Source organism: Gossypium arboreum, chromosome 11 (assembly GCF_025698485.1).
Source record: "Gossypium arboreum isolate Shixiya-1 chromosome 11, ASM2569848v2, whole genome shotgun sequence".
Lineage (NCBI taxonomy): Eukaryota > Viridiplantae > Streptophyta > Magnoliopsida > Malvales > Malvaceae > Gossypium > Gossypium arboreum.
The window spans coordinates 21,420,163-21,490,179 of NC_069080.1; the positions used below are offsets into that span (position 1 = coordinate 21,420,163).

Genomic DNA, 70,017 nt, shown 5'->3' on the forward strand with positions numbered 1-70,017 from the left:
GTTCTACCATCCTTAACAAATCAGGAGATAAGCTACAATCTCTGTCATCTTCAAAGTCCTGAAATCCTCTTAAACACATATCTTACCCTAAAAGGGAGTCAGTTACAGCGTTGCTCCTATCGTTGATATCTAGGGACCTATTGTAGGTACAAAGGCATACTTCCAAAGAATAAATGATTCTAAGGATGATTATTTGCATGATATAATCATGAATGAAACATATTTAAAAGAAAGTCAAAAGAATATATCAAGAATGAAAGAGCATTTACTCAAAAAGATGCATTTTGATTGAAATAAAGATTTTGAACACAAGCCTATTTCACAAAAGGATTCTTATTGCCCCTAAGCTTAAAGTAACAAGTGTGTTTTGAACATTACTCTAGATTAGCTCCAAAAATATAGGGATCTCTTCTACAATCCCATCATTCAAAACATAGTATATAAAGGTTTGGAAATTTACATTTCCTGGTTCCCTCTTCAGATATATCATTCAGATTCTCCAATATGTCATTCGGATAGATAGCTAGTGGTTATAGCCCTCAGCTGGCCTACGTTGACCAATTTGGAAGGTATGCTCACGATGTTCACTTCATTTTCATTTCTCTTTGGGTTGACCTCTTGGCGCTTTCTCCCACATCTATCTTCCCGCTCTTTATTGCGTTTTCAATCAATTCACCAGACATTACCATATCTGAAAAGCTCAGAGTAGTACTTCCCAACATATGGTTAATGAACGGGACTTTCAGAGTATTGATGAAAAGCATGATAGTCTCTCTTTCTAGGAGAGGTGGCTGAACTTGTATGGCAACTTTCCTCCACCTTGGGCGTATTACCGGAAACTCTTATTCGGTTTCTTTTCTATGCTCTGTAAAGTAATTCTATCAGGAGTCATATTCGTCACATGACTATACTATTTCATGAAAGCTTGTGCTAGATCCTTCAATGAATTAATCTGAGTACAGCTCAATTGGTTGTACCATTTGGATGCTGCCCCAACCAGACTCTCTTGGAAACAGTGAATCAGTAATTGGTCATTATTGACATACCCATTCATTCGTCTGTAAAACATGGTGATGTGAGCTTCTAGACAGCTAGTCCCGTTATACTTTTCAAATTCAGGCATCTTGAACTTATAAGGAAGTATTAAGTCTGGAACCATGCTCAGGTCATTGGCGTCAATTTTGCGATAATTATCAGTATTTTTTATCGCTTTGAATTATTCCTCTAACCACCTATACCGATCCTCGAGTTGTTTTGGCAGTTCCATCTTTACTTTTTCCATTTCGTTCAAATCAGGAATTACAGGGGTAGTTGGATTGCCCCAAGATTAGAGTCTGAGCCTATCAGATAATTCACTGGTGCTGAGGTATTAGCCCGATTTTGCTGAGTTCTGATAATTGGTACACCTTGCGGACATGCCTGTGCATTTGTCGGAGTGAAACCCGGAGGATAGAGAGGCTCCTCATTGTCCACCCCAGCATTAATCATGGAGCTTTCCCTCTTTTCTAGCGCCTTAGTCAGCAATTAGGACAACTGGTTCATCATATTCCTTTGAGACTGTAGCACTTGGTCTCTCATATCTTGCCATATCCTCATCAGTTGCTCTTGCATTTGCATTTGTAACTGGTCATGCATCTCTCTTTGAAGTTGTTTAAGTTCTTCCAATCTTTGGTTCATATCTTTTGTCTTAGCATGGGTACCGTAGTGATGCTTGATTGGTAAGTTTTTATCGGTTTCCAAATTAACTAAAATGATTTCAATTAATTAGGGTCCTTTTGTGAAAATTTAATATAAATGATGCAATGCAATGCAAATGCATAGAATGAATGCAAAAAGAAAGAAATGTGTTGATTCTGAATTCAATTCCATTAAAACAACTTTTCTAGAAAACAAATTCCTTTATATCAAACGGATTACTTATGCGGCTTTGCCCTCATATTCCCAAGCGAAGACCCCAATCCCTTTGTAAATGTCAAATCTCGCATGCTTCCAATAAATACTTCCATTAGCTCCTTTTGCTTGATCTAGGCCACGACTTGTTATCCTTGCGATGTTGATTAGATCCTTTAAGAAATTTGAGACATGACGTCTTTCAAATAATCTTTATTGGCTTGAGTCCTCGGGCAATAAAACAAAATCTTGTTTTCCTTCATGAACTATCAGCCTTTTCGTTGTGTTTACTTGGACCATATTCGGACAACCGTATTATAATTCACTTGATCAAGAAATCCGTTCTCCCATGACAAACCGTTCTATTTAGCAATCAAATATAAATCAACACCTCATTTCTATGATGATGTAATGCAATGCAGTCATAAACACGTTAGTACAGGAGAAAGAACAATATAGAACACCTATTCGGATGGCCGCTAGTATTTGGCATAGCTCTACCTAGCGTAAGCTCCTAAGTCTTTCTATATGTGGTTTGGTTCTAAAAAAAAGGGTACCTGAACCAGCAGATTCCTCAATCCTCACCCATTATAGGCTCATATAGACCGAGTTCAGTTTAGGGGAATACATTTCCCTATAGCTGCACGGAGGTGAAAACCTCACGAAGACATAGGTACGGATGTATCCCGAAAGCGATTCACTATCTTGCACGGAGGTGAAAACCTCACGAAGGAAATAGTTTCTCACTTCCACTTAAAAGGTGTGACCACAACGATCATGCAATGCAATGCAAGAGTACCCTAAAAACTCAAACCACAACAATCATACAAAATGACCCAACAAATGCAATAAAAGGATTGTAATTTTCAAATCTAATTTTCAATTATTGAAAAAAGGACATAAATTAATCAATTTACGGCTTGACTCTCTTAAGTCCCCATTGGAGTTGCCAAGCTGTCGAAACCATTTTTATTTTGAAAAACGGAGGTCGACTTTAAAACGAAAATGGAGTCGCCACCAATCCTTTTTGTTTAGGTGTAATCAGGTCACCTTGTGATCGATCATTTTAATAAAGCATTTCAGTTTATTAAAACAACATTTTTGGTCTACGAAAAACTAGAAAATAGATTCGGGAGTCAGTTACGCGCGAGTAAGGATTAGCACCCTCGCAACGCCCAAAATTGGTACCGTATTTATCAATTAACGTCCTAATTTTGAAAATTTGAAAAAGATTTTAAAATACAATTCCTTTAAAGCGTTTGGATAACTTGAATTGGATATTGAGATTCTCTCACTTAGAAGGAATAAAATATCATATCCAGCACAATAGGACACAACATTTCAAACCCTCGATACAAGATCATCTTATAATTTCCAAAACTCATGCATTTGAAATTTCAAAAGGATATTTGGCTATCTGGTCAAATGGTAAGTCGAAACCCAGCACGATTGGGCACGATTTCTCAAATTTCCAAACACAAAATATTGCCTCATTTTAATTTAAGAGAACATGGACGAAATTTCAAAAGGATATTCAGTTATTCGGTTGAACGAAAAATCGAAACCCAGCACGATTGGGCACGATTTCTCGAATTTCCAAACACGAAATATTTTCTTACTTTTTAGAAATCCTTATCTCAGGATACAAAATGTCATATCCAGTGAGTTAAGACACAACACCTCAAATTCCTGAGAATAAACTTTTATTTGAAACTTATACGTTTTGATTTAAGGAAGGGTACTCGATTACTTAGATTCGACGAGGAAGATCGGAACCCAGTAAGTTAGGGCACAATTTTCTCGAAGCTCCCAAATACGAGGATTGCTTTATTTTGAAAAAACTTTCGGATAAAAAGAAACAATTAAACGAAAAGCATTTTTATTTTAAGCAATAATTTGTGAATAAAATGTCGCGCTAATAAATTACAAAACACAAATACTAAAAAAATAATTCACGAAAACTACAAGATGGACCAATTTTAAAACCAACATAGACAATCAAAAGAAATGATAATAAAATAACATAGTTAATAACGCAAATAATAATAATACATTAATAAAAAATAATACGTTAATAATAATATTAATGGTAAAATAGAAAATAATATATATATATATATATATGAGGATGATGAAAGTATGTAAGTAATAATAATAAAACAATAATAGTAATAATAATCATAACAAATATAAAAAGAAAATATATAAGGTAATAAAATATAAAATTAATTAACAATAATAATAGTAATAATAGAATAATGCTAATAAGTAACCATAAACATAGTAATAACGATTAAAATAATAATAACAACAACAAAATAGAAGACAATAATAATAATATATTAATAAAATAAAAATAATAATAATATAGGGAAAAAATATTATATAAGAAGATATAAATAAATGATAAAATAAAATAAAGGTATATAAGGTTTTAGGTAAATAAATAAATAAAATGAAAATATAATAATAGTAGTAATAATAGTACAAAACTATTTAATATAGTATCATGATAATAATAACAATAATAATAATAAAATAATAAAAATAACAATATGTTACTAATAATAATAAATAAATAATGGTAATAAATATATAAAATAATAGTAACAGTAATAAAATAAATATAATAATAATAATAACAATATTTAAAAATAACATTCTCCCCCTCCCTTCTAAATTCGGACATCGATCCGACCTTGCTCCGGTCACCGGACCTCCATGAGCTGCCGTCGGTGCCACCGTACACGACAGTCGGACCTAAAAAAAACACTTTTTTCGGTAATTCTAAAATGGGTAAGCTTCTTCCCTTTATTTTTACTTTCGTATGAAAAAAATAAAATTGAAAGGAAAACAATAAACAAACAAAGAACTTAAAACGAGAATAGACAAAGAAACCTCTTTTGCTTTGATCTTTGATTCATCTCCAAAAAAGAACCCCCTCTTTGCAATAGTTTTGAATGGCTTTTATAGCCAAATTTACAACTGATTGCCTCCTTCCATGGTGGCAAATGGGGTAATGGAGTTAGTGGGGTGATGGAGTTAGTGGCAAGTAGGGTGATGGAGTTAGTGGTCGGTTTAGTGGGGTGGTATTTGGGTTGTAAATGGACTTTGTATCTTGGATTGTTGTTTATTGGGCTCCGGGCTAAAATTGGGCCCTACAGTAGGCATCTACCCTTTTTAGTATTCAAACATTTTTCAAAAGCTTTTTTATTGTTTTTCTATGCAGTTCAATACCTATATTTTCTATCCTACTATCACATCAGAAATTGACAACGTTAACAATTTTCAACCTCCACTGCAACTTAAAAACCCATTTTTTTTGACATTGAAACTGTGATTAACAACTCTAGATTGTTGTCATAAAGAAAATTGTGAAAATCATTCAGCCTATCTAAGAATATGAGGATGTGCGACTGTCTTTTGCTTGAATTTAAGCATCTGGGGAAAAGAGGAACAATTCAAGAGTACTATGAAACTATCCCTAACCCATCAGAATGGTCTGAAGACTACCCGTGCCATTGCAGATCAATATTTCAAAATTGGAGATTCATGATGAAGAGGATAAGCATGAAATGAAAGACATGACAAACTACAGTAAAGATTTTAAGGATAGTGCTCAATTCCTCCACTCAAATCAAAACAGCTGAAAGAACTTTTAATAAGAATCTTTACTTTCTACTGTATCATAAATAATTTAAAAATAAAATAAAAGCCATAACATTTTACCAAAAATCCTAACTAGGTATCACTTATCTTTCAATCTGGGTTACAGAGTCTACCCTAATTATATCAATCTTTGGCTCCCCCTCATTTCCTTGAGATTTCTTTTGCAATCAAACTCTTTTGCTGTTGCGAGTGTAATATCCCGAATTAGGGCCTAATCAGAATAGTGGTTTTGCGACCAAAAATTTGAGATAGAAATAATTATTTTATGATTATTTTGAGATCTATGATATGATTTCATGATTGTGTGAAAATTTCGTGAAGAAATTCTATGCATAAAGTGCTTAATTTGAAGTTATGGACTAAATTGAATAAGTTGCAAAACTTGCATTCTAGAATTTTCTAGTATGAAATTGCTTTGAAATATTAATTAGGAGGTCTTAAATAGAAATTTGACCAATTTCAAAGTTTATGGACAAATATTGGACATGAATGGAATTTTTGAAAAGTTTAGTAGTAAGGGCATTTTGGTCATTTAGGGGTAAAATGAATTAAAATACAAAATTAAAAGCCAATTTTGCTCATCTTCTTCACCATGGACGTGTATACCAAGGGAGACTCCATGGATAGGGTTTTCAAGCTTCCAAGCTCGATTGTAAGTCCGTTCTAGCCTCGTTTTTAATGATTTTTACGTTTTTGGAGTCCCGGTAACTTGATTTAGCTTATGCTAGCAATAATTCAACCTAGGGTTCATATTTGGAAAAATACCCATAGGTGAAATTTGTGTATTTTGGTGTTTTATGATAGAATATGAGGTTTTAAATTATGTTAGACAACTTGTGCTACTCGGTTTTAAGTGAAAACGAGCAAAAGGGCTTAATCGGTAAAAATACCTAATAGTCATAAGTACATGTTAGAGTTAGAATTTGATGTTGCCATAGAAGGTAAAAATGATCAGCATATCATAAAACATAAGAAAATAGGATGAAGTTTAATTTTCGAACATTGGGGCAAAAGTTCAAATATGCAAAAGTTTAGGGGCCAAAATGAAAATTTTTAAAAATATGATTTTTGGACCCGTATGAATAGTGTGACTAATTATTAGGCTAAATGTGATATTATAGATGAAGGAAATCGAGATTCGGGCTTAAATCAGGAAAATACAAGGTTATGGACTAAAATGGTAAATTGATGTTTCTGGATCGAGATAAGTTCGTATGATAATAATAATGCAATGTTATGTTTGAATTATATTTCTTACTATTATTGCATATATTTTATGATTTAATATATTGGAAAAGTTGATGGAATGGTGTTTATGATGTGGAAATATGACATGAAAGAATGTTACATGAAATGCAAGAAAATGAAGATACATGACAAGTGATATATGAAATATGTGATATATGTTATGTAAATTCTTAAAAGCTGATTTGATATTTGAGTTGTGTCTTATTATACTATGAATGGACAATTGGTACTATGGATAGTGAGATCGACACTTCGAGTAAATTCGTACATAAATAATCTATCGATTCTTTTTATGTTATTTTATTTTGATATCATATGAAATGTGGCTGCCTATCAAATGGTTATTTGATGTAAATTATGAATTTAAATTGATTACGGACAATTTAGTAAAATGTTGAAAAGTGAGGAATTTCCCGATTGAACCTTCGGAATAAAAACGATACGAATGATCTATTGTGAGGTCGCATGTGTAGTACTAAGTGCAGACTACTATGCGTATCCGAAAACTGTGATCACGTGTGTAGTACTAAGTGCAGGCTACTATGTGTATCAGATGGTTAGGTCACGTGTGTAGTACTAAGTGCAGGCTACTACATGTACCGGATAATTGATCACGTGTGTAGTACTAAGTGCAGGCTACTACGTGTATCGGATAATTGGTCGCATGTGTAGTACTATGTGCAGGCTACTATGCGTACCAGATAGCTTTGGCTACAAGTGTGAAAATATGTGCAGACAATTGAGTATCAGTTATTATTCCGAAGAGTTCAACGGGAAAATCGATTAAGTAAAAATACAATTGAACATGATTATATGATGTAGGTATATGTTTATGAAAAATTATGAGCAATGTGCTCGATAATTGGGTGAATTTCGATAAGACAAAATGGATTAAGTGGAATTATGTAAGAATGAATTTTAGTGGTAAAATAGTGTTGGACAGAAGGAGTTGCATGACTTTGAAAATTCACTAAAAATTGTGGAAGTTGAATAAAAATGCAAATGATATATGAAAATAAAGTTTAATGAGTCTATTCTCACATGAAAGAAACAAGGGAAGCAAAAGAATTCTATATTGTGTGATATTTGAATTCTTGTGAAACAGGGTCAGAATGAATTCGAGATTCCCTGTTCTGACTTTAGAAATTCACCATAAATTGTAAAAAAAATTATTAAGAGTCATACCTTACATGGATGGATTCAGTATGGAGTCTATTTTTAAGCGAAACAAACTGAATGGTCGTTGGAATCCTGTACAGGGAGAAATTTGGTTCGTAGTGCACAGAGGTCAGAGTAGTCGTACTCTGAAACAGGGGAGATTTTAACTAGTAAACTATACTAATTGGCTAAACCAAAAATTCTGGAAATTTTATGGGAGAAATATATATGAATCTAGTTTCAAGGAAAATTAACGAAACTAAATTTGGAGTTTTGTAGCTTCAGATATGAATGATTTAGTAACTGAAACTCGATAACACATCTTAACCTGAATATGTGTAATTGTACAATTATAGTGTTTTATCTTGAAAAGCATGGTAGTAATTGCTTATTATTTTCATATGAACTTACTAAGCGTAAAGCTTACCCATCCTCTCCATTTCTTTAGTATTGGCAGGTCGGCTCGGGGTTGGAGATTGTCGGAGGCAAAATCACACTATCAAACTATCATTTTTGGAAAAATTAATTCAAATATTAGAAATATCAAGTGAGTGGCATGTATAGGAAGTTGGTTTGTGATATGTATTTTTATTACGATTTTGACCTTACGTATCAGTCTGTATTGAGTTATCGTATATGATCATGAGATGTGGTCCTTATCCATTATGGTTTATAAGTTTAATTAATCGTGTCATGTCCTACGTTCTGATGTGATGATATAGTTAGCTTTGTTTGTTATGCATGTGTTCGAAAAGTTTTGAATTAAATGAAATTTTATGACCCCGTTTTCGTCTATGTATATTGTTAAGTCTGGTGATGTCTCGTACTCTGTTCCGACCTTGGATACGGGTAAAGGGTGTTACAGCGAGTTTCTTGAAGATTTGGATATTGTTGAAGCTTTTTTGATAGTAAGAGTTTTAAGGATTTCACGATTTGAGAATTATAGTTTTTAAGGAATTCATGATTTGGGATTAAAGGGATTTTACATAGATTTTAATTTTAGGGTTAAAATTATTTTTTACAAATTATTTATTTCTTTTTAATATCATATTTAATTATTTTTTTGACACGTCATCTTCATCCTCGCATGCCACATAGGTAACTTCGTTGAGCGGCACTTGACTAATGGTAATTGACACTTCTTGTTAAAATTAGGTTGATTTGTGGAAAACCCATAACGTTGAGAACGTCAATCTAAAAAAAATAAGTCAAAAGCACAAAACCAAAAATCCATAAACATTGAGGGAATTTTTAACAATTACGCCATTATATTATAATAAAACTTTCCTAGGTTTATCTATTTGTTGTACAGAGCATGCTACTCAGAATTTTTATTATATTACAATCCAAGTTAAGAAACTAGTCTAGGTTTCATCTCCTATCCTGTCTAAAACCTGCTAAAAAGAATTTATATTATGTTATAGTCAAACTTCACTAATTAGCCTAGGTTCAATCTCTTCTCCTGTTCTCAACCTATAACAATTATGTGGAGTTATTTTAGAAAGTGATATATAAAACAGCAATAACGATTAAAATTTATAATGAAATTATTAGAAAAAAAAGTAATATATAAAATTGTTTTAGAAAGGTGTTTTCATAATATTTAGCATCGTTATTCATAAGTATTTTGAGTAGATAAAATTTTATTTTAATTATAATATTGTAAAATCGAAGATTTAATAAATGGATAAAATGTAATTTTATCACTTTTTCTAAAAACTAAAATTTTAAATTAATTTTAAAATCTCAATTTAAAATTAAATTTTGGTTTGAAAAATCATTTATTTACTAAAATTTTTATTTAAAATCATGGTTAACCTCAATGATAAGCATACCAGAATAAAATTTCAATATATATTAATTAAAGTCTGCCTTTTTTTATCATTTAAACTTAATTATAAATATATTAATTTTTTTCAAAAAATTAAAATAATATCTTAATTTTCCTATTCGTTTAAATTCAATTTCGCAATTTATTTTTATAATTTTTATTTGACTTTCTAACTTTATAAAAAATGATAATTTTAGTTTATTTATTTTTCACTTTTTTAGTTTTTATACTTGCTTTTTTTCAAATTACCCCAAAATTGATGAAAGAATTAACATTTTTAATTATATTGATGTGACATACAAGTGGATTATTATGTAGATAACACACCAGTATTTAATTAATTTTAAATTTTTAAAATTCAAAAATTTATTTTTAAAAATTAAAAATCATTAAAATTATTAAAAAAGTATAAAATTATAAAAAATTTATTTAATATTTTTAAAATTTTAAAAATTAATTAAATGCTCATATATAACCGCATCAGTCAAGTAACAAAATTAATTTTTTCATTCATTTTAGATAATTTGACAAAACTAAAAATTAAAAAAATTAAAATGATTTTTTTAGAAGGTTACATTATTGCTTTTTGTTTTTTACTGAAGGATTCATTAATATGAGTAGAGTTGATTTCATTCGGAACATTGATATTTAAAATTTGAAGTGTCATTTTCTAATATCTCTCACAAACAACTGTGATGCATGGAGTCTCTGCTCTAAGCATCCATCTAACCAGTTCTTCTCTTCTCCAATTTTCTATTGACTAACCTAATAGGATATTCGTTGGATTTGATAGGATGGATTATCACAAGTCATTAAAATAATAAATTTAAAATGAACTATTAACATTGGCCGCCGATTTACCATTACACAGATTATTAAAAAAAAAAGTTTTACAGTGTGCTTCAAAGTGTTCAAATACTTGAACAGAGTTCTTAAACTTGCTTCTCATGTCTTGCGGACAAAAAGGCTTACTCAGTTCCGCGTTTTCTCTCTTTTCCTGTCCATCACAGATCCTGAACCAAAGTCAAACACTCCTAAAATCCCAAAGAGTGTTGTTTTCCCTGTTTTCCAACCAAGAAATGGCTAATCTTTTATTGTTCATTACTGGATCATTCTTCAAGCTGTGTTCTTTCAGCCTTTTGATTCTCTTCTTGATTTCTTGCTCAAGTTTCCCCTCAACAGGTTAGCGTAACCTTTATTTTTATTATGTTTGCAAAGTTTGAAAATATTTGATTGCTTTTTTGTATTAGAAAAAGTTGGTTCTTTCTGTTTTGATGAAATGTGGTTTCTGTAATCGTGTAAAAGCTGTTTCTTTTATGGTTTTTGTGGTGTTCTTGATGTCGATGTTAATGGGATTCTATTGGAGACAATACACCAGTTCCCATGCTAGTGAATGCCATTGGTCTATCATGTATATGACATTATTGGTTTAGAGTGTCAAAAGATGAATTGAAACCTTGGACCTCTTACTATGTCTGACCAGTGCTAGTCTGATATAGATTTCCTCCATCATTTCTTAATCTAGGATTAGGCCTTGGAAATGTATTTATTTTATTTTTTGTTAACTCTTTTACTTCATGGTCAGAAGCCTATGATCCTCTGGACCCAAATGGGAATATCACAATCAAATGGGATATCATGAGCTGGACGTCTGATGGCTATGTTGTAAGTATTTTTTTTCTTTGTATTACAAAATATTACAACTATGGTTTTGCTTAACATAGAAAAATGAAGAAACAATGGTTTAGAGAGCATGATATGCATTGGACGAAGATGGGATTAACTTCTTAATGAAATGAGCAGGCAGTGGTTACAATTTATAATTTCCAGCAATACCGTCATATACAAGCACCAGGGTGGAAACTAGGTTGGACATGGGCTAAGAAGGAGGTGATTTGGAGCATGATGGGAGGGGAAACAACTGAACAAGGGGATTGTTCAAGATTCAAAGGTAACATTCCACATTGCTGTAACAAGCACCCAACTGTTGTGGATTTATTGCCAGGAACTCCTTACAATCAGCAGATTGCAAATTGCTGTAAAGGGGGAGTGCTAAACTCATGGGCACAAGATCCAGCCACTGCAGCAAGCTCATTCCAGCTGAGTGTAGGTCAATCCGGTACCACAAATAAGACAGTAAGAGTTCCTGTGAACTTCACTTTGAAGGCACCAGGGCCCGGTTATACTTGTGGACCAGCAAAAATTGTGAAACCCAGTAGATTTGTTACTCCGGATGGAAGAAGAGAAACACAAGCTATGAGTAAGTTGCTTGATTAAGATGTAGAATGCCTACATGAATCAGTATAAATGGTTGTAATTGACTCTACTTCTTTATGACAGTGACATGGAATGTTACATGCACATATTCACAATTCCTAGCTCAGGAAGCACCTAGTTGTTGTGTCTCTTTCTCATCCTTCTACAATGACACCATAGTACCGTGCTCTAAATGTGCTTGCGGCTGCCAAAATACTTCTCAGCCAGGGAGCTGTGTGGAGTAAGTTGGCTCAGCCGAAAAGATACTTATACGTAGGAGTTTTTTTAGCTGGAGATGCCTTTCTATCTTATTTTGTTTATTGCTTCCTAAAGCCTTTTGTTGTTAATGTGCAGGTCAAAAGCTTCACATATAGCGCCGGTTGCCAGCAGCTATACCCCTTTGGTCCGATGTACAAGCCATATGTGTCCGGTGAGAGTTCATTGGCATATTAAGCTTAACTACAAGGAGTACTGGCGGGTTAAGATCACCATTACTAATTTCAATTACAACATGAACTATACACAGTGGAACTTAGTTGTGCAACATCCCAACTTTGACAATCTGACTCAGAGTTTCAGCTTTAACTATAAGTCCATAACACCATATACAGCAATAAGTAAGTTGAATCCATCTTGGTCACTTTTGCATATGTTTCTTGCTCTTTGCGGCTTATGTTTGCTTATTTTATTCAACAGACGATACTGCCATGTTATGGGGTGTTAAATTCTACAATGATATGCTTTTGGAAGCTGGTCCACTTGGTAATGTGCAATCAGAGTTACTTTTCCGAAAGGATAAAGCAACTTTCACTTTTGAGGAAGGTTGGGCTTTTCCGAGAAGGATCTATTTCAATGGAGATAATTGTGTTATGCCACCTCCTAATGTTTATCCTGGGTTGCCTAATGCCTGTTCCCACCAGCTTACCTCCGCACTTGGTCTGTTGGTGACTCTCTTGGCAGCTATGGCGTTATTATTTGGACATGCATGAACATCAATCATTTTTATTCTATAACAACTGGTATATACTAGTTTGACCGAATCAATTCAACTATAGAACATAGGATTGGCATTTCAAGGTGAAGGTGCTTTCTATTTGATGTATGGTTAGCTAATTCACTATGATTTGATCATTTGTGCTGTTGTATGCATGTTCATTTCTGCACTTAGCCATCTTGATTGTAGAATTTCCTCCATATTTTACTACAGTGGTAACAAAATAAGTCATTAATCAAAATTTTAGCTGATTCATATAGTGATTATTTTGTTGTAAATCTTATTTCTACTTAAAAGAGTTATAATATTTCTTTTGGTAGAAAATAATTTTGCTTTTTTATTATTATAAATTTTATGTATAATCAAAATCAAAAGAAAGTATAAATTTAAAGACTAAAATTATTATTAAACCAATTAAAAAGTATCGCTTAAGGACAAGGTTACAATAAATAATTTCTGATTTACTTTATAATTCACTATTGATCTATAAAATTCATAAGTTTTATTTTACTCTCCATTTTCTTTGTTTTTTTATTTTCTATCTTTTTATTTTCATAACACTTTCAACAAATTTTAAATATTGTTTCAACTTATTATTATTTTTTACAATTTTTAGATTATTTATATAATTTAGTTTTTTATTTTATTTTATATAATTTAAAAAAAAAAAGCCATCGACTCTAAGAAATACACGGAAATATTTGTTATGAAGGGGCGCATACAACTTTGCTGACATACCCAGATTCCATTGTGCTACAATTTTGTTACAAAATCCCTTTTCCGATTCATTGAAACAATTTCGAAAATTGTAAAATTGTGTACTTTCTCGCTGTCATTTGTGCTCATACAACATGAGAAACGATCACCAAAAGGTTACAAATAAGAAAAACATTGCAGCAATGAATGTAAAGCTGGTGAAGGATAGGTGTTGATGGGCAGAGTTTGGTAGAAATGGGTATGTATCAGGTGGAGGGAGCATGCATTCATCACCATTGAAATACACTTTCCTGGGAAATGCCCATCCTTGTTTGAAAGTAAAGGTATCCTTGTCCTTCCTCAGAAGCACCTCTGATTGAACATTTCCTAATGGCCCTGCTTCCATCAACAGGTCATTGTAGTACTTCATGCCATAGAACATCCCTGTGTCATCTGCACATGGACAAAATAGCTATGATTTTAAGTATCTGTTTATAATTAGACTGTGATGATAAATGCAAGCAAAAAGCTGTCAACAAACTTACTGATTGATTCATAAGGAACCAGCGGCTTGTAATCGAAGCTGAAAACTTGTGTTACGTTGTTAAGATTAGGGTGCTGGACAACAAGGCTCCATAGCGTGTAGTTCATCCGGTAGTTGAAGTTGGTAATCGATACCTTAACTCGCCAGTACTCTTTGTAGTTGAGCTTGACATGCCAGTGTACTCGCACAGGGCACATGTGGTGCGTGCATTGAAGCAGTGGAGCATTATCTTTCCTTGGTGTGTTCAATCCTACCATTTTAAGAAACTTGGAATCACTCCTGCAACATTGCATTCATTGTGAGATTTCGATGTTCATGATATCTGTAAATAAATCGAGTTTAAGCATTCAGGAATGGAATGTCAGCTTACTTGACACAGTTGTTCTTGTTCTGGCATCCACATGCACAAGTTGGGCAAGGAGTGATGGTTTCATTGTAGAAAGACGAGAAAGAGACACAACAATTCGGGTTTTTCCGAGCTAGAAATTGCGAATAAGTGCAGGTCACATTCCATGTCACTGTAGCATAGAATATTGAAACAGATCAATCTAATTGCAACAATTAGGTAAAATCCAGATCGTGTGAGACAAAAAGGACATACTTAGGGCCTGAGTTTTTCGTCGGCGATCTGGGGTGAGAAAAGTGGTCGATGGCACGACCTTTGCAGGACCACAAGTGTAACCTGGTCCCGGACCAAGTAAAGTGAAGTTCTTGGGAAGTTTGACAGTCTTGTTTGAAGTACCGGCTAATCCAACACTAATTTGGAAAGCAGAGACAGCAGATTGAGGATCTTGACCCCATGCTGCAAGCACTCCACCTTTGCAGCAATTGGTGAATTGTTGATTGTAGGGAACACCAGGGAGCAAGTCTACAACCGTGGGGGTTTTCTTGCAGCAGTGAGGTATATTTCCTTTGAACTTTGAGCAATCACCTTGCTCAGTAGTTTGAGCCCCTACCATGGACCATATTACTTCTTTCTTAGCCCATGTCCACCCCAAGGTCCAACCAGGACTCATGATGTGCCGATACATTTGAAAATTGTTCATTGTAACCACTGCCTGTAAGATAATCATTGGCACAAGAAGCTCAGATATATTATATATATAGCTATGACCGGTGCAACTTACATTATTCTGGATACATATTTAGCACTCACCACATAGCCATCAGGTGTCCAAGACACAATATCCCATTTGATTGTTACATTTCCATTTGGATCCAAAGGATCATATGCAGCTGCAACAACAAAGCAAAGAAATTAAATGCAAGGCAATTGAATAAACATTAAAAAAAAAAAAAAAGCTGTAGGAACTGAATAAATGTTCACCTGCATAAGAAAAGAGGACAAAAAGAAACAAAACTGAGATGAAAAACTTCATCTCTATGGACTTGTAGCAATGGCGAGACTCAGGTTCTGATTTGAAGCAATATTCCGACAATTGCTGAATGCAGACTACTCTTTATGAATTTTCTTCCGACACTGCAATGGCAGCAATCATTAGTAAGAAGAAAAGTTGGTAGTGTTGTTTTGAGTGCTAAGAAAGATAGAGAAAAATTTCCCACATTTCCAATATTGGAAGAGTTAGGAAGACGGCTTACCAACTGGTTGTTAAGTGCTTGTATTTTGAGTGTGTGTGTATATATATTTTCTTTCGGGATTTTTCGCTTTCCATAACTTGAAGCAACTGCTAGGTTGCGCTAAAGCTGGGGGCTTAAGAGTTGTCTGAGCACAACATCTCAACGGCCCCCGTTGAGGGTGACTTTTTACAGGCTTTTAACCACACAAGACATTTCCAGAAGCCTGGCTTTGTTCTTTATTTTGGAAATCTGTGGAACATGTAAAATTGAAGACAAATATAGGGTATTTGAGTTTGGACTGGTCTGCTCAGTAAGTAATCATATTCAAGTGTAGGTGTTGTTGAATTTCACGCTACCTTTTGTCTGCTTAAAACCCATTTGTAGTTTGATTTTCAGTAAACACCTGCATAGGAAATCATTATGATTCAAAAGCTTTGATTTTTTGTGGCCAAGTTTTTCGTAGAATTCAGAAGGAAGAGTTTGAGTTAGAGGCAAGTAAACAGTGTAGGGACAAGTAGCCAGATAATACATCAAATCATACAATTTCCCCATGCTTCAATGCTATACTTTTTTCACATTATTCTTTTATTCTGAGACCTTCTTTTCTTCAAGAAGAAACTACCACAACATGGTTTCCTAAAGGTTATTGGTGCAACTAGAAAATTCTCAGAACTATTAACAAATCAATTAGCACAACTTTATTATGCTGTAGTTGAAAATTACTAACCTCCTTAAGCTTATTTATTAACTGAATTTTAAATAACAATATAAATTTACTCTTTATTAATTATTATTATATTCATTTTTATTTAATTAAAAGTAATAAACTTATAATCAGTTATAAATTTATTTTAATTATTATTAAATGATAAATTAGATCATATTCTAATTCTAATATATATATTGTAAACCTAACATTAATGATAATTATATTTTCTTTTTGTCCTTTTTTTTACTTTTTTTAAATATTATTTATGCAAATATATGTTAAATATTTTAAACTTAATTTTAATTCAATTATATATATTGGATTTTTTCTTTATTTCTTTATTTTAACCAATTTATTTTTCATTAAAATTTTTAAATAATAGTAACTAATTAATTTTAAATAAAAATAATTAATGTTAATATATAATTGGATTAAATATAGGTTAAAAATGTTTAATTTTACTTGAATTTAAAGATAATTTTATTTTACAGTACTTCAATATAATTTTTAAAGTATTTGTTCCTAAAATTTCCAAGATGAACATCAAGATTTGAATTCTTGAATTCAAAAGTTTTATAAGAGTTTAAAATAAAATGAAAAATTTTACTTTTGGCCCTTTAATATTTATAATATTTTAAATTATTATATGAAAAGATTACACTTTGAATCCTAAAAATAATAAAAAAAATTTGATTTAGTTTTTGAAAATTATAAATATATAAGTTATTAAAATGATGAAATTATATTTTGACTATTATAAAATATACAACTTAATTTTGCCTCCAAACAAAAATTGGCTTCACCCCGAATATATTGGAATAATTTGTATAACGTTTGACAAGTTCGGATACAAATTTAGGAAAAAGAGTTAAGTTGAGTATCAAATTGGACCTTCAAAAAGATGAAGTGTCAACTCTTTTTTTTTTTTTAAAAGTGTTAAGTTCAAATACCAAATTAAGAAAAAATTTCAAGTTCAAATATCAAATTATGAAAAAGTGTCAAATTCAAGTTCCAAATATTACATTAAACCTTAAATTAATTAGTTGGTTAAGAGCATGTAAGTAGAACTCTTATTTAATAAATTGTAAAGAAGACCTACTTTAAATATTTTATTTGGCGAATTTTAAGCGTTAATTTAATCATTTTCAGAGCTTCTTGCTAATTAAGAAATCTTGAGAGTTTTGTAACAAGTTTGACCACCATTTCTACTAAAAGCCATGCCACAGGATCCAAACTTGCACTCCAAATGATTTATCTTATTATTTTATTTCTTAGAATCAACTAATTTAATTGCTTATGTACAATTAAATAAAAACTATGTAACTTTAACTTTTCCTTTTAATAAAATACTCTAAGGAAGTTTTTTTTTCAATACAACAAAACTTCGATAAATGAATACTTGATAAATTAATAATTTTGGTTAAATAATAATTTTGTCCAGTCCCGACTTGGGCCAATTGGATAAAATAATATAGCTAAATGCATAAGATAATAATTTTAGAAAAATCCTTAATGACCCAATAAAAATATAAAATAATAATTCATTAAATATATTAAAAATTTTATATACAATATACAAAACTAAAGTGCTTTATAGACAACCCTTTTTGGATTTTTAATACATGGTTAAAATTTTAAATCTATTCTATGAATATATACGTATTGGGTTTTGAAACCATTAACTATTTTTTTTTCTTTTTGGTTACATGAACCAATTACTAAACTCTTTTTTACATGAATATATTTAACATTAATATATATGTATAAAGTGACGTCGATAATAAATGTTAACTGTTCTAATAATTCTAGCATCACATGATTTGAAGTTTTTATGTTGAATTTGGATGTAAAAAAGAATAATTCATCGTTTCTCAAGCCTTCAATAACCTTGGGATGGGTTGGGCAATTGTCGACTATAAGCAACACCTTTCTACCAATCATTCTAGCATCAAACCAGCAAAGAAAATCTTGAAAAAATAATCCAGTCATCCATATTTTTCAATACATAAAACTTTAGAATTATTCTTTTTGCCTTCCAATACATGTTAAAAGTTTTAATCTATCTAATGAATATATATACATATTGGATTTTGAAATCATTAACCCTTTTTTTCTTTTTGGTTACATGAACCAATTAATTAGCTCTTTTTTTTTTTTGTTACATGAATCAATTAACTTTGATTCATTGCACCTACATGCATATTGGGTTTTGATAATAATAAAACTCATGCATAAAGTATGAAATATTCTTTAAATTAATATAAATTAATAAAATATTCATTTATCAATAAACTAATAACCTCGATAAAATAATAATTTTTTCGGATCCCAAGAGTATTGTTTTATAGATATTTTACTATATTTTTTTCTTGATAGTAATTTCAAGTCAATTCTTTAATGATTGTTGCTAGAATTCTTCATAACTTCAATTTCACTAATTATTAAAAGGTTGTTTGAAGTCCTTTGTTGGTGTTGAATCCAAGCATCAAAAGGGGATTATATCATATATCCAACTTCATCCATCTTTATTCATCCTTCGTCAAATTTGATTTCATTTTTCCACAAATCCATCCAATTTTTACTTCTTGTTCTTAAAATCTAAAATTTATTTATCTTTGATTCTTACTTTTGTTTTTAATTTTCAAATTTCAATTCTCTAGAAGGATCTCCTTGCCACAAGCTTTCTTGCATCTCAAGAAAGATATTTGTTCCATGAGCTTGAGAATTTTTCTTCTAGCTTTCTAATTCTCATTCTTTAATTGATTTTCCATCGTATTATCAATATTTAATCTCCATTCTCTGCTAGACTTTTCAAAGATTAATTGAAGCTTGCATATCAAGTCATTAGAAAGTGTCTAACATTAGGATCACTTTGAGTTCATTCTTCCATATTACAATTTGATCCTGGATTCCACATCATGACACATGGCTCAAGGGCTACACACTAACACACGTGTCAACAAAATCACATGAGGAACCTATTTGGTAGTATGTATATATAGGCTATTGCTCACCAAGAGTAAAGAAAACTCACTTTTTGTTCATTAAACTCTTGACACTTGGCTTTGTGAACCGTCCGTCATTGAATTCCATCTTTCCCTTTTCTTTGTCCTTCTCTTTCACACAATCAACATCAACAAATTAAAATCAAGTACCATTATTGATTTCATGGTTTCTTTCTTTACCAGGTTTCTTGAAAATTCAATGTCCATAGTCTTGGTGCATTGATGGTGTTTAAAAGGATGAGAGTAGTCACATTTGTGCTATGTTTTTGGGGACCTGTTCAGACAATGGATGCAAATGTGTGTGAATTGATGGGTATGAAAGTTGTGGTGGAGTTGTTAATGGAAAAGGAAAGCTAACATTTTTTATCTTAGTAATAATTTGTTGCCTTAAAGCAGGTGATGTTCAGTTGGTTAATATCCCTATGGAGGCTAATGCTATGGCAAATATCGTCACAAAGGAAGGATCTAAACTAGAAAATATGTTTGTTGGACGGTAGTAATGTAACACCCCCACGCCCGAGACCGTCGCCGGAGTCGAGCACGAGGCATTACTAAACTTATTTGAGCACTTAAACAAATTCGGACAAGCTGTCCAACTGCGTCACAGTTACTTAAAAATTCATATCTCGAGTTCCGAAACTCGAAATCCAATTCCGTAAAATTTTCCTTAAACCAGACTCATATATCTATCTACTAATTTTTTTCTAGAATTTTTGGTCGGGCCAATTAGTACAGTTTTTTAGTTAAAGTCTCCCCTGTTTCAGGGTTAGACTGCTCTGACCTCTGTGTATTACAATTCATATATCTCCCTGTACAGAGTTTCAATAACTAGGACGTTTGTTTCTCCTGAAACTAGACTCAATAAGGATTCTAAGAATATAAAATACACCACCTAATTATTTTGGTACAATTTATGGTGAATTTCTAAAGTTAGAACAGGGGATCCAAAAATCACTCTGGCCCTGTTTCACAAAAATTCAAATATCTCATAAATTATAATTCATATACCAGTTTTGTTCAATCCATATGAAAATAGACTCATTAAGATTAAATTTCATAACTTACTCATCATTTAATTCCATTTCTACCATTTTTAGTGATTTTTCAAATTTACATCACTGCTGCTGTTAGATTCTGTTTTATGACAGATTTCACTTTACTAAGGATTTTCATGAACTAAATAGCATTTTAAACATACGTAACATCAAATATGACTTAGATTGGCCATTCCAATGGCTAATCATTTACAAACCCTTTTCTTTCCAAACCATAGCCATATCATAAGGTCATTTACACAAAGTGAGTATTTTGCCATACATGCCACATTCAAAACACACAAGCCATTTTACCAATTTAGGCCTTCGGATAGTGTGAACGAGTCTTCGACCTATCCCAATTCTCAAGCCGGCTTGTTAAAACTACAATGAACGAAAAGGAGGGAGTAAGCATAAATGCTTAGTAAGTTCATATGCAAATAACAAGTAACATAACCATACAATTATACGAAACAATCTTAGCATGGTATCACCAAAACATGTATCACATTTTTAAACATCATTCATCATCTTACCACCTTATTGTTGTTGTATCTATTTTCAACCCGAGGGTTAAGTACATACCTGTCCAAAGTGTCCATTTCACAATACTTACCAATATGTCACTTGCATCTTAAGTGTTCTTCCATTTCACTAGAAATTTTACCGTTGAACACATCGAATATAACTTCGGATACATGGATAATTTGCACATAAGTGCCATATTTGTAGCCAAGCTACCATGTAACCCGCCCATAAGTGAACTCGGACTCAACTCAACGAGCTCGGGCGTTCAGCATCCATAAGTGAACTCGGACTCAACTCAACGAGTTCGGATGCCTAGTTACATCTCACGAACTCGGACTCAACTCAACGAGTTCGGACATTCCACATCCATAAGTGAACTCGGACTCAACTCAACGAGTTCGGATGCTCAACCATCCTAGTGACATGTCACTTGTATCCTAATCTATTCCTAAGGTTCAAACGGGATTTTCCTCGAACACGCCTCCTTGCCATCTTCCGTAAAATACCGAAACCAATACTCGGTAGCACTTTATATTTAACAAATAATACACTTAATTTGCATTTTATTCAAAATAACCACAAAGCATATATTTCATGATAAGAATCAGCATATCCTATATTTAACATCAATAACTTAAAATAACAATTATGCTACATTATTTACACATGAACTTACCTCGGTACAAAATTTTTAACAATCGAGCCTATTCCTCGTAAACTTTGTTTTTCCCCCGATCACGACTTGAATCTCGTTTCTCTTGATCTATAATACCAAATTAATCTTATTTAATACATACATTCATTAAAACAGTCCTTAATACGAACTTTGGAAAAATTACCATTTTGCCCCTAAACTTTTGCATAATTACACTTTTGCCCCTAGGCTCGGGAATTAAACTTCATCCCTTATTATTATGTTTTATGACATGCTGATCATTTTTCCCTTCTATGGCAACATCAAATTCTCACTCTAACAAGTATTTATGACTAATAAATATTTTACCGATTAAGCCTTTTTACTCGTTTTACTCAAAACCGAGTAACAAAAGTTGTCTAACAAAATTTAAAACCTCATATTCTGTCATAAAACACCAAAATACACAAATTTCACCTATGGGTATTTTTCCAAATATGAACCATAGGTTGAATTATTGTTAACATAAGCTAAATCGAGCTACCGGATTTCAAAAACATAAAATCATTAAAAGCGGGCTTGAAACCACTTACTATGAAGTTTGAAAGTTGAAGAAACCCCAGCTATGGAGGAGAGCAAAAATCGGCAGAACAATATGGAGAAGATGATCATTTTGGGTTATTTTTCCTATTTTATTTCATTTAATATCCAAATGACCAAAATGCCCTTACTACTAAACTTTCCAAAATTCCTTCCATGTCCTAATTTTGTCCATGAACTTAAAATTGGTAAAATTACCATTTAAGACCTCCTAATTAATATTTCAAAGCAATTTCATACTAAAACTTCTAGAATGCAAGTTTTGCAACTTATTCGATTTAGTCCCTAATCTCAACTTAAGCACTTTATGCATAGAATTTCATCACGAAATTTTCACACAATCATGCAATCATATCATAAACCTCAAAATAATTTTAAAATAATTATTTTTATCTTGGATTTGTGGTCACGAAACCACTATTCCAATTAGGCCTTAATTCGGGATATTACAACTCTCCCCTTTTAAGGATTTTCGTCCTCGAAAATCTTACCAAAAACAGTATGGGTATTGGTTTCTCATAGTTTCCTCAGGTTCCCATGTAGTCTCTTCTACCCCGTGCTTTTGCCACAATACTTTCACGAGAGCGATACTTTTATTTCTTAGTTGCTTAACCTCTCGAGCTAAAATCTTAATCGGTTCTTCTTCGTAAGTCATATCCGGTTGTAGCTCAATTTCTGTCGGTGAAATTATATGTGAAGGATCCGAACGACACCGACGTAACATAGATACGTGGAACACATCATGCATCTTTTGTAATTCAGGTGGTAATGCTAACCGATAAGCTACTGGTCCAACTTTTTCAATTATTTCATATGGTCCAATAAAACGCGGACTTAACTTGCCCTTCCGTCCAAATCTAAGAACTTTCTTCCATGGAGACACTTTCAAAATACCTTATCACCAACTTGAAACTCGATTTCCTTCGTTTCAAATCCGCATAAGATTTCATCTATCTCAAGCGACTTTCAAACAATCTCGAATCACTTTCACCTTTTCTTCGGTTTCTTTTATTAGATCAACTCCATAAATCTGATTTTCCCTGAGTTCAGTCCAATACAATGGCGTCCGACATTTACGACCATACAATGCTTCATAAGGTGCCATCTTCAAACTCGTCTGATAACTATTATTATAAGCAAATTCTACCAACGGTAAGTACCTTTCCCAACTACCTTGAAATTCCAATGCGCAACATCTGAGCATGTCTTCAAGAATCTGAATTACTCTTTCTGATTGTCCATCAGTTTGTGGATGAAAGGCAGTGCTGAAATTTAACTTTGTACCTAATGCCTCTTGCAATCTTTGCCAAAACCGTGAAGTAAATCTCGGATCTCTATCCGAAATGATTGACAAAGGTATTCCATGAAGTCTAACAATCTCACTGATATACAATTCAGCCAACTTATTAAGAGAATAATCTGTACGTATCGGAATAAAATGAGCTGATTTAGTCAGTCTGTCAACTATTACCCAAATGGCATTTTTCTTCCTCGGAGTTAACGGCAACCCTGATAGAAAATCCATAGTAATCCGATCCCATTTCCATTCAGGAACCATGATAGGCTGGAGTAATCCCGAAGGTACTTGGTGTTCAGCTTTCACTTGTTGACAAATTAAGCATTTTGATACAAACTCGGAAATATCTCTTTTCATCCCACTCCACCAGTACATTTTCTTCAAGTCATTATACATTTTCGTACTGCTCGGGTGAACTACCAAACAACCATTATGTGCTTCATGCAAAATCTTTTGAATCAACTCATCATTTTTCGTACACAAATCCGATTTTAAACATCAAACAACCATCGAACCGATTCGAAATCGATCCGTGTCGACTTCACATATTTTCTCTTGGCTAGCAAATCTTTATCATTTTTCCGAGCTTCGAAATCTCTTGTAAAAACATCGGTCTTGATCTTATCTCTGCTAGAATCGAACCATCACCTGATATCTTTAACTGAGTATTCATAGCTCTCAAAACAAATAACAACTTTCTGCTTAAAGCATCGGCAACCACATTCGTTTTTCCCGGATGGTAGTCAATAACAAGCTCGTAATCTTTCAACAACTCCAACCATCTTCGTTGTCTCAAATTCAAGTCTTTTTGTGACATCAAGTACTTAAGACTTTTGTGGTCGGTATATACCTGACACTTTTCACCATACAAATAATGTCGCCAAATCTTCAAAGCAAACACCACCGCAGCCAATTCCAAATCGTGAGTAGGATAATTCCTCTCATGAGATTTTAACTGCCTCAAAGCATAAGCCACCACTTTTCCTTCTTGCATGAGTACACACCCCAAACCATTTAGAGAAGATCACTATACACCACAAATTCTTTACGATTCGGGTTGTACTAACACCGGTGCCTCTGTTAATAACTTTTCAATTCTTCAAAACTCATTGACATTCTTTCGTCCATTCAAATTTAACGTTCTTTCGGAGTAGTCTAGTCATAGGAGTAGCAATTATAGAAAATCCATTTACAAACCGCCGATAATACCCAGCTAACCCCAAGAAACTTCTAACTTTGGTTACATTTTTCGGTGGTTTCCAATCAACAATGGCTGAAATTTTACTAGAATCAACCCGTATGCCATCACCTGAAACAATGTGACCCAAAAATCCAACTTCTCGAAGCCAAAATTCACTTTTACTGAACTTAGCATACAACTGCTTATCTCTCAAAGTTTGCAAAACTATCTTCAAGTGCTCAGCATGCTCTGTCTTATCTTTTGAATAGATTAAAATATCATCAATAAACACCACAACAAATTTGTCCAAGTATGGCCGAAATATGCGATTCATCAAATCCATAAACACAAGCAGAGCGTTTGTCAACCCGAATGGCATAACTAAAATTCATAATGACCGTACCTTGTTCTAAAAGTAGTTTTAGGCACATCCGGCTCTTTTACTCGCAGCTGATAGTATCCAGATCTCAAGTCAACCTTTGAAAACCATGTTGCTCCTTTCAGCTGATCAAACAAATCATCAATTCTCGGCAACGGATACTTATTCTTGATTGTCACCTTGTTTAATTGCCGATAGTCAACACACAATCTCATAGAACCATCCTTCTTTTTCACAAATAACACGGGAGCACCCCAAGGTGAAAAACTCGGTCTCACAAAGCCTTTATCAGTCAACTCTTGCAACTGCGACTTTAATTCTTTCAACTCTGCTGGTGCCATTCTATATGGAGCAATCGAGATCGGAGCTGTTCCCGGTATCAAATCAATACCAAATTCTACTTCCCTAACTGGAGGCAAACCCGGCAATTCTTCTGGAAATACATCCGCAAATTCACACACAACCGGCACTGATTCAACTTTCTTTTCAACTTCTTTTGTATTAATTACATACGCCAAATAAGCTTCATAATTCTTCCTCAAATATCTCTGAGCCGACATCGAAGAAATTACACTAGATAATGCCTCTGACTTTTCTGATTCAATCCGCAGAATTTTACCACTTTCACACTTTAATTCTATAACCTTTTCTTTGCAATTTACTATAGCATCATGCAATGTCAACCAATCCATACCCAAAATAATATCAAATTCATCAAACGGCAACAACATCAAATCAGCCAGAAAGTAATGACCCCGAATCATTAAAGGGCATTTCTTGCATACTTTATCAACTATCACACATTTGCCTAGTGGATTCGACACTCTAATCATAAATTCGTGTTCTCAACGGTAGTTTCATACTAGACACCGTTTCATGCATACATATGAATGAGTAGAACCGGATCAATCAAAGCATTAACATTAACATCATAAAGAGAAAATATACCAAGAATCACATCGGGTGATGAAGCATCTTCACGTGCCTTTATGGCATAAGTTCTAGCCGGAGCCCGTACTTGATTTAGTCTGCTGAATCTCGGCTACATTCTTGTCGCTTGCTTCATTTCCACTTTTCTCGAATATCTTCCTCTCGAATCTGCACCACTAGCTTTTACACTCAGAAATTTTTCTTTCTCAACTCTCTCTGGGCAGTCTCGAATAAAATGATTCGGAGAACCACATTGAAAACATTCATTTTCTCTACATGGGCCAAAATGATTTCTACTACACCGCTGGCACTCGGGCTTAACAAATCTCGAATTCCCCACACTAGCTGCAGAAGTAGTCTGAGATTTAAGACCCACATTTTGCTTCTTAAAATTTCCATATGATTGTCCGGCCGAAATCTGAGGACGAGAATACATATTTCTAGATTTCCTAGATTGCTGTGAGAATGAACTACTCGTCGGTCTTTTCTTCCAATTTCTAGTCTCAGCCTCTACTTTTTTCTTCTCTTTAAGTAGTTCTTCAGCCTTGCAAGCTCGATCAACAAGTACTACCATTTCTTTTAATTCAAGAATCGCAACAAATACTTTGATGTCTTCATTGAGTCCGTCTTCAAATCGCCTACACATTTTAGCCTCAGAGGAATGTATTCTCTAGCATACTTACTCAACTCGACGAACTCCTTTTCAGTATTCAAGAATCGTCATGTTCCCTGCTTCAATTCAAGAAACTCTTTACGCTCGATCAACAAATCTTTCATCGATGTATTTCTTCCGAAATTCTTCTTGAAAGAACTCCCAAGTTACTTTCTCTTTCGGTACTCATGAAGTCAATGTCTTCCACCAATGATAAGTGAATTCCTCAACAATGATATAGCACATTTCAAGCATTCCTCGTGTACAAGACAATTCATCAAATACTCGAATAGAATTCTCGAGCCAAAACTCGCTTTCTGCATCATCATCAATATTTGCCCCAATTCTTCTACCCTTGTTTACGGATTTCATCAACCTGGAGTTCTATGAAATTTCATCGATCTACACCTTGAGGCATCGGGGTACAGGTTGAGGAATCGGGGAGGTGGGGAGGTTGTGCATTCGGGTTCATCTGAACGAACTCAAGATACCAAGCATTCATCATTTGGAGAAAGGCTTCCGAGCCCTTCTCCTCCTCCTTTATCAATAAACTAATATAAATTATTAAAATATTCATTTATCAATAAACTAATAACCTCGATAAAATAATAATTTTTCGGATCCCAAGAGTATTGTTTTATAGATATTTTACTATATTTTTTCTTGATAGTAATTTCAAGTCAATTCTTTAATGATTGTTGCTAGAATTCTTCATAACTTCAATTTCACTAATTATTAAAAGGTTGTTTGAAGTCCTTTGTTGGTGTTGAATCCAAGCATCAAAAGGGGATTATATCATATATCCAACTTCATCCATCTTTATTCATCCTAACTTCGTCAAATTTGATTTCATTTTTCCACAAATCCATCCAATTTTTACTTCTTGTTCTTAAAATCTAAAATTTATTTATCTTTGATTCTTACTTTTGTTTTTAATTTTCAAATTTCAATTCCCTAGAAGGATCTCCTTGCCACAAACTTTCTTGCATCTCAAGAAAGATATTTGTTCCATGAGCTTGAGAATTTTTCTTCTAGCTTTCTAATTCTCATTCTTTAATTGATTTTCCATCGTATTATCAATATTTAATCTCCATTCTCTGCTAGACTTTTCAAAGATTAATTGAAGCTTGCATATCAAGTCATTAGAAAGTGTCTAACATTAGGATCACTTTGAGTTCATTCTTCCATATTACAATTTGATCCTGGATTCCACATCATGACACATGGCTCAAGGGCTACACACTAACACACGTGTCAACAAAATCACATGAGGAACCTATTTGGTAGTATGTATATATAGGCTATTGCTCACCAAGAGTAAAGAAAACTCACTTTTTGTTCATTAAACTCTTGACACTTGGCTTTGTGAACCGTCCGTCATTGAATTCCATCTTTCCCTTTTCTTTGTCCTTCTCTTTCACACAATCAACATCAACAAATTAAAATCAAGTACCATTATTGATTTCATGGTTTCTTTCTTTACCAGGTTTCTTGAAAATTCAATGTCCATAGTCTTGGTGCATTGATGGTGTTTAAAAGGATGAGAGTAGTCACATTTGTGCTATGTTTTTGGGGACCTGTTCAGACAATGGATGCAAATGCGTGTGAATTGATGGGTATGAAAGTTGTGGTGGAGGTGTTAATGGAAAAGGAAAGCTAACATTTTTTATCTTAGTAATAATTTGTTGCCTTAAAGCAGGTGATGTTCAGTTGGTTAATATCCCTATGGAGGCTAATGCTATGGCAAATATCGTCACAAAGGAAGGATCTAAACTAGAAATATGTTTGTTGGACGGTAGTAACTTATAGTAGAGAGTTTTCTTCTTTAATCAACTCTGCAGTGTTTTTATGTTTCCTTTTTATGTTGTTGTGTTTTTGGTACTTCAACCAAATCCTCTTTTACTCAGAAAGAAAAACATATTGTATTCATCAAACGCTATTATGAATGATCACATACTCCTTTTAATTACTCAGTAGTAGATTTCTTAAATTTGGTCTGTAATTGATGTTGTTAGAATAAGGCTTACATGCAGACTAAGGCAATTCGATCCATGCAAGTAGTAGCTGAAGCATATGCTACTGTTTTGTTACTTTTCAGTTAATGTCTTGTTGTTTAGTTAGATTAGAACTAAGTTAGTGACATGCTTGATGTAATTTGGTGCTGATAGATTTGATAAATCAGCTTAACTAATAGTGCAAGCAAAGTTTTTCTAAGTTTCAACAATGTGTTAGTGGAGTTAGGTATGTTTAGGTAACATTTTCATTTTTGACAAGCTGATTACTTGGTATATGTAATGTTATTTGCTCTTAATGAAATGATGATGAATCTTTCTATAAATTCTTCTTCTTCTTTTGGTTTTCTGTCAAACATTCTGTTCTTATAGCTTAAGCTTAATTTTTTTATTTGTTTATCAAGATATTGTAGCTTAAAGCTTAAGTTTCAGTTGAAATTTCTTATTCTATTTTCTAAGATCCAATAATTGGTATCGAGAGCTGATTTCTTAGAGGACCTTTCTCTTTTCTATTCTCAAAAGTATTCTCTTCATCAAGTTTCTCTCTAACACCACCACCAGTGTTCAGTGGCGAAGGCTACCACATTTGGGTAGTGAAAATGAAGACCTAGAGGTTGTCAATGCTGATGTTGAACCACCACCCTTGAGAGCTAACACCACGATAGCTTAGATCAGGCAGCACTCTGATGACAGAGCCAAGAGGTACAACGCAATGTCTTGCATTCGAAACAGTGTGTCAGACTTGATTTTCACAAGGATTATAGCCTGTGAGACTCCAAAACAGGCTTGGGACAGGCTCAAAGAGGAGTTTCAAGGAACTGAAAAAACAAGACAGCAACAACTCTTGAATTTGAGAAGGGACTTTGAAAATTTGAGGATAAAGGAATCAGAAATAGTTAAGCAATATTTAGACAGAATCATGGCCATTGTAAATAGCATCAGACTGCTTGGAGACCAATTCAGTGAAGCCAGAATAGTGGAAAAGATTATTTCAACCTTACTTGAGAGATATGAAGCCAAAATCTCTTCCTTGGAAGATTCAAGAGATCTATCAAGCATCTCTTTGACTGGGCTAATCAATGCTCTTTATGCTCAGTAACAAAGAAGAGCTAACAAATAGGAGGAGCATCAAGAAAGTGCCTTTCAAGCTAGGAGTAGACCAACCTCGAGCACATCTGGCTACAAAGTGAAGAAAACTTGGCCAGACAGATCAAGAAGAGATAGAGCAAGAAGAATGTATCCACCTTGCTCACATTGCAAAAGAGTTAGCCATACTGAAGCTAACTACTGGTACAAACCTGATGTGCAATGCAAGGTTTGTAAACAGATGGGCCATATTGAGAAGGTTTGCAGAAAAAAGGCAAGCAGAAGCAAAATTAGCATTAACAGCTTAGAACAGAAGCTCAAATGGTAGAAGAGGGTTGTGATCAGGAAGAACAAGTATTTGCTATCTCCTGCTCAGTTGCCAGAAGAAAAACCACAAAAGGATGGCTGATTGACAGTGGTTGCACAAATCACATTACACCTGATGCTGCTATTTTCAAGAGCATTGATAGAAGTTTCAACACAAAAGTAAAAATGGGCAATGGACACTACATTAAAGCAAAAGGCAAGGGAGATGTGTTGATTAACACTTCTTCAGCTATCAAACTCATTTCCAATGTTTTGTTAGTACCTAAAATAGATAGAAATCTGCTAAGTATTACTTAACTTGTTGAAAAAGGATACACAGCTCTTTTCAAAGGAAAAGAATTCCTGATTAGTGATCCAAGTGGATCCAAACTCATGTCAGTAACCATGACTAACAGAATTTTTATTGTAGATTGGAACAAACGTTCAGATAGTGCCTACACAACTATCTTAGATGAGTCTAAACTGTGGCATCAAAGATTAGGCCATGTCAACTATAAGTCTCTACTTCATTTGTCCAAAGAAGACTTGGTTGAAAATTTCACAATAACAATTGAAAAAGAGGATGTTTGTGAAGTATGTTAGCTAGAAAAGTAAGCTAAACTACCATTTCCTACAAACATGGCTTGGAGAGCTTCTGCAAAGTTGCAGTTAGTCCATATTAATGTATGCGGCCCTATAAAGACACAATCCTTAAATGGTAGCATGTACTTCATTCTTTTCATTGATGATTATTCAAAATTCTGTTGGATTTACTTCCTAAAGCACAAGTTAAAAGTAGCCGTGTTTTGGAAATTCAAGGCTGCAACAGAAACTCAATCAGGTTACAAGCTCAGAACACTAAGGTTAGACAATGGCACAGAGTACACTTTAGCAATGTTTCAAAGTTTTTGTGAAGAATCAGGGATCAAACCCTAGCTCACAAACACCTACACACCTCAACAAAATGGTTTCAGTGAGAGGAAGAATGGAACTTTGATGGATATGGTCAGATGCTTGATGTTTGAGAGGAATTTGCCTAAAAGTTTTTAGGCTGAGGTAGTGAACACTGTAGTTTACCTTCAAAATAGGCTACCAACCAAGGCATTGTTTTAAAAAACACAATTTGAGACCTAGTTTGGGTTCAAACCATCAGTTTCTCATCTAAAGGTTTTTGGTTGCATATGTTATGCACACATAACTGTAGTCAAGAGGGACAAATTGGCAAAAAAAGACTCAGTGTAGCATTCTAGTGGGCTATAGCAGTGTCAAGAAGGGCTACAGAATTCTAGATCCTACAACTTACATAGTTTTTGTGAGTAGAAATGTTGTATTTGATGAAAGGTCAAGTTGGAATTGAGATAAAAGTGAACTAAAATGTACTACTGAAGACTTAGTGACAAAGCCAACTAAAGTTGATCAAAATGATCCTAAGATGGACATTGATCATGAGCCAGTTGAGGAACTAGACTACTAAATAAAATATACAAGAGAGTAGATGTGGCTACTGTTGAACCAACATGCTTTGAAGAAGCTCAAGCTCAAGAACGATGAAGGCAAGCCATGCTTAATGAAATGAGCATGATTCATAAAAATCAGACCTGGGAGTTAGTTAGAAGACCAGCTCAAAAAAAGGTCATAGGAGTAAAATAGGTGTTTCGAGTTAAGTACAATACTATGAAACTTTGAACAAGCTGAAGGCAAGGTTAGTAGTGAAGGGATTCAGTCAGAAGTATGTGATTGACTATTTTTAGACATTTACACCAGTGGCTAGGCTTGATACAATTAGACTACTGGTTGCATTGGCTGCTCAAAAGCAGTGGAAAATACATCAACTTGATGTAAAATCTGCTTTCCTCAATGGCTTTCTTGATGAGGAGATATTTGTTGAACAGCCAGAGGGTTTTAAGGTTGTTGGTGAAGAAGACAAAGTGTTCAAGCTAAGAAAAGCCTTGTATGCTTAAAACAGGCACCAAGGGCCTGGTATGAAAAAATTGACACCTACCTAGTAAGCTTAGGGTTTGAGAGAAGCATTAGTGGGCCAACACTGTATGTGAAGAAGGAAGATGAAGAAACACCGCTTATAGTCTCACTGTATGTGGATGACTTGTTGGTAACAAGTGAAAACAATGATATGCTATTAGATTTCAAAGGCAAAATGGAGAGCATGTTTGTTTGAAATGTCAGATTTGGGTGAAATGTCCTATTTCCTTGGAATGGAAGTATTTCAGACTCAGCAAGGAATTTTCTTAAGCAATAAGGCATTTTCTTTGAAATTTTTGAACAGATTCTCCATGCAAAATTGTAAAGCAACTAGTACTCCAGTTGCTATTAGAGAAAAGTTAACAAGCCAAGGTGATTTTGAGAAAGTGAATGAGTCAACCTATAGGAGCCTAGTTGGATGTCTGCTCTACTTAATAGCTACAAGGCCAGACATAATGTTTACAGTCAGTCTCCTATCCAGGTTCATGCACTGCTGTAATGTGAACCATTTTCAAGCTGTTAAGAAAGTTCTCAGGTACATTAAAGGCATTCTGAGCTTTGGGATGATGTTTACCAAGGTTGACAGCATGAAACACCTTGGTTTTGCTGAAAGTGACTGGGCAGGATCAATAGATGACATGAAAAGCACCTCAGGGTATATTTTTACCATTGGTTCAGCTATTTTTTGCTAAAGTTCGATGAAGCAAACTATTGTTGCTAAATCAACAGCAGAGGCAAAATATGTAGCAACTGCAAGAGCTGTTAACCAAGCAATTTGGTTAAGGAAGATCATGGCAGATATGAATTTGTACCAAAGAGAAGCAACAGAGATCAGATGTGATAACCAATCTGCTGTTGCAATATCAAAGAATCCAATGTTTCATAGGAAAACAAAGCATTTTAAGATCAAGTTTCCATGAACAATATCAAGAAATCAGACTAGTTCATTGCAGTTTTAAAGATCAGCTAGCAAATATCTTGACAAAGCCTCTTTGTATGTCAAGGTTCAAGAATTTGAGAGCCAAGTTGGGAGTTTGCAGCATGCAAGCCAAGGAGAAGTGTTAAAAGATGGCTTACATGCAGACCAAGGCAGTTCGAGCCATGCAAGTAGCAATTGAAGCTTATGCTGTTGTTTTGTTACTTTTCAATTAATGTTTTGTTGCTTAGTTATATTAGAACTAAGTTAATGACATGCTTGATGTAATTTGGTGCTGATAGATTTGATAAATCAGCTTAACCAAGAGTGCAAGCAAAGTTTTTCTAAGTTTCAACAATGTGTTAGTGGAGTTAGGTATGTTTAGGTAACATTTTCATTTTTGACAAGCTGATTGCTTGGTATATGTAATGTTATTTGCTCTCAATGAAATGATGATTAATCTTTCTGCAAATTCTTCTTCTTCTTTTGGTTTTCTGTCAAGCATTTTGTTATTATAGCTTAAGCTTAATTTCTTTGTGTGTTCATCAAGATATTGTAGCTTAAAGCTTAAGTTTCAGTTGAAATTTCTTATTCTGTTTTCTAAGATCCAATAGATTTACTACCGTTGAACCATTCCTCCCTAATTTGAATGTAAAAAATAACATTAAATTCTTATTAATAATGGTGCTGCCATTGTAATTCTTCCTTTGGAGTTTGGTGAATACTTGTAGTCTTCTTCTTCTTTTCCCAACTTCTATATTCATGGTTTGGAATGTAAAGGAGGACATCTCACATGGTGTGATATATGTTCAATTAAGTTTTCCTTTAACTAGCTCCAACCTTATCCCACTTTCAGATGAACAACTATTCCTACTACTTTACACACAATTATTTAATTAGCAATTAGACGGTGCTCCATTATTATCTTATGATTTCAATTCGATAAATGCTATAAACTCTATTAAAAATGCAATCTGACCCTGGAAAAAGTATATTTATTAAAAATGAAAAGATAACAGTGCTGGAATCTTCTTCAACCGGAGTTCCAAAACATCTATCCCATTCCCCTTCAAACACTTCACTCACACTTCAAAGTTGAAACAACACACAGCCCGTCAATTACATGTTTTACTTCTATCATTCTTTCAAACACCCCCAAAATCCAATCCAAGCGGTAGATTGCAGCACAGACACGCAATTGCACTATAGACAAGGATTTCTTGGACTGTTTTGAAGTTTGACCTAAAACAGATTGTAAGCGGAAATGATCTTTGAACTATGCAACGCATCCCATTCCAATAAAATCCCTTTCCTCCATTGAAATCATCGATTGGAGGTTGCACAATAGTATCTTCCGCGTCCCATGTGGAAGACATTTAGCCCGACTGTTGCATGTTAGAGTTAAAATATTGTTACAAACATTTGACTTGTTTCTTATTTAATTTTAATGTAAATCATTGTCTTTAAGTGGATTGCCAACCCTTCATTAATTCCCAGCTTTCTTGCTTTTCCTATATATTCTATGCCCTTGTTTCTCATGAATGTTTCCCTAGTTTTCTCAGCCAACAAGCTGAGGAAAAACCCAAAATTTAGTCCCCAATAAAGACCACTTCTTTTACGAGGATTGCACCTTGAAATCCTTTCAATCTCCAACAATGAGTCTTTATCAGAATTTGCTTCTTATTACAGCAATTTCTGCGTTTCTAAGTATTGCTTCAGCTTGCTCTGATGGACAGTGTAAGGTAGGGTCTTCAATGGAAGATGTACATATATCCTTTCTTTTTTCTTCAAGTGCATATGATTATAGTTTTGATATATTCAGCTGCTCGACGAATGCTCTTCGGATGGAGATTGCGAGGCTGGACTGTATTGTTTCGCTTGCCAGCAAGGATTTTCAGGTTCAAGATGTGTAAGATCAACCGTTACAAACCAATTCAAGCTTCTGGTGAGTGATGAAATTGATAAGGCTTCTTTTGTTTGTGTAGCTCATTCAGGGACCTTTCACTTTCAGTTGAGCCTGCTAGAGCAAGACATTGATGTCCAGCTTTTAGGGAATTAGGCCAAAATTTATTCTCCTCCACAATTTCTAACCCTTTTATTAATGTTTACAAAAACAACGCATGCTAACTGCCAAAGATTTTAATAGATAACATAATCGTTAAAATTTAAATTCTCATTTATCAATATATAATTCTATGCATTATCAGTGAAACACGTAATACAGATAAATAAATTTAATCAATTTACAATTATGTATTATTAGTACATCAAATATAAATTTTTCTGTAGATTTTTTGTTGGTGGAAAATAACAGCAAATTACGATTAAATTAATTTATTTTTGTATATATTTAAAATTATGTGATGACGATGGTAAAGTGTATTCACTGCTTCAGGTGTGGCCTGAGTTTAAATAGTACTAGATGCTTTTGTTGTTCGGGCTTTACTCAATTTATAAGTTATGAATACTTATATATGTAGTCATAAAAATTAAAAGAAAAATATAGTTTACAATTAAATATGATTTTAATGAAAACACGTCTGCAATTGCAATTTAAATCTCTCATCAGATATTAGCTATAACTGTGTATTGGCAGTTATATTCGTATAATGGACATTTTAATTCTTGTGCGGTTACTTGTGGGGTGAACAGAATAACTCTCTTCCTTTCAACAAGTACGCATTCTTGACGACCCACAATGCATATGCCATCGATGGATATCCATTGCATACCCCAGTTCCTCGCGTTACATTTACCAATCAAGAAGACATGATCACCGATCAGCTCAATGTATGTTTCCCAGTTCACATTCTAGTCCTATCTATGATCTTTAATTTCTATTTGATTAACATAAGCCTATAGCTGAGTTGCAGAATGGAGCCAGGGCATTGATGCTTGACACTTATGATTTTGACGGAGATGTGTGGATGTGCCATTCATTTGGCGGACAATGTCATGACATTACTGCGTTTGTAAATTTAATTTTCCCTATTAGTTACCCATAAATATTGCCCTTTTCATTTTCAACATCTTCTTTTTTCCCTTTGGATTGGCCTACCAGGGACCAGCTATAGATTATTTGAAGGAAATCGAAGCGTTCTTATCTGCAAATACAGAGGAAATTGTTACATTAATCTTGGAAGATTATGTTGGTCCAAATGGGTTGACAAAGGTGTTTACTGATGCTGGATTGATGAAATACTGGTTTCCAGTGTCAAACATGCCCAAAAATGGTGAAGACTGGCCTCTAGTCAGTGACATGGTGGCTAATAACCAAAGACTACTTGTATTCACCTCAATTCAGTCCAAGGAAGCAAGCGAAGGAATTGCTTACCAGTGGAACTACATGGTCGAAAATCAATGTAAACCATATATATATATATATATATATCCATTATTAATTAAGTTTTAGACATCGATATGTTTAGGAAAAGCAGAAAGTCGAGATAACACATTGTGGTTGAATGCGAAATTGGCAGATGGGGACGGCGGAATGCAAGCAGGAAGTTGCCCGAACAGGGCAGAGTCGTCAGGTCTAGACGACAAGACTAAGTCGTTGGTATTGGTAAATTACTTTCATTCAATGTCAAGCAAAGAGAAGACATGCGAGGACAATTCTGGAGATCTTATTAACATGCTTCGTACTTGCTATGCTGCTGCTGGTAACCGTTGGGCTAACTTTGTTGCTGTTGATTATTACAAGGTTCCTTTGTTCACTCTTTAAGTTGCTAATAGTTTCTTGTTGATTCAGCTCATTTTCTTTGAAACCTGAAAATATTCTTGTTTTGGTTTGCACAGAGGAGTGAAGGAGGAGGATCATTCCAAGCTGTCGATACTTTGAATGGGAAGCTGTTATGTGGATGTGATGATATTCATGCATGTGTGGTAAGTCAAAATTACATTTTGCAAATTAATGTAGTTCTTAGATTAATACAAACCATATTTTTATACTTATTTCGAGCTCAATTATTTGTGTCTAACCCCACTCTCAAATATCTGCAGACCTTCGAAGTTAGGTAGATGGTAAAAAAATGTGGTTTGTTTTGTGATTGCAGGTTGGATCAACTTCAGGCGCCTGCACACCATAAGGTGGATTCTAGGCAGAGGATGTGGCACAAGATTTTAGACTACATCAACATTTTAAGCACTGAATTCACTCTTATCGTAAAAGTACAAGTTGTAGACATATACATAAATATATGTATCTATGCAGAGTTCCATGAATTTAATAAAATTTACAAATGGAATTTCAATCTACTCTTATAGCAAATTTTTTCTCTAATTGTCTGCTCTTATACCTCGATTTCTTTTTTATTAATTCGTGGCTTTAAAATACGGATGATAATATTACGGTACTCACCATTGATGATGAGGAGGAGGAGCCATGGCATATTAATTTAAGGGAAGTGGCTACATTTGCCTATGAGTAAGAACATGATTTGATGGATAGTTTTAGTGGTGTGCATTATCAGTTCATGCGCAATATGTTAGTAAATATTTGGCCTCCAATTGAGGGTATCATAATTTCATATTGGGGAAGAAGAGATTTGATTTTTATTTAGAGCCCACTAGAAATTTATGTGGAAAGAGTGAAAAGGAGGATGATGGACGTTAAACATATATCTGATGTTATTTTATCGATAAGTAAAAAGATGATGTAAGTCTTAATATACTTTGTTGGTTTGTGGATACAAATTTACAATTTATTAAGTAGATTAACATCCTAATGAATTAACTGACATCTCTATGTTAAGTAAACAATAATTGAACTTAGTAAAAATGCTTGCAAATTCCTTTAATTTTATACCACAATAAAACTTAATATAAACCAACATTTTATTTGGCATAATAAAGTAACTAAATTAAAAAATAGAGGATAAAATAATTGAAGGGCATTTTTAATTCTAAGCCTTTAAAATTTTGATTTTCCAATTTAACATAGGCTCAAGTTTAGAGCCTAAATCACAGGCATTGAATAAGTCGTCATTACCTGCAAATATCTTACACGTCTCTCCTCCCTCTTCCTTCACTCATGCCGACTCACTCGTTTGTCACATGCCTAACCTCACTCTCCCTCCATAAATATTCCCTCACAACCTCTCCCTTTCAATCAAATCCCCAACCTACTCTCTCTCAAAAACAAGAACAAAAACAAAACTCTCCCTTCATCTTTTGTTTCTTTTTCTTTAGCAGTGATAATGGTTGAGCCTGCAACAGCGACCCAAGCAGCAGCTCCGGTGATGCCTCAGCTCAAAGATGAGCTTGACATTGTGATACCAACTATAAGAAACTTGGACTTCCTTGAGATGTGGAGGCCATTTTTTCAGCCCTACCATCTCATCATTGTTCAAGATGGCGATCCTTCAAAAACCATCAAGGTCCCTCCTGGTTTTGACTATGAGCTTTATAACAGGAATGATATCAACAAGATTCTGGGTCCCAAGGCTTCTTGCATTTCCTTCAAGGACTCTGCTTGCCGTTGCTTTGGTTACATGGTGTCTAAAAAGAAATACATTTTTACCATTGATGATGACTGCTTTGTAAGTTCTTTTGATTTTCTTTTTTTCTTATGGATCTTTACATTGCTCTGTTTGGAAATTTAGATACTTTTGATTTTTCTTTGGGTGTCTCTCTTTAAGAATATAGGTAAATTACCATTCCTACTATACCAAACTATGGATCTTTTTATGATTAGGTTGCTAAGGACCCATCAGGCAAAGCAGTCAATGCACTTGAACAACACATCAAGAACCTGCTATGTCCATCAACTCCCTTCTTCTTCAACACCTTGTATGACCCCTTCAGAGAGGGTGCTGATTTCGTCCGTGGATATCCATTCAGTCTCCGTGAGGGTGTCCCAACTGCTGTTTCTCATGGCCTGTGGCTAAACATCCCAGATTATGATGCACCAACCCAACTTGTGAAGCCTCTTGAGAGGAACACTAGGTTTGTTGATGCGGTTCTCACCATCCCAAAGGGCACCTTGTTCCCCATGTGTGGTATGAATCTGGCTTTCGACCGTGACTTGATCGGCCCTGCCATGTACTTTGGACTCATGGGAGATGGCCAGCCAATTGGTCGCTACGATGATATGTGGGCTGGCTGGTGCATCAAGGTATGTTTTCCATTGGAGTTTAGTTATTCGTATTGCTTTATGTTGTGCTTGATGAATGTTTATGGTGTAGGTGATATGTGACCATTTGGGATTGGGGGTGAAAACGGGTCTACCATACATCTATCACAGCAAAGCCAGCAACCCCTTTGTGAATCTAAGGAAGGAATACAAGGGTATATTCTGGCAAGAAGAGATCATCCCATTCTTCCAACAAGCTGTGCTTCCAAAAGACTGCACCACTGTTCAAAAGTGCTATGTTGAACTGGCTAAGCAGGTGAAAGAAAAGCTTAGCAAAGTTGATCCCTACTTTGACAAACTGGCTGATGCAATGGTTACTTGGATTAAAGCCTGGGATGAGCTCAACCCTCCTACTGCAGGATCTGTTCCAAATGGGAAAGCGGCTTAGACAATTTTCCATCACATCACATTTATTATATATATTATTCTATTCAACACAAAGCTGCACCATTATTTCCCTACAGTTTAATTGAACTTTAATAATTTTTGTTTGTTTTTTTATTATTTATTTATCTTCTTCCTCACTAGATTTTGGCGGGATATATTATGTAATTTTATCAACTTTATGTTATAAGTTGCAGACATGAATAACATGTGTTAGTTGAATTAGCAGTTCTTCCATTTAACTTTTACAATAATAATTCTAAATTTATACTTAAAATGAAAATTTTTCATAAAAATATATAGTTTAATTTCGACCGTGTACAAATACTTTGCAATTTATTTTTGAAACTTGTGTGGTCACTTATTTGCATGTTTTACCAGCTTAGAATCAGATTTATTTTTAGCTTGATTTTCAAGGGATAACCTGTTTCTATAAAAATAATATAATAATAAAAATACAAGTAAAGAGCCCATATATAGATAGATGGATGACTACTCTGCATGTCAAAAGAATAAAAGCTTTGGATAGAAAACCTTATTGTAAAGCCCAAATGTTAATTTTATGGATTAAAGAACACAATGAATAGAACCAAGTGGAACCGAATATTATTATGCATTGCAGAGAATACATGTTTTCCTTGAACAGCCTTTAGTTATCCTGGTCATTAAATCCTACCCCTATAGCTTGATCCCATTGTGAACAAAAACATCAATATTCTAATATCTGATTTTCAGAAACCACAGAACTGAAATAAATTGCTTCAAAACTTAAATTAGTTTTCGAACAGAATACATTTTGCAAAACTGATCATAGTCGCACAACCATGAATTTCAGCCTCTATCAAACTAAGATAAATTTTAGGCGATGACGAGGCACTAACAATCAGAATGATACCAACTTGGCTTGACTACCCTCCTAATCTATGATTCTGCAATCGCATCATTGGACTTTTCAATCTTTTGACGCTTGGCATCGCGCTCACTATCTAGATCGTTGAGACATCCATTTACTGCCTCTTCACCCAAAAGAGATATGTGCTTGCTGGTGATTTGGCGACCTGCCCTAAGCTTTGGCCCCCAGTGCCTTTCAGGATTCGGGAGGAAGCGAGCAACCTTCTTAGCTTGTGCCTTGCTAAGGGATGCAACAGCTCGAGCAAAATTTGCCTGCCAAAGAGAAGTTGAGAGGTGTTAAAAACAACATTTCCCACCTTCAATCTCAAGTTGTACATGTTTAAGATAGGGAATGCGTGTGTTCACATGCAGGAACATGAAACAAGGACTGCGGATACATAGGGGAAGAAGCATGCAACTAAAGAAAGTGGCATCAAAAACATACTTGAAGAACTGGTTCTTTGGCAAGTATCACACTTCCAGGCTGATCAGCCGGTTGAGCTTTCACTGGATGATTTTTAACCTATAGAGAAAACAAAAACTTAAGAAACCATTTAATCACGTCTATTAACTGCACTAGTGCACGGAACATTAAGGAGTTCGAAAGTCCCAACAATTTAATCAAAGTTTAGTCACTTGTACTTTCTTCAGCTGCACACCTACACAAATGGTGGAAATAAAGAAAAAAACAGAAAGTAGCCATACCCAGCAGCGCATTATGTCCCAAATGACATCCATGGGAGCATCTGATTTTAGTCCCAATGGATTTACATGAGTTCCAGAAATTTGATATCCTGCATTGATGACAGCGGAGCGGAAAATAACTGCAGACGGGGAAGTGCATTTTAGTGTAGCACAGAGGTTGTGCAGACTCAAAAAGAGAGGAACATCAGGCAACTCCTGCAAAGAAATTGCAAGTCAGGTAACAAACTTAAAAGTATCTCTAAAAAGAAAAAGATTTCTTGCTCAAATAGGTTTAGTCATATATATTGCATGAATTTTCGACATCTGATTGTTACAATTTACATAACCATCCTAACATCTAATGACATGTTTCTCTAAAAGGTTGTAGCTAAACTTTCATGATTGAAATATTCAAGTCAATAGTCAATATAGAGCCTTACTTTTTATAGTTTAGCATAGAAAATGAGATGGCTCAGAGTTACACAGCTAAAACCTGAGAGGAACTAGTGTTCTAAGGTTGAGAAAGAGTCGCCCAAATGAAGTTACTAAGGAAAAAAATGAATACCTCCGAAATTGTAGTCAATACAGCAGAGATGCGTTCATAGGCCGGATAACAATTCTTCATTGATTTTACATCTGCTAGTATGCTAGTTACCCAATCCTGATCATGGATGGGAGCAGACCATATAGGTCCACCCATGTTAAATTTCTTCCCACAGTCACTACACTCTTGAGGGACAACAGGTGCAAAGCCTGGGAGATACCTCACACTGGTATTCTGGAAATTATAAGGTCAATGCAAGATAAAATTATTGTGCAATTCAAAATAAAGCCAAGTCAAAAATAATAGCCATTGATGTACAAAGCACAAATATGTTACTATGGTCCCATCTTTGAAACATCATTACATACAGTAAATAACTTTGATACATCTCTTTTAATTATGTCTGAACATTGAAATTATACTCAAAAAATAAAATTAAAAGCAAGCTTCGATTAATTAAGATAGAAAGGAAACCAAATATCTTCATCTAAAATAAGCTAACTAGAGGCATGAACATGTCTCAAATAGCAACACTAAGCAATTAAATGCTCATACATCAGGATGTTATTTTAATGATTTCACATGTGCACATACACTATGACTCCGCTATGTAGAAGCCCAAATGATGTAAGCCATGTATATGTTAAAAACAAGAAGGAGCACCAAATGCATGGTAAATCAGGAAGCACACCTTAGAAACAGTTCTCCCAATAGGCTGTAGATGAAAAGAATCGCAACCAATGCATTGATAGACATATGAGAGCTTAAGGGGAGTATTCTTCATTGCACTTGCAGAACTGCATTGAATGAATTAGCCTTCTGTCAACATTAAGTGAGGGCAACATTACTTAATAAACTAAATTAAAAGAATAAGCCACCTACGTGTATACACGAACAAAAACACGGACATAAAAGTCCATCTGAACAGAGAGAACAGGAACAATATAACGCTTGTACCGGTTCGCATGACTCTGCATTCAAGAAAGAAGAAATACAAATTATGGAAAAGAAGAAGATTGTTGTTGGCATTTACTTCAAAAAGAAAGTTTTTGGCTTTTTGTTTAGGAGAACAGATTTCTATGACAAGGTGGTATAGTTACCGGTATCTTTTCTAATGTCCTTCATCAACTAAAAGTAGTTCAAGTGAAAGAAAAAAGAAGTCCTAGAAGCCACATTCCTTTTGCAACAGATCATTATTGTTTTCTATATCATGTGTTTCAAATGCTAAAAGAAAGGACATCAAACTACCTCAATGCAGGCTAGGAGGATCCTCAAAGCCATTTCGTGGCAATATTTCCCTCTCAATGGGTATGATCCATATCTGTTTCCACATGCAGTTACAGGATGAGCTTAAATATTCAAGAACATAGTTCAAATGAAGGCAAAGCTACTACAATCTTACTTGGAATAGCAAACCTCCCCATTACCCCCACAAAGGACTGCCATATCAGTTGCAGTGCACATCAGCATGCCCCCATCCACAACAGATTGAACTGCTGAGTCCAGGAATACAGAAGGTGAACCATAAGGATCAAGATCAACCTGAAAAAACAGATTTAGCAATAAAGAGCATAAGCACAGCTCCCCTTGAATAGTGCGGCCAAGAAACAATACATATTTCCCATTAATTATGAAATATGGATAACAAATAACAGAAACAACTGACAAGTTCCCAATTAATTAACTCACTTCTCTTTTACCAATTATAAAATGGTATAGACAAAATGAATGCATAACAAGAACTATTTCTACAGAAAACAGAAATTTTCTACAAAATTTTATTTAAGCATACCAGACCAAATACTTATGCAGCAGTTGAGCATACATGCAGATTAAGATGTGCATATAAAGTCGCTTTATTATAAAATAACAGATCCCGTACCACATCAAATTCTTTTGGGTGAGTAAGCATGTAAACACGAGCATCAGCAAGATGTGATTCCACTTTTGAACATGCCACAGTACCATTAAATTTTATGTTCCGCTGGCAAGCTTCAACTGCCCCTGCAAGTAGACACATGGTATTGGGAAATCTAAGAAGCAAGTAAACCATATAGGAAAAATCTGTTTGTAAATAGTAATATAAAGCATGAAAATGCATAGGAATCAGAAAGGCAGAAAATGAAGGTCCTTCTACGTCCAAAATAATCCTTCAAATAGCATATCATAACATCCAAAATACCTTTATCGTTATCTAAGGCAACAACTTGGCCAATCCCTTCTACCTCCCGAGCATATCTCAGAGCCCTTAACCCAGATGCTGACAAGGCCTATATAAACACCAGAAAAGGCATGCAGAAAATGAAACGACTAGCATTGGGGGTAAAAGCATATATATTTACATTGGAAAAACAAAAGATTGTGGAATAACCTCTAGAACTCTTGGTGGTTTGAGCTTCCCCCGAACTTTTCCTTCTATCTTAACTGGTTCTCCAGATGCAGTACATGGATCTTCATTAGGCTTCTCTTCAAGCCCTTGTTCATTGGATTTTTGGATATTAATATTGCAGTCATTAGGTTTATCTTCTACATCAGATGAAGAACCGTTCTTTTTGTTTCTTTTAGACAACAATTCCTCATGTTCCTGCCTCCGTTTTGATATAAATGTCCTCAGGACAGCAATGGACATGTCTCTGTTGTTAACCTAATTATCAATAGTGAATAATTAGGATCCCTACTAGAGAATAAGAACCAAGCAGTAAACAACTAACACTACAATTATACAGAAGAGGAAACAATATCCTACTCAAAGCATCTAAAAACAGAGTACACACTATACAGGTATTCAGTGAAAGCATTAATGAGAGAAAATTGTACAGTTCCTTTCTTTTCTCGCCCTTTCCTATTAGCCAATCACGGCGCCATTGGTTCACACTATTGAAAAGAGCGTACAAATTTCAGAAATAGATTAACTTAAACCATCCTGCCAGTAGTCTTTCCAACAATAAATCATCAATAATACAGAAGTTTTTAGTCAAACCAAAAGCTTCCGATTAACTAAAAGTAAAACATGAAAAAATCTAACCACAAAAACAATGAATTCAATCAATTTTTCACCGTCAATCAATTCATTCAATTAAGAAAAAAGTCATATTTCTCATGAGAACCCATAACTAGTTCCCCTTAAAACAACATATTCGTCGCAATAACGAGAAACTTTCAATAAAATAAAGGCTAAACCGTCGACTAAAACCCATTAACATTCTAATAAGGGATTCAATAAAATAAAATGAAGTGAAACCTGAGTTTTGTTGAAAAAGACTTCATTTTTAGCATGCATAAGAATCTCAGCTTCTCCTTCCTTGATGATAGTGTAATCATTGAGATCCATCGACATTGTTTCTCCTTTTACATGCAATAACAAAGTTATGGCTTCTTTTCCTTTTCCTTTTGTAGTTAATTATTTTCTTTGAATGGTTTCGAAGAACAAATTTGAGTAGCAAATCAAATTCTTATTTTATTTTTTTTTTGGCTTTAAAATTGATTTCGGTGTTTGAAAGTTTGTGAAAGCTGCAAATTCATAAAAAGGAGGAGGCTTGTTTTTGTTTATACGCGTGCTTTGAAGTTTGAACTCTGAATATAGGATACCAAGTCCCACCGGAAACCCTATTTTATTTTTCTTTTATTTTTATTTTATGTTTAATTTAATTTAATTTAATTTGTTGATCTTTCTTAAACCCTAGAGGCTTACGTTCATAGTGTATCTATGGGTAATTCTTTGCTAACATGAGCCCTGTACTCCTAAGAATTATCCCATAATAATTCGATCATATCTATTACCAAACAAAACTTAAATTCATATCTAGTGCATTAAAATTAAGATTTAGCTAATTTATGGTTGAAATATTTTATTATATTCTTAAAACTTTCATAAATTATATTTTATGAGTGGGCATTTGATCGAATTGAGTAAAAAGATTTGAGTTAATCAAGTTAACGATTTATATTTTATTAATTTGAGTCGAGTGAAATTAAATTGAATTGAACTGAATCAAGTGAAATTGTTTGAGTTAAATTAAAAATTAAACATGTCAAATTAAAATTTTATTACAAGATAACTAATTTTATATTAGAGCATATAAATTTGAAACCATATATATTTGAAAACTTATTTAGGTGCCAAAATTATTGTTTAGAAAAATTTTAATTTTAACTTTCTTTATATATTTTTTATAATTTTTATAATTTTTAAAAATATAAATTTTGAAATTTTATAAATATTTTAAATTTTAAAATAATTTTAAAATTTTGAAAATAATTTTAAATTTTCTTTTACCAATTTGTTTATTTTCAAAATTGAGGACCAAAAGGGTATTTACACTATTTTTTATTTGAACTATTTGAATTATTCAAGTTATTCTAATTGTAGAATTCAACTCGATCCGAACTCGAAACTCAATTACTTATTCAAATTAACTCAATTAACTTGAAATTCAAATTTTTTGAACCCTAAAATATATTGCAGTACAATTTTATCCTCGATTTATAGTTCAATTTTTATATATTTTTTATCAAGTTGGGAGTTTATTATTAAAAATATACAAAAAGGTTAATTTTATATCTTTAAAACTCAAAAAGATTTATTATTAAATAATAATTGAGATCAAATTTGAGTATCATTTCTGTTTATTCTTGTTAGATTGTCTAAATCTAACAAAACCAAAGCAAAGAAGTTTAAACTTGTATCGTAACTACTAAATGCTTCAAACTTTTTAGTGTAATTTTATTATTTGTTACATTATAAAAATATTAAACCGAAAATCAATCTCTTTAAAGAGTTCCTTATAGAGCTTATGCTGCAGTACTAATGCAAAAGCAGGAGTTGAGCAGAGCAGTTCAAAATACAAAAAGAAACAGAATGATTGTTAGGGGTGAATGTTTGTTTGTAAGCCTTCCAATTATCAAGCCATACAAACTTTCAAGTTCTACCAACTCGTACTAAACAAGTCTGTTATTTGAGTTCATGTTTTAGTTTTTCTGCTATACTGTTCTAACCAATACAATGGATGGATTTTGAACTGATTCACAATTATCCTACAATTCTAAGGTTGGTAATGAAGGTCACAACACGAAATTCGTAGCGAGCAGTCAGCTCTTCATATTTTTGATGTCATCCTGATCGTCAAAACCACCACCATGAAGATGATGTTCCCTGCAAATCCAAAGAACAGACTGACATGTTACGCATCGAAACAAAAAGATAAAGCAGAGAATGAGTATGAAAGTGGAAATTTTACACAAAGGAGAAATTAGGCAGAATGATGCCCAAAAAGGAAAACAGTACCTCAGTCTCTCGCAAAGACGTGCTAAAGCATCTGCTCCAGTTCGAGAAGCAACATCCCCTATCTGTGCAGCATTTGATAAGGTCACACACTCTGCAAGCCTAAACTCGCAAAGTTCTTTCAAAGAACATGCATCAGTCAATACAGCGGAATGACCACCCCCAGCTGCTAGTTTTCGCACTTCACCAACGCACCTACAATATAGAATTGTCATCTAAACAGAACACCATAAAAGTTGCAAAAGCCTATGACACAATAATTTGGCTATATTCCTACCAGTCAACTGGTGAAGGATACCACGCATAAATAGATTTCTGATTTGCTGCCTGACCATAACTATTGTAGCCCCATCCATTAATTCTTCCATCTCTCAAACAAATAAGTGTGTGAGAATGTCCACAAGCAACAAGCTGGACACCGGTGGGAACAACCAAAGCAGGGATATTACGAAAGAATGAATCATTAGGGTTGCATGAAAAGAATCCTGTTTGAGGGCCAAGGCCTAGCTGTCCTACTTGACCACCACCCCACGCATAAAGTGCTCCCTTTGAAGTTAAAGCACATGTATGTACCCCACCACAAGCAACATCCTTAATGCATATACCATCCAGAGCAACTATTCTCCTTGGCAGGAGCTCTTTATCACCAGATTGAAGGGAACTGTGTCCAAGTTGACCCATGTTTCCTAGACCCCAAGTATAGCTGAAATAGAAAAGCAGATAATCATCAATGCTAATATCTTTGTTGATGAGGAAGAATTCTCAACATAGGACTCTTAACATGAGATGACCAACATCTGTTTTGATGTAGTGCATGAATGCATGGTGATATACATTATGCATAGTGCTTGTAGATATGTTGCAGACTGGAACATGCGGGAATTTTAGATCCTAAAACACCATAAATAAACGCACCATGCAAGGAACTAATGTGGAGATAGCAAGCTCCAAGAAAAGCCTAACAGGAAACTCAAGTATCAGATATCTTCAAAATCTATAGACCACCATAATTGGAAAATACATGAAAACAAGCTCGTACACTGAAAGCGTGAAGTCATTCTTTTACTTCCTTTAAAGTACTAGCATTCATTTCATGCTATAGCCTGAGGTAATAGACTTGCATATCACAATCCATCTCATTTCCATTGCATCCCATCTCCTCCTGGCTAATGTTTGAATTTCACATGATAAACTATATCCAAACACTCATATAAAGTAACTAAGTTGTGTAAGGATATACAAATTGTCAACCCCACCCCCCTCCTCTTTTTTTTTTTTCTTGGCAAATGGAAAAAAAAGTAAGAGATAGTAGATCTGCTAAGATGCAAAGCCTGTTAAACCTGGAAATATATAAACTAAAGAATTATGTCTCAAGGTGCTTTGATGGTAACCCTATTCCCTTAAAAGTTCTTCTACTTCTTTCTTTTCCTCCTCAAAAGCCAAAATTAAGGAATGGAATAAAATCAATCATTTTTCTTCCATCTGTACAAGCAGGTACACCCTTTCAACAACAATTCCCCTCCAACTGGAACTTAATAACCCAAGTGATGTGGATAACCACAATTCTTATACTTAAACACAGATCTTATCTCCATCTAGTAAGTCCTTTGGATAACTTACACCTCGCCTTTTTCAGAAACAGCTGCAGTGTGGTACTCCCCACATGACACTTGGGTAATCTTCACAAGCTCAGGAGCCTCATCCAGGAATTTTGCATATGCATTTATCACACGAGCACCCTGTAATCCTTCGGAAGTAACGCCTCTGCCTAGCTGACCATACTCATTATAGCCTGGTTTATCAGAACAGTGATAAATATCGATTAATAGGTGGCATGAAACTAGCATGAGTTCTTAAGTTTCCTTCCTAAATCTAGGTTCTGTAAAGAATGAGGCCTATAGGCACATTAATCGCTTGCAACAAACCTCAAATATATTTGCAAACTCCAGTCATTAAATAAATCATGATATTGTGAAGTAGTAAAGCTTACCCCAAGCCTGTAGTAGGCCTTCCTCTGATAAAGCAACTACATGGGCCACTCCACAGGACACTTGACGGATAACCTGTAATAATCAAACGCATATTAATCTCGTATTATAAAGCAATCAGTAAACAGCTTCAGAGAACCTGATCCTTGGTTAGAAATCATGATCGAAATATACATGGAAAAAGACCAGTTAATCAGGAAAAAAAAAGTGTTCGCGGATTCAATTAGACACAATAATTAAGAATGGTGGAAGATTACGCTGCTTAAGATCAGACCACATAAGCAGAAAGTTGAATGAGAAAGCTACAAGCTAAATTATATTTGTCTCAAACAGAAACAGAAAAAAATGTGCAAACTCCATGTTACAGAATTCAATTGAAGTCGATGGAGGGAGGAGTGATAAAGTTAGGTCCTTCTTCTCTCATACTTGTGCATGTGTGTCATCAAAGTGGAGATTCTCTAGTGTTGGTTAGGTAATAAACCAATTCAAGGAACAACCTGCCAGCCTGAAAATCGACTGGAAAAGTCCGCTTATTTCTCTGCCAGGTCATGAGCTAGATAACATATCAATATAGATAAAAGAACACAGATAATATTAGAAGCAAATGATACTGCAAAAGTATCCTAAAAGTTAGGTCATGACTTATTGAAGCAAAGCTATCTTCAGTTCACTCATTTATGAAGGAGATAGCAGGAACCTCGCATTTGGTTCTGAATAAAAACTGGTCCCAGAGAACCAAAATGTCTAAAAGTGATTAGCATGAAGTTTCCTTTTCCTAGTCCGTGACAGGAATCGTAAATTTTAAATAAATAAAAGCCTCAAACTTCATAAACAGGACCTTTAAGAATTAAAGAAAGGTTCAAAAACAAAGAGCAACAAAACAATAACAGCAACGTCTCTTGGGGTGAAGACATCAGGAATTCAAGACAATACCATGTTAGGAGTGAATGCACCCCAAAATAAACGAGGTAAATTTGATCCCTGTAATCATTTATGGAAAAGTAAGTGGAAAGTGAGATCAATATCAATTAAAAATCTAAAAAGCAACAATGATTCATTAACTATAAATTTCATTACCTGATTTTGTCCCCAAATCCAGAGTCTCCTTTTTGAGATAGTCCCATCATTTTCACGAGGTTCTGCAATAGCAGCTGTGCAATGTGCCCCACAAGATACAAATTTCACAAACTCCATCTGCAATTGCTTTACTTTCTTTGGGTTTTTCCTCCCCTTCTCAGTGCCATCTCCCAGTTGTCCAAACTCATTAGCACCTAGCAAAATGCATCAAAATATAATTCTTCTTTTCCTGATATGAACATACAAAAACAACAAGAACAGCCACATCTTTGGCAAAGACTACTTCCTTTATGTTTCCAATTTTCAGTAGCACAACACCTTCATATATTTAATTATCAAAACAATCTATACCTATGTTGTTCCAACTGTTCTTTTTTTTTTTTTTTCTTGAAGTACCGTGTCCAAGCATGTATGGAAATGCATATCAGACTATGACCCTCCAAGAACTCTCCAAATACATGAAAAGACTTGAAAAAAAATGAATATACCTGTGTCGAGCACATAAATGACCATGCACACTAAAAATAAATTCTCATTAACAAGGAGATAATCTACAGTCAAATTAGCTATTACTAATATAAATCAAGCAATAAGAACAACCAAATCACCTCAAAGGAAACAACATAATACAAATGTTCGCCACTAGACCAGCAGAATTCCAGCCGTAGGCAAAAAAAAGTAGATAGCAAGATCGAAACAACCAGAGCAAAGGAGCAGACAAATACAAAAGGCAGGATAATGTACAAAACTTGATGATAACAAAGAAACTTAAAAGAGGGACTTCAGAAATGGAAAACAAGCTCCAGAGGAAAAATGCCCAAAACCAATAGAATCAAATCAACAGAACCAACCAATACAACAAAAACAGCATTCTCAATATCCTCAAGAATCCAAGACATCAACAATAGAATTTAAATGGCAAGATAAATAACAACACACATCGTTTTCAAAATGAAAAAACAACTAATCAAATTCATTTAAATAAAACAAACAAACCCCACGTGAATAATGACCCATCTGAGGCCACCGCCGCAGTATGCTCACGGCCGCAAGCAATATCCAGCCAGCGGGAATTTGCCCCCGCCGGACACCCAAAGAGATCGGGCGATAGCTGTTTAGGGATCCTCAAGTGTTGTTCTTTCCCTCTCCTACCAGTCTGGCCACTATGATTATATCCCCACACATAAATTGCACTCTTTGTTGGAATATTCTGAGAACGGGTCATCGTTTCACCCATAATTGTTTCAATATCCATCTATTTACAAACAAATATACATGCAATAAATGAGAACAAGTTCACAACATTAAACATTTGTCTATTATACTAATTTCCATAAATTTAACAAAAAAATGAAAATTAAAGGGTTTTTTTTTTTTCAATCGAGGTTCATGACATTACCTTAGTTTGGTAGGTGGGAAAATGGAGGAAAGGAAAAGAAAAGTAAGAAACCCGCACGAAAAGCCAAGTGCTTTTAAGTTAATAAGGTAAAAAGGACAATGATGATGATATAATATCCGTTTGGTTTACGTGAAAATGCAGGAAAGGAAAGGAGACTTTAAAAAGAAAAGATTCTGACAATTTCTGGAGTCAATGATCGCGTTTATAATTCGATAAAACTTTGATTAAGTTCAAAAGAAACAAGGAAACGAATTCGAGAGAATTTGATGAACGCACCTCAGTTTTGAGAATGGAAATTGAATTGAATTTTCTTGGATTAAATAGAAAAAATAAATTAGTAAATGGAGATTTTATTACATGACAAAAAAAGGCAAAGACAGTAACATTTCTGGATTTAAGAGATCCCGGTGGTGTTCCAGGAATATGGGAATCGGGTCGGATCTAGTCAGGTTGGGAAATTATGAAGAACCCGAATGTTCTAGGCCCAAGTATTCCGTTTTACAAAAAGAATCTTCTAGACACAAGATATTGTATAATGAAAATGAATAGTAAATAAATATTCTTTTATTATATTATTCGATTTAAAAAAATTATAAATTTATTATTCGATTTATTTTTTATTTTTTTTAAAGTTGGAAACCGTTAAATTGCCGCTGACGTGATTCTTAACTTAATGATATGTTTTTTTAACATTTTTATTCTACATAATTTTCATGTCATATTATAATTTAAAAAAAAGATTACTTTTTTTACCCGAACCTACACCTTTTTGGGTACTGCCATCTCTAAAATACGGCTATTTTACTAAATTGATTCAAAAAATTTTAATATTTATAAAAATAACTTAGGTTCAAAAATAATCACCAAAATGACTTGAAATGAACAAAAGATTAGGGTTTTAGCCTGTTAATGGCAGGCACCAACTCGTATTTTGCACACATGATTACTTGATGATTGTGTCAGGCTTTAAAAAATTATTTTTTTTGGTTTTGGCCTGTCAATGGCCGACACCAGGGTATTTTTTTTCAAATCGTATCATACTATATACAAAAATACGAGTTTTCAAAAAAAAGAATTTTTTTTGTCTTTGATCATCAATGGTAAGCACCGATAATTTTAAAAAAAATTAATTTTTTTTTTGTGCTAGCCTACCAATAGCCGGCACCAGTAATTTAAAAAAAATTCAAATTTTTTGGTCTTTGGCTTGTCAATGGCCAAACACCGAATCTGAGTTTTTAAAAAATTTGGTCTTGGCTTTGTCAATGATGGCACCGAATCTGAGTTTTAAAAAAAATTTGGTGTTGGCCTATCAATGGCTGGCACCAATATTAAAAAAAAAATTTGAAATTTTACAAATTTTCAAAAAAAAATGGTCAATGACCGGCACCAAACTTTATATATAGTGGGTGGTTTGCCGACACCGAACTAGGCTGTGGTTGAAACCGTTTGGTAGAAAGTCTCCATGCAAAAGTACCTCAGGAAATAATAGAAGAAGAAAAGATCTGGAGTTTTTAGGAAGCTATAGTTTCCCAGCTGGTTTTCTGTTTCCTTTTTATATTTTTAAAATTTGTTTGGTTCCGGGACAAATCAATTTAAAGGAAGAAATTTATTATTTTTAAAATTTCGATTTTAATTAAAAAATAAAATAATTAAATGATAAAGCAATTTAATTAAAAGAGGCCATTAAGAGGCCTGAAACCGGCGATTAACAAGCATCCAAAGCCTGGCCTGCTACGCATTATGAAGCCTGCCATGGCCTGTGTCCCAAGGCCTGATGCCGGTCATCCGAGTTGAACAGGTACGGCCATTAGAAGTAGGGGTGAGCATTTACAAAAAATTTCGAACAACTGTTGTTGCTCGGTAACCCATGATAGTATAAGCGTTGCGATATCTTCCTCATTATATGGCATCCATATAAACTGCATAATATAAAGAACACGTTATATTTAATTTTTTTCTTGTGCAATTGTTGTATTTAAAAAAGAAAAATTCGGAATCGTATTTTACAGCATCCCCGAAATGAGTCTCTATCATCATACGGTACATAGGTACCGTGAATGATCTGCCGATTCCCGGTACAATTGCCCATCTAAAAAAAAATTTATCATATTATTTTCAATATGAAAAAAACGAATATACTAGAGTATATAATTAAAAAATAGATGGCAAAATTGAAATATATATTTACCTATTAACCAGTGGCCAGACATACAGTTGGTAGTTCACTGATGCCAGAAATAGCATTCGATATAATGCCCAAGACTGCAGTAGAAGGCAGCAACCGCCTATTGTTTTCGTAGACGGCTTTGTTGCTCGACAAAGCTCGCGGTATAAGTATGCCAACACTGCAGAGCCCTAGCTAAATCTTCCGGCATGCTCGAGATCTTCTAATAAGGGGAGATACGTTATTGAGACTTTATTTTGATTTACGTCTAGCAATAGTATCCCACCTATAAGTTGAAGAATAAACGCTCTCGCAGCGTAGATAATGTCCATCTGCGTTGGACTGCTTGGAAGATGTCGGAAGTTTTGTTTTAACCAATTAAATTTAATATGTGTTAATCATCCTTTGTCGTCGTTCGGGGGCACCTTTCCAAGTAATCGCTCGCAAGTGCACCATGGATCTGGCCCTTTTCCAAGCCTGGTCACTGCATCGCCGTTTACAGACAGCCCTAGTTGGACTGCTACGTCTTGTAGCGTAATAGTAACCTCTCCACACGGGAGTTGGAACGTATGTGTCTCCGGGCGCCATCTTTCAACTAAGGCTGATATTAAATCGGCTCGTAGCTTAAATAACTGAATGTATGCGGCTACCTCAAAACCCGCTACATTCAAATACGGTAAAACTCTTCGATCGGGAAAATAACTGAGATCATGCACCCAGGGTCTCATAATTCAATACAGATTCTGCATTTATAGTAAATATATAATGTTATATTTCTCATTTAAAAAAGAATTTAAAAGAATATTTAAAATTAAATCAGACATTTTATTTCTCGTTTACTTGATGCACCATAGCTGCAATGTGATTGTTATCATTTAAAAGAATATTAGGATTAAGATCCATGGAGTGATCGGCGGTCATCAGCGGTGAACAGCGAATGTCGGAGGTGTCTGGAAGTGCTCGGTGGTCGTCGGTGGTCGTTGATGGTCATCGGAGTAGCCTATTTATAGTGGGGGACCATTTGGCTTCAAGGGCAAAATTAAAAAAAAATATGAAATGAAAAAAAAAGTAAAAGAAGTATGAAATAGTTGGCCAATTCACAGGCCTGACACAGGCGTCACAGATGGGTTTTATCAACCCTTTTATTTTTCATTTTAATTTTATTTTATTTTATTTCAATTATTTTTTTCAATTCATTTCATATTATTATTTTCTTTTCATATTATTTTTTATATTATTTTTTCAATTCATTTTATATTATTTTTTCAAATTAATTAAAAGTGGTCTTAATATCGGGCCATTTAAATTTTTTTCATCTATTTTAAAATTTTTTTATATTTTGTTTTTGTCAATTTAAATTTAAAATTTTTAATTTTTTTCATATTTTCATATTTTCTCTTTTTTTTTGGATTTTTTAGACCTAATACCACATTTATCAGGCCTGATAAAAGGCATTTCGACTTTTAAAAAGTAAGCTGAAGCCGACCATTGCAAGGCCATTGTCAGGCCTATGCTTAGGTGATGCAGGCCAGGCCTGCATATTAGTCATGTCAAACTCTTTTTTTTTATTTCTTTTCATTTCATCTTCATTTTATTTCATTTCAACTTCATTTTATTCTAATTTCATTTCATTTAAATTTTTTTCTCAATTCATTTATATTTTTAATTTTAATTTTAATTTTTCTTATTTCATTTAAATTTTCTATTTTTCAATGCAATTTTAAATTTTTTGTCATTTCTTTTAAATTATCTATCTTTCTATTTAATTTTTTTCTCATCTTATTTAAATTAAAAGTTTCTCCCATTCATTTAAATTTTTCTTTCTTTCAAATTTAATTTCATTTTTTCTCATTTCATTTCAATTAAATTTTTCCTCATTTCTTTTGAATTTATCTTTCTTTCAATTTTCATTTAAATTTTGTACCGTTTCATTTCAATTTATTTTTTCTCATTTCATTTAAATTATCAATTTTTCCATGTAATTTTAATTTTTTCTCATACAATTTATCTAATTTTATTTCATTTATAATGTTTTACAAGAACATGTGCTCAATAATATATCACTCGTCATCTTAGAGTCCAACATTACAAGACGATTGACTAGAAACATATACACGATGTGGGCGTGTTGATCGGTTGTGTCCGGATGCTCGACACACAGTGCACAGTTTGGGTTCACCCGTCTCCCTGACATCCATGTCATTTCAAATTCTCGTCGATTGTGGTCGACCTTTAGAATGTCTACGGAGACTACAGTCAGGCACCATCTCGAAAATAGGCGGTGGAACTTCCCAGTTTGAGACATCGGGCATTACAGGAAATTCGTTCCCCCATATACGTAATTTGCGTTCCAACGTGTAGATCTCGTCTATGAATTGTTCAACATTTAAGTTTGCTCTCGCACACGCTGCATGAACATGCGCACACGGATATCGAAGAGTCTGAAATATCCCGCACTCGCATCGTCTGTTTCGCAGATCAACTGTGTACGACCTAGGTGGAAGACCCGAACGAAAACCGATGTACTCTTGAACTCGAAAAGTCTCCAAGTCGCGCGAATACAATTCAGCGTTCGTTGTTTGTGCCCTTCGACTATTTACCGCCATGGCCTTTCAGACGGCCTCTACGTACAAGTGCCCGGCCTCAATCTGCTTAGCTTGTCTCAACCCCATCTTAGGCATCAATGTTGCCAACCTATAGAATTTTGCCCAGAACACAGCAGAAATCGGGAGATGGCGTGTGCGCCTCAATACAAAGTTGACCGCTTCTACCAGGTTGGTCGTCATCTGCCCATACTGAAACCCCTCATCGTAACTTTGAGTCCATTGTCAGTTCTCCATGCTACCTAACCATGTCCGGAGATCTATTGGTAAAGATGACATCTGAGATTCAAGCCTCGCGAACCTCTGCCTAAACCTTCGCGGTTCTAACTCATGAGCTGCATGTTTAATTTGAAATTATCATTTTAAAAACAACAAAAAAATTGAAAAGTAATTTTTTAAATAAATACAAATAAAAAAAAATTTGCCCATGTTCACAAGTTCTTTTTTTCAATCTTTATTCTTATAATCTCTGTGAAAGTTTGCCTCGATGTGCCGAATGCAATAAACAGACCTCTACGGAACCCCCGATCGCCTTATCGCAGCAAGTAATCCTTTTGATCTATCTGATATAATGCAAATATTATCTTCTCTGACAACGTGCCTCCACAGATTTGTGAGGAAAAATTCCCAAGACTCGAAGCACTCACACTCCATGATGGCGAAAGCAATCGGAAGTACATTTCGGTTGTCATCTTGTGCAATAGCAATTAGGAGTATTTATGTGTACTTTCCATACAACCATGTCCCGTCCACCTGCATCATCGGCTTGCAATGAAGGAAGGCCCTAACACACGGCTCGAATGTCCAAAACAATCGGTGAAAAACTGGTTTCCCTGATTGTATCTCCCCGTCCGTGACTTGATACGGCAGCATTTGTAAATAAGTCACTGTCCCAGGCACATACTCCTGCATCCCGACTATCCATATAACACCTCTTAACCCCAACTGGTCACCGGAACAAGGTTACTAGGCATTACCAGAATTAAACATTAATAATGAATAACACAGAGTCATAAATCTATATTTCAATTTAAAATTTCTCAAATTCCACCTTTAAGTCCCTAAAATGGACTTATGAGGCCCAAAATATACTTAGGAAGTGTTTTGGGATTAAACCGGAAACTTTGGAAACTCTTCCTTCAGAATAGGGGCACACGCCCGTGTGGCCTGGGACATGCCCGTGTGGCCTGGAACATGCCCGTGTGGCCTGCCCGTGGGCAGATCTGACTTATTCATACGGCCGTGGAACTAACCTATGGCCAATTCTGACTTTCCACACGGCCTAGGCACACGCCCATGTGACTTGGCCGTGTGAAAATATGATTTTTGACCATTTTAAAGCTATTTTCACATACTAAACACACCTAATTCATGCCCAAAACATTTACTTATAAATCTTGATCAAATAACATTCATCAAACCTTTCAAACTTAGCAAATTCTCATTCATTCATTTCATTACCACTTAAAAATTATGCACCACATTTACATTCAAAATATAAAACATTTACAAGTGACAAATACCAAACCTAGTACATGCCACATATCTAAAAGATAGAGCATCACCAAAATTGAGCTGAGGTTGGGATTGACTCAGATGCTTGACTGAACTTCAACTTTAAGTAACCTGCGCACGGAAAACAACCGTACGCTGAGTATTGGAAATACTCAGTGGTATTATCATAATTCAAATTATAACAACAATAAAATATTATAACATACATAGATAATTAGCAAATCATACATATAAATTCATACCAAACTATCATATTTCCATTATATCATATCCAATGTTAAATCCAATAAATCATCAATGAGATTTCAATTAACTCGTGATCCTTTGATTCATCTCTCAACTACATATAATTATTCAATTCACATTTCAAATATGAACACTTCATGAACATTTGGTTCATGCCTTCAATCTCTTTACAAATTTCATTTCACATTCCATCTTACAATATCACTTTCTCATTTCATTCAATAGCTCAATTAACCAAATTCATTTGATTTTACTATTTCACTTATTTTCCCCTGTTAACATGACTCGGACTTTGGCAGATACACGGATCCAACCAACACACCAGAATGGCGACCAACGCCTCATCGAATAATTCGAAGCAAATAAGTGACGACCAACGTCTCATCGGCTAAGCAGAAGTAAAGTGGCGACCAATGCCTCATCGAATCTATCCGAAGTAAATATGACACACCAAGTGTCTCATCGATTCGAGGTCGAAGAATCCCTGAACTCTTCCTATCCTATGGCATGCCAACTATATCTACCCTAGCCCGACTAATTAATAGGGTATCAAAATCACATATTCATATCACTTTCACTTTCAGTTGATCGTAATCATTCGAATTCAAATCCATCGCAATAACAATTCAATCACAATTTCAAATTCACCACAAATCATTATATAATTCAATTTCACACATGTATACATTCATCAATCAAATCCAATTCCCATTCAATTCAAATATCACTACTTACCTCACATTCAAATTCCATACACATTTATTAAAATTAAACATTTAATAAGAAATAACTTGAATTATGATAATACAAACTGAAATTTTTCTCGAGCTATTCCTCGATCACTTTTTCCTTTCCTTTCGTATTCGACGTCTCAATTTCCTTGTTTGCTACGAAAATTAGTATAAGTACAATTAATTAATAACACACATATTTTATATAAAATAATAACTTTTCATGCAACTTTTACCTAAATCCCAAATTTATCCTAACCATTTTCATCTTCTTCCTTTTTACAATTCACATCATTTTCTTATTCAATTTCCATCAAAACTTCAATATAACCATCAAATTTTCATCATTTTACCATAATTTAAAATTTCTTCCAATTTAACCCCTAAAATTCAAAACTTATAGGCTAGTTCACAAATTAGTCCTTTAATCAATTTTAATCAACAATTCTATCAATTTAATCCCTAATTTCATCATTTATTCAACATAAACCTTACTCAAAAGTCTATCAACTTTCAATATTTCCACACAAATTCAAGAGTACTTTACTCTAAAACTCCAAAAACATCAAAATCACAAAGAAAGGGACTTAATTGACTTACTAATTTAACTTCTAAGCTTTCAAACCTTAATTTCTCCTTTTTCTTTTCTTTTCTTCTTTCTTTCTTTCTATTTCGTTTGATTCTCTATAACTATTTCTCTTGTTTTTCTTTCTTTTATTCATTCTTTATTTTATTACCTTATTTACTTAATTAATATTTAATAAAATATCTAATTAATATAAATAAAATATTACATATGTGTTCATACACACATGTACACATGTATTAATCCCACTCCATACATTTGTCATTATCTCAATTAATAGATAAAATATAATAATAATAATAATAATAATAATAATAAGTAAATATCTTTTACTTAATAAATAAGTAAATATATATATAACATACATTTGTACTAATAATTTAAATACACATATATTTATTCTCTATCTTACACATGTCACTAATTTGGTTTAAATTCTAATTTAGTCCCTTTTCATTTTTCTTTATTTTATAATTAATCTTTTACACTCTATTCAATTTAGTCCTTTTAATAATCACTTCTAATTAAACTAAATTCACCTAATCAAAATCTAATTCAACCCATAACTAACTTCGTAAATATTTTTTTATAAATATTTACGGACTAGATTTCCTAAGACGGAGGCCCTAAATTCATTTTTCCGGTGCCCATGAAATATGGGTCGTTATAATCCACCCTTGAGGCTCGTTGTATGACGCATCCCAGTCACCATACAACTCTCGCATCGCCATTTGCTTTGCCCACTATGCCTTTCGGTACGACACTTTATACTTGAATCGAGGTTGCATGTCCGCAATAAGGATCGACATTTGAATGGTGGGCGACTCTTTCACCAAAGGAATGATGCAGTTGCATATAGTTTTTGCATATAACTTTCCATGGTCTTGCGACATACGAACGGATGTGCATGTTTGTGGACCTTCTAGTTTTCTTATCATCCACATCTGCGTCCGCTGCATTAACATGGCTCGGACACACCATTTACAACCACTTGACGCTTTCCAACATTCTCCTACGTACAAAGACTGCGTCGACTTCGTTATTTTATAATCCACACCTAACTTCAAGCTAAGTTGTTTTATAGCATGTAAACAGTCTTTTTTGTTATCGAATTGTTGTCCTACAAACAACTCTTCATCGCTGAATTCTTCGTCAAGTATGTGAGTCGGCACAATATTTGTATATTCCGGGAACTCACGTGCTAGCATCGCATCAGGATCTACGTCGGTCATGAAAGACCCCAAATTATTTCTTATAACTATACTAGGGCCCGTGTTCCTGGTCGAATGGGGGTTTACATTTTCACCCTCCACTGGCCCTTTCTCATCTATGTCTTCAGGGACGTCATCCAATAGAGGTCACTGAAATCATCGTTTGGATCACAATGGGACTGATCATCATTATCGAACCCTTCATCACCATCTTCTATGGTGGCCAACAACTCTGGATGGATCTCTAGACGAGGACACGGGTTTGGGATGTTATACGAACATCCGCCGATGTTTAGATTTTCAGGAGTTAGCATTGACCATCCAAAACCCAACTGATCTTCCTAGGAGATGTTAAGATCAAAGTCAATTTCAGAGCGCTGGCTTGCTGGAATTACAACTTGAATCGGATCTGGTTCAGCTATCTCCATGAACAACTTAATCGAGTTGGGATTTTCTATCTCAGGAGGACAATAAATTGCTATCATTGTCCCTAGATCATCATCATCTTCAAGCTCCATTTCTGAGAACTTTAGCGGATCAGTTGAAACCAAAAATTTGTAAAACAGTCTCAACATTTGCTTTCCGCAACGGCTTGCTATCTTTGTACTGATTTTCCGTTTTAAATCTGACAACGAAACACGTCTGTTGAATCTCATTCCTATTTTTTTCCAACTTCAAAATACACAGCCTTCCTAAATTGTATTTATCATTTCTCCATCGAAATGAACATAAACAAACAAAATTTGGGAATTCATCTTAAAAAAATTTTGCTTTCTTCTCAACGAAGAAAAAACTAAAATTTTTTCTGAAAAAACTAAAATCTTAAAAAGCAAACAAAAACTCAAATGGAAGATAAAATACATATATATATCTGATAAATTTAGTGCTGGCCATTGATAGGCCAACACCAAAAAAATTTGATTTTTTTTTAATACTGGTGCGTGCCATTGACAAGCTAGCACCAAAAAATATTTAATTTTTTTTAATACTGGTGTCGACCATTGACAGGCCAGCACTAAAAAAATTTCAAATTTTTTTTTAAATACTGGTGCCCCATTGACAGGCCAGCACCAATTTTTTTTTAAAAAACTCGTATTCTAGTGCCTGCCATTAACAGGCCAGCACTAAAAAATTTTTAATTTTTTTTTAAATTATTGGTGCCGACCATTGACAGGCCAGTACCAAAAAAAAAATCTTTTTTGAAAACTTGTATTTTTGTATACCAGTATGATACGGTTTGAAAAAAAATACCCTGGTGCTGGCCATTGACAGGCCAAAACCAAAAAAATTAATTTTTTAAAGCCTGACACAATATCAGGAAATCATGTGTGCAAAATACGAGTTGGTGCCAGCCATTGACAGGCCTAAACCCCAATCTACTGTTAATTTCAAGTCATTTTGGTGATTGTTTTTTAACCTGGGTCATTTTTATAAATATCAAATTTTTTTGAGCCAGTTTGATAAAATAGCACCAAAATCCACTCTAACCATAATTTTGCTCGTTTTTCCAACGAACGACTTATTTAACTCCGTTAACATCTCTGTCATCATCTCCTACATCCTCAATTCTTACGAGTTCCCGACCACATCGTCGCCGCCTGCAACTTCTTCGACTACTACTACTCCATAGATCCAACCTCTAACTGCAACTGCGTTTGTTTCTTCTAGCCCACCAGTTTCCTTCTGAAGGAACCGAAACAAAACCCTTTATTCTTTCAACTAGAAAGCCATCTTCAAGATCAAATTCAAAGAATTACTCTTTCTCAAACCAGATTCAAATCCCTTATTTCTGATCCCAAAATATCATATAAAGTAAACTCCTCTCCAAGTTCTTTATGCCTTCCATTCGCATCTAAAGATTCCCCACATTTTCCTACAACACCCAAATTTCATCTAATCAAAAAAATTTCAATAAAAACAACTGACACGGTAAAAACCCATCATTCCATTGCGATAAAAAAAAACATAAATAAATAAAAAATCATTAAAAAAACAATGGCTTACAAATCCATCCAAGTTAAGGGAGTGAAGGAACAAGTGTCTTGTAAATTAAAATATAAAATAAATAAATATGATATTTGTCATTCTCTTAATTTATTTGTGAAATCTGAAAATTTCACATATGATATATCAAATAATTACTCGTGTAGCTATTCCAATAATGATTTTATTATTTTGTAAATTTAAGTATATGGAGGAAAAACTTGATGAAAGGAGAAAAAGAGCTAATTTATTGATTACTAGAAACAAATATTAAAATAAAATTTTAGTTAAATGATAAATTAAAAGTTTTCTTGATGTAATTGGTTTGGATTCAAATATCATCATATGTATATTTTTATTAGTTTTTTAAATAAAAGATTAAAATATTCTCTAATAATATAATTTATTTTAATTACGAAATGATATTTTCATAATTTTTCTAACTGAGTTGCTAACTTAATTGAGGATGACACCAACTTAATTAAGAGTTTAAATAATATTATAGATAAAATAAATAACTCATAGTGTTGTAATATCCACTATGAATATGACAAAGATTTAAGCCTCATTTACATTTGAGGTTGAAAAGCATTTTTTAACCTAAACGTTGATTTCAAACAAAAATTGTTTTGGAAAACAAGCAACTTTTTAAAGGGGATTTTAATTCAAGCCAAAAATTTTAACTTTTTTCTTTCCAAAATTTTAAACTTTTTCTTTTTGGAATAGTACTTTTCAATTAAGTTATTAAACCTTTTATAATCTAAAATTAACATTTTATCTTCTCAAAGTACTTTTAAACTATTAAAATAATCATTTTATTTACCTCAAGTTACATTTTAGTCACTTATGTTTGAAAATGTTACGTTTTAGTCACTTACATTATCGCGTTGTAATATTTTAGTCACTGGGCCATGGTAAGCTGACGTGACACTTTAAATCATTATTTCGAACAAAAATTTTAGGTTAATTTATACAATCGATCTCCATATTTTTTCGTTTTGGGCAATTTAATTTTTTCTTTTATTTTCTTTTAACTTTCTTTTATTTTCTTTATTTCCCATTCTCTTCTGCTTCTTCCTCTGTTTTCCTCCATTTTCCATTTCTTTTAACGGAGTTTTTCTATGTTTTCTATTTGTTAAAACTATGGAAAATATAGAAAAACTACGTTAAAAGAAATGAAGAAGAGAGGAAAACAGAGGGAGAAGCAGAAGAGAATGGAAAAAAAAAAAGAAAAAAAAGGAAAGTTCATAAAAGAAAAAAATTAAATTACTTGAAATGAAAAAATATGGGGACCAATTGTAGAATTTAACCTAAATTTTTTGTTTAAAATGATTATTTAACATGCCACGTCAGCATACTATTACACCGTTAATGGCAATTAACGGCTCAGTGACTAAAATGCTACAACACGATAACGTAAATGACTAAAATATAACGTTTCAAATATAAATAACTAAAATGTAACTTGAAACAAATAGAAGTGAATATTTTAACAGTTTATCCTTTTAATAATAACAGTAAACACTATCAATATTTTTAAAAACACTTTTTTTTTTCACACAACTTTACAATATTAATGGTAAACTAGCAGTGAAAGAGTAAAGTATTAAGAGCCCAAAAGGCCCAAAGCAAAATGTCCCCTCATTGAAACGTTAGACGTTAAGCTACAGCAGTATTGGGAATGGAGAAATACAGAGCTGGGCTACAAAAGTATGAAGGCCCAGGTTGGCTATAAATGAAAATATGACCGTCTTCTAAAACAGAATTTTTCCTATCAACTTCACGTCTCTTTCCATCGACTTAAATACCAGAATAACAATTACGAGCTTTATAATTCATTGTTTACATCCTTGCAGGGGTAAGTCTCCAGATAACCAATAACACCTCCCACTCCTAAAAGCTGTCATTCTCCTCCATGCATTTTCTTAAAAAAGTTAACAGGAGAGTGATTTGGCAAAAGAGGTGAGCTTGTGAATGGTGTGGGAAGTATGTAATGACCATACCACACTTTATTATTTGCACAAGCAAATCAAAGTTAAGCTTTACATCATAATAATGACATGAGGACTTTGGAATGGAAGAAACAAGACGGTGAATACTAACCAAAAATCTATCATCTCCCATTTACGATACCATTTAATTTCTTTTATAAAAACAATGATTCTGAGACATAATTGTTGACTTGAATGGAATGTCTCGCAACTCTTTTTTTGTTCCTATCAGTTTCTGGCAAAGCATGGGATCATAGTATCCATATAATTACAATATATTTATAGGATACTACTTCTACAGCTTACCTTGTCTTGTAAGAAACAAGACAAGAGTGAATATGTTTCTGTTTCTGATACCCGTGAAGGAAAAATGCAAGTTTTACTCAAATCCGCTGCTCTTAATCTTAAATTATTTCTTTCCGAACAATCTGAGTCTTGAATGTAAAATCTGAAAGGAATCAATTATTATGATGTCCTACAACTCACATGCACAGTTTGGCAAAATAACATTGAAAAACATCTGATCTAAGACTTTTGGCAAATGATTAAATTAGTTAATTTATTTTAAAAGTATTACAACTTTCATTTTCGAGTTTGACAACAATTTTTGTCATGGCATGAGAGTACTGAGAGTGAGGCCACGTGAAATAATCCTCTTGTGGCCGTTTTAAAGGTCTCGTGAACCAACAGGGACCCCTGTTCATCCCAAAATGAATAAAATATTTTGGTTTAACTTATCACATTTTTAATCTTAATATCCCAATTATGATCTCCTTTATTTTATTTTTAAATAAAGAAGAAAATAGAAGTAGAGGGGGAGTTATTTATAAACACCATATCCTTGAAATAATTGTTATCGACAAACTTCCTAGAAAATAAAAAGAGACTTGAAAAATGTGTTGGTTTTCCCTTATAATAATATTGTCGAGTTCCATAGTTATAGATTTGTCAGAGGGTAGCCATGCCCATCATCATCATCATCGGAAGAAATCTGCAGTTGTTGTTGGAAGTGTGTACTGTGATACTACATGTTCCCAAGAGGAGTTCTCTAGGACCAGCCATTCCATTTCAGGTTTAATTCCATTGCCAAACTTGTATAAGGCTTCCATCTCCATCAGTTAGTCTGAATTGGGGTGGTTTTGTGTGCAGGTGCATCAGTTGCAGTGGAATGTAAAGAAGGGACTTCAAGGCCAGGTTTCGTGCAGGAAGTGAAAACCAATGAGCATGGTGAATTCGAACTTCGATTGCCTTTCTCAGTTAGTAGAAGGGTGAAGAAAATCAATGGATGTTCAGTGAAATTGATTAAAAGCAGTGAACCAGATTGTAATGTGGTGGCCTCAATACCAGCTTCGTCTGCACTCCGTCTGGTGTCGGGGAAGCATGGAACTCGTGTGTTTTCAGCTGGGACTTTCAGCTTCAAGCCTCTAAAGCAACCAAACCTGTGTAGAACAAAACCAAAAGAAGCAAATGGAGAAAAGGCTGTCCTTGGCCACCCTGAATCATTCTTTTTCCCTCCTCCCCTGTTTCCTCCGAACCCCTTTCAGCCTCCTCCGTTGCTTCCTCCCATACTGCCACCACCAGCTCCACTTATTCCAAACCCATTTCAGCCTCCTCCAGCTCCACTTATTCCAAACCCCTTTCAGCCTCCTCCAGCTCCTCTTATTCCAAACCCTTTTCAGCCTCCTCCAGCCCCACCGGCTCCACTTATTCCAAACCCTTTTCAGCCTCCTCCCGCACCACCGGCTCCACTTATTCCAAACCCTTTCCAGCCTCCTCCCGCACCTCCAGCTCCATTTATCCCAAACCCCTTCCAGCCTCCTTCGGCACCTCCAGCACCTCCAGCACCATGGTTTCATCTTCCACCGATTCCAGGACTAACTCCACCACCATCGCCACCACCTCCACCTCCACCAACCTTCCCGTTTCCTCTTCCCCCATTCCATTTCCCACCTATACCGCCTTTCCCTGGTATCCCCCCTGCCTCTGCCTCTACTTCACCAAAGAAATCCTCTCCTTAATTGTGTACTATAAGTAATGATTCTCCACTAAAACCTGTCACAATCTAGCCACTCTTCTGATGATTATCAATTACATATATATATCTTTTTTGTTCATTGCGATTATAAATTATATATACAGTTAAATAATCTACCTAAACAGTGTGGGCTTTCTCTTGGTTGTTTGTAGAGTGATTGACTGTACCATTGTCAATAAGAAGCTCCCGTGAATGTGACACAATTATTGTACTATATAATAAATCCAATCCTGGGGTCATCTGATTCCAACAGGTTTATTCTCTTTAGTCTAAAGTTTTTCTAAATCAGAACTTTTTTTTCCATTTTACGACTCCAGCTTCTTCTTCTTCTTTTTTTCTTTTTTTTTTTTTGGATTTGTTTAGCAATTACTATATTAGTGAAGCCTGAACTACGTAATAAATAAGCTAACAGCAAGCACAAAACGAAAATGATAATCACGACATGCAATCACTAAAAACATGGAATTTTAATTAGTTAAATGAAAACAACAATGAGTCTTTGTCTTATTAACTTGAAAGATTGATAGAAAGAAGATACACGTTGCAGCATCCTACTCCAACTGTTCTAAGTTTAAAAATAGAAAGCCTAGCTAATATATGATTAGCCATCTGGACACTGGTGTTGATTTCATTTAATAATGCAATCAAAAGAATATAGTTTTGTCTTGTACCTATATACATTTCCTCCATTCTCAGCCGATTGCTCAATATTCGGTAATGGAGACGACAATTAGGATGGTGCAGAGGGAGAAGTAGAAAATTTGGTTTTTTTTTTTCTTTCTTTTTGGCTGTTTTTGGCAGTTTGGTGATAAAAGAAATGCATCAGGAACGGCTACTTCCGGTTCTTCGGATAAGATGATGGATAAGCTCTCTCTGCTGATAGCAGTAAACAAAGATGGAATTATTTTTAACCGTTTTCCTATGCTTTTAGCATTTTAAATCTCCAATAACGAAGCATCATCGACATTAACCAACAACATACCACGCACCCGTCAATATAAATCATTAAAAAGTTCGTGCAAAATAACCACATCGGCATGCACATGCATAGGCCCAAACATTAAGCACAAAAAAGCTTACCCCTGGACTCAATTTTGTTGTCTCCTGGCTCATATATTTGCAACTTTTCCTGTAAATAACTGAATGTACTCTTTGACCTACACATCAAAATCTATTCATGAGAAACAAATAATAAACATAGTGATCACTTTCATGCATGAATAGAACATATGCAATATACAGCCTTGTCTCTCTTTTCATCATTTTGAGGTATAAGGTCTCTCAAAATCCGAAACCTGCCACATAAAAAATAATGGATTTCAAATGTGAGAGCAATCTAGTTTCTAGTATTAACAAAAACAAGAGGGATGGTATTGGTCATTCATAAGTAGGAAAAGTTTACATGGTTGCTGAAACTTCAATATGACAGCAACTTAACGGTAAATTGATCTTTTTGAGAGTTTTCTTTATTCAGATGCAATTATGTTTAGCCTATTAATAGTTCGCATATCTGTGGAATAATGTGTATATGTTGAAAAAAAAAAGTCATACTAATGATCAATCATTAGCAGCATACTCTACACATCAGATTTTATCATCCTCCACAGCTTTATCCTTATTTTTTGATTTGGAGATGGAGAATTCGAAAGAGGCTTGTTGAGCCAAAATGCTTTGCTATTGACATTTTAGTTATACTAGGTTTGGTGTTATGTGATAAAAATCCAATCAACAAAATACATAAACCAGAGTTAAATTTTAATATCAAATAAATTATACTTAAAAGAATATTTTTTATTTAATAATTTTGAAAAGTAAAAGAGAATTTTGAGAAATGGTAAAACTTTGGGAGAAATTTGGTATAAAACTCATAGATGACAAAATTTAGGAGAAATTATTTAGAATCTTAAATTTGATCCTCTCAAATGTTAAGATTTATGTCTTTCAAGCAAACTTAATCTGTACATATGAATGGTGCTAAATAAGATTTCATCACAAGTTCTGTTGCAAATGTTTTACTTTGTTAATAAAATATTTTTTGTTCAACCAGATTCAATATAAACAGAAAATATTTAGTTCAACTCTTGTTACAGGCAACCATTACAGAACTCCTTAATATTGTTGAATAAAAACCTACTTGTTAACCTAGGGAAGTGGAGTCTCAGGCTTAGATTAGCCGAAAGATGGGTATCCACTACGTATATGGTACTTGTTTATGTAGTATACCTATTTTACAACAAAAGCCTCTTACTCTTAACTAGAAAATGGAATATAACTACACTTACAGAGACAGGGGAGGAACCCCCTACAATTTAATGCTTGTTTGAAGAGATGCTATAAAAACTACCCAAACGTTACTTTTTGACTAAAATGTTTAGTTGCAGTAGCTATGGCAGCTTCAGGGCCACTTGGTTGTGCGGTTTTTGAGAATGAATTGGTGCAAAAGGACAGCAGAAATCTTAAAAAGGATTCACACGAAAGCTCCTCCTTGTATTTGCTCATCTTGGTCTTTGACAAAAACCCCCAATGGACAGAGAAGATTTAACTGGTGTTTTTGCTTGCTTGATTGATTTGAGACTAGATGGTTTACTATGTCATGTTTGGGGGTTCTTAAACCAAATATTTGCTTGAAGATCAAGCTGATATTACTGTGGAATTCAATTATTGAAGACAAAAGTCTTGCTCAAGGTTGACGAACTAGAAGCCACGTGGCCTTTTTGACTGCTTTCTTAGTGGTTGACTCAAGTTGCTGCGAAACCATGCGTTTGACAAAACTGTTCAAAATACACATGCCATGCTTGGCTTTCAAGATCGCTGAAACTTCAATTCTCTGTTGTGAAGGCTTTTGTTTGACCGAGAAAGTCCAAGGAAACTTCACTATGACAGCGACTTACTGATAATTGTTCTGAGATTTTTCTTTATTCAGATATAATTTAGTCCGTCGTGGAATGATCAATCATTAACAGCTTAATCTACATTGGATTTTATTATAATCCACACCTTAATCTAGCTTGGGAGGATTCAAAACATGCATGTGTAGAAAAAAAAATGCCATATTAATGATCAATCATTAACAGCTTAATCTACATTGGATTTTATTATAATCCACACCTTAATCTAGCTTGGGAGTATTCAAAACATGCTTTTTGAGCCAAAATGCTTTATTATGGACATTTTTACATTCTTGGAGAAGAAATTTTGGTTCCAAAAGGGTGCCTGTATTCATATTCTTATTTTTTCTAGGAAGGGAATTTTCGTAAGCCTGTTTAGAACAAAAAGGCTCAAGCATACAAGGAACTATCAAATGAAATGAGAGCCAACATCCATCACAAAAGGAATAAATTAGATAGATATATATTTAGTAATGGATTAAAGGAAAACACCTATCTCATTCTGTCCTTAATCATTTATGTCATGCATGAAAAATGCCCATAATCATTTGGGAATGTCCCAAAATAGATC

The 70,017-nt window shown here is 34.1% G+C and overlaps 9 protein-coding genes and 1 long non-coding RNA gene across 13 annotated transcripts in view; 4 read left to right on the top strand and 6 right to left on the bottom strand.

Annotated features, from left to right (window-relative positions):
• The first annotated feature begins 10,875 nt into the window (after window positions 1-10,875).
• LOC108471721 (COBRA-like protein 1) lies at window positions 10,876-13,278 on the top strand. The gene is made up of 6 exons (XM_017773297.2): window positions 10,876-10,978; window positions 11,382-11,461; window positions 11,600-12,056; window positions 12,137-12,293; window positions 12,407-12,669; window positions 12,749-13,278. Exons 1-6 carry the CDS (start codon window positions 10,876-10,878, stop codon window positions 13,039-13,041), a joined length of 1,353 nt encoding a protein of 450 aa, XP_017628786.1. The 3' UTR covers window positions 13,042-13,278.
• Window positions 13,279-13,746: 468 nt separating this feature from the next.
• LOC108473846 (COBRA-like protein 4) lies at window positions 13,747-15,901 on the bottom strand. Of its 2 annotated transcripts, XM_053020948.1 has the most exons (7): window positions 15,850-15,901; window positions 15,614-15,766; window positions 15,443-15,522; window positions 14,888-15,344; window positions 14,657-14,804; window positions 14,288-14,565; window positions 13,747-14,195 (listed from the first exon to the last, which is right to left on the bottom strand). In XM_053020948.1, the coding sequence occupies exons 2-7, from the start codon at window positions 15,663-15,665 to the stop codon at window positions 13,909-13,911; spliced, it is 1,302 nt and encodes a 433-aa protein (XP_052876908.1). In that variant the 5' UTR covers window positions 15,666-15,766; window positions 15,850-15,901; the 3' UTR covers window positions 13,747-13,908. The 2 variants fall into 2 exon arrangements, with proteins under 2 accessions (XP_052876908.1, XP_017631121.1); XM_017775632.2 differs by lacking the exon at window positions 15,850-15,901 and having other exon boundaries at window positions 15,614-15,835.
• A 4,964-nt stretch (window positions 15,902-20,865) lies between these two features.
• Window positions 20,866-22,454, bottom strand: LOC128283776 (uncharacterized). The gene is made up of 3 exons (XR_008274188.1): window positions 22,368-22,454; window positions 21,817-21,903; window positions 20,866-20,996 (listed from the first exon to the last, which is right to left on the bottom strand). It is a non-coding gene; the product is annotated as an uncharacterized LOC128283776 (long non-coding RNA).
• Window positions 22,455-34,192: 11,738 nt separating this feature from the next.
• Window positions 34,193-37,394, top strand: LOC108472738 (PI-PLC X domain-containing protein At5g67130-like). Its single transcript, XM_017774294.2, has 8 exons — window positions 34,193-34,854; window positions 34,935-35,057; window positions 35,765-35,902; window positions 35,986-36,084; window positions 36,174-36,474; window positions 36,592-36,815; window positions 36,911-36,997; window positions 37,168-37,394. Exons 1-8 carry the CDS (start codon window positions 34,768-34,770, stop codon window positions 37,198-37,200), a joined length of 1,092 nt encoding a protein of 363 aa, XP_017629783.1. The 5' UTR covers window positions 34,193-34,767; the 3' UTR covers window positions 37,201-37,394.
• Window positions 37,395-38,093: 699 nt separating this feature from the next.
• On the top strand, window positions 38,094-39,851 carry LOC108472440 (UDP-arabinopyranose mutase 1). Its single transcript, XM_017773964.2, has 3 exons — window positions 38,094-38,652; window positions 38,808-39,227; window positions 39,298-39,851. Exons 1-3 carry the CDS (start codon window positions 38,311-38,313, stop codon window positions 39,631-39,633), a joined length of 1,098 nt encoding a protein of 365 aa, XP_017629453.1. The 5' UTR covers window positions 38,094-38,310; the 3' UTR covers window positions 39,634-39,851.
• A 506-nt stretch (window positions 39,852-40,357) lies between these two features.
• On the bottom strand, window positions 40,358-45,396 carry LOC108470478 (probable tRNA (guanine(26)-N(2))-dimethyltransferase 2). The gene is made up of 12 exons (XM_017771802.2): window positions 44,990-45,396; window positions 44,120-44,392; window positions 43,931-44,018; window positions 43,631-43,752; window positions 43,151-43,290; window positions 42,997-43,069; window positions 42,631-42,719; window positions 42,440-42,545; window positions 41,770-41,982; window positions 41,226-41,420; window positions 40,966-41,043; window positions 40,358-40,793 (listed from the first exon to the last, which is right to left on the bottom strand). Exons 1-12 carry the CDS (start codon window positions 45,083-45,085, stop codon window positions 40,551-40,553), a joined length of 1,716 nt encoding a protein of 571 aa, XP_017627291.1. The 5' UTR covers window positions 45,086-45,396; the 3' UTR covers window positions 40,358-40,550.
• A 1,214-nt stretch (window positions 45,397-46,610) lies between these two features.
• LOC108470447 (ultraviolet-B receptor UVR8) lies at window positions 46,611-51,998 on the bottom strand. Of its 3 annotated transcripts, none has more exons than XM_017771761.2 (9): window positions 51,770-51,998; window positions 51,091-51,349; window positions 50,095-50,288; window positions 49,951-49,998; window positions 49,020-49,092; window positions 48,650-48,821; window positions 47,307-47,732; window positions 47,033-47,224; window positions 46,611-46,900 (listed from the first exon to the last, which is right to left on the bottom strand). In XM_017771761.2, exons 2-9 carry the CDS (start codon window positions 51,347-51,349, stop codon window positions 46,837-46,839), a joined length of 1,428 nt encoding a protein of 475 aa, XP_017627250.1. In that variant the 5' UTR covers window positions 51,770-51,998; the 3' UTR covers window positions 46,611-46,836. The 3 variants fall into 3 exon arrangements, with proteins under 3 accessions (XP_017627250.1, XP_017627249.1, XP_052878169.1); XM_017771760.2 differs by lacking the exon at window positions 51,770-51,998 and adding an exon at window positions 51,494-51,755; XM_053022209.1 differs by lacking the exon at window positions 51,770-51,998 and having other exon boundaries at window positions 51,096-51,351.
• A 3,863-nt stretch (window positions 51,999-55,861) lies between these two features.
• LOC108471723 (uncharacterized) lies at window positions 55,862-56,263 on the bottom strand. Its single transcript, XM_017773298.1, has one exon. It carries the CDS (start codon window positions 56,261-56,263, stop codon window positions 55,862-55,864), a length of 402 nt encoding a protein of 133 aa, XP_017628787.1.
• A 9,057-nt stretch (window positions 56,264-65,320) lies between these two features.
• LOC108471087 (leucine-rich repeat extensin-like protein 3) lies at window positions 65,321-66,832 on the top strand. The gene is made up of 2 exons (XM_017772668.2): window positions 65,321-65,595; window positions 65,673-66,832. Exons 1-2 carry the CDS (start codon window positions 65,418-65,420, stop codon window positions 66,539-66,541), a joined length of 1,047 nt encoding a protein of 348 aa, XP_017628157.1. The 5' UTR covers window positions 65,321-65,417; the 3' UTR covers window positions 66,542-66,832.
• Window positions 66,833-69,881: 3,049 nt separating this feature from the next.
• LOC108470521 (O-fucosyltransferase 27) overlaps window positions 69,882-70,017 on the bottom strand; it is a 5,435-nt gene continuing 5,299 nt past the window's right edge. The window contains exon 10 of the mRNA XM_017771866.2: window positions 69,882-70,017. This exon is cut by the window's right edge and continues 785 nt beyond it. The gene's annotated coding sequence lies outside the window, so the exon portion shown is untranslated.

What these genes read in the sequence shown, in the direction of transcription:
- LOC108471721 (XM_017773297.2), top strand. Translation starts at nt 10,876, where the DNA reads ATGGCTAATCTTTTATTGTTCATTACTGGATCATTCTTCAAGCTGTGT. An exon ending in GGACGTCTGATGGCTATGTT is followed by an intron (nt 11,462 to 11,599) that starts GTAAGTATTTTT and finishes TGAAATGAGCAG; the next exon opens with GCAGTGGTTACAATTTATAA. An exon ending in AAGAGAAACACAAGCTATGA is followed by an intron (nt 12,057 to 12,136) that starts GTAAGTTGCTTG and finishes TCTTTATGACAG; the next exon opens with TGACATGGAATGTTACATGC.
- LOC108473846 (XM_053020948.1), bottom strand. Translation starts at nt 15,665, where the DNA reads ATGAAGTTTTTCATCTCAGTTTTGTTTCTTTTTGTCCTCTTTTCTTAT. An exon ending in ACGAAAAACTCAGGCCCTAA is followed by an intron (nt 14,805 to 14,887) that starts GTATGTCCTTTT and finishes TCTATGCTACAG; the next exon opens with TGACATGGAATGTGACCTGC. An exon ending in AACAAGAACAACTGTGTCAA is followed by an intron (nt 14,566 to 14,656) that starts GTAAGCTGACAT and finishes GCAATGTTGCAG; the next exon opens with GAGTGATTCCAAGTTTCTTA.
- LOC108472738 (XM_017774294.2), top strand. Translation starts at nt 34,768, where the DNA reads ATGAGTCTTTATCAGAATTTGCTTCTTATTACAGCAATTTCTGCGTTT. An exon ending in GCTCTGATGGACAGTGTAAG is followed by an intron (nt 34,855 to 34,934) that starts GTAGGGTCTTCA and finishes TGATATATTCAG; the next exon opens with CTGCTCGACGAATGCTCTTC. An exon ending in TGATCACCGATCAGCTCAAT is followed by an intron (nt 35,903 to 35,985) that starts GTATGTTTCCCA and finishes GCTGAGTTGCAG; the next exon opens with AATGGAGCCAGGGCATTGAT.
- LOC108472440 (XM_017773964.2), top strand. Translation starts at nt 38,311, where the DNA reads ATGGTTGAGCCTGCAACAGCGACCCAAGCAGCAGCTCCGGTGATGCCT. An exon ending in CCATTGATGATGACTGCTTT is followed by an intron (nt 38,653 to 38,807) that starts GTAAGTTCTTTT and finishes TTTTATGATTAG; the next exon opens with GTTGCTAAGGACCCATCAGG. An exon ending in GGGCTGGCTGGTGCATCAAG is followed by an intron (nt 39,228 to 39,297) that starts GTATGTTTTCCA and finishes TTTATGGTGTAG; the next exon opens with GTGATATGTGACCATTTGGG.
- LOC108470478 (XM_017771802.2), bottom strand. Translation starts at nt 45,085, where the DNA reads ATGTCGATGGATCTCAATGATTACACTATCATCAAGGAAGGAGAAGCT. An exon ending in ACCCAAAAGAATTTGATGTG is followed by an intron (nt 43,291 to 43,630) that starts GTACGGGATCTG and finishes CTGTTTTTTCAG; the next exon opens with GTTGATCTTGATCCTTATGG. An exon ending in GTTTTTGTTCGTGTATACAC is followed by an intron (nt 42,546 to 42,630) that starts GTAGGTGGCTTA and finishes CATTCAATGCAG; the next exon opens with TTCTGCAAGTGCAATGAAGA.
- LOC108470447 (XM_017771761.2), bottom strand. Translation starts at nt 51,349, where the DNA reads ATGGATATTGAAACAATTATGGGTGAAACGATGACCCGTTCTCAGAAT. An exon ending in AGGCCTACTACAGGCTTGGG is followed by an intron (nt 48,822 to 49,019) that starts GTAAGCTTTACT and finishes CTGATAAACCAG; the next exon opens with GCTATAATGAGTATGGTCAG. An exon ending in TATCCTTCACCAGTTGACTG is followed by an intron (nt 47,225 to 47,306) that starts GTAGGAATATAG and finishes TCTATATTGTAG; the next exon opens with GTGCGTTGGTGAAGTGCGAA.
- LOC108471723 (XM_017773298.1), bottom strand. Translation starts at nt 56,263, where the DNA reads ATGGCGGTAAATAGTCGAAGGGCACAAACAACGAACGCTGAATTGTAT.
- LOC108471087 (XM_017772668.2), top strand. Translation starts at nt 65,418, where the DNA reads ATGTGTTGGTTTTCCCTTATAATAATATTGTCGAGTTCCATAGTTATA. An exon ending in GACCAGCCATTCCATTTCAG is followed by an intron (nt 65,596 to 65,672) that starts GTTTAATTCCAT and finishes TTTTGTGTGCAG; the next exon opens with GTGCATCAGTTGCAGTGGAA.